The 72,089-nt window shown below is 44.2% G+C and overlaps 1 protein-coding gene across 1 annotated transcript; it reads left to right on the top strand.

The window, feature by feature from the left end:
• The first annotated feature begins 32,024 nt into the window (after window positions 1–32,024).
• LOC136161861 (histone-lysine N-methyltransferase PRDM9-like) lies at window positions 32,025–45,077 on the top strand. The gene is made up of 10 exons (XM_065926988.1): window positions 32,025–32,093; window positions 32,497–32,620; window positions 32,926–33,033; window positions 37,163–37,212; window positions 39,018–39,174; window positions 40,002–40,103; window positions 40,317–40,588; window positions 41,171–41,238; window positions 42,301–42,494; window positions 44,164–45,077. Exons 1-10 carry the CDS (start codon window positions 32,025–32,027, stop codon window positions 45,075–45,077), a joined length of 2,058 nt encoding a protein of 685 aa, XP_065783060.1.
• Window positions 45,078–72,089: the final 27,012 nt, after the last annotated feature.

The raw sequence follows: 72,089 nt of genomic DNA, 5'->3' as shown, positions 1-72,089 counted from the left end.
TCACCAGCCTCACGGACAGTCCAGGTTGAGATGAGTCTGGAACTGGGCTCTGGAAAATGGCTACTTAGGTAAGGAGAGAAAAGCATGGGAATTCACATGGCCTGGTCCAAGGTGTGAACAGAGGGTCCACATGAGGGGCAGCCTCAGAGGTGTAAGCAAGGAGCTGGGCATAGGCGGAGAGTGGAGGGCACTCATCCCCTGAGGTTTCTTTCCCTTTCCCGGCCTCGACCCCAGGTATGTGAACTGTGCCCGGGACAACGAGGAGCAGAACCTGGTGGCCTTCCAGTATCACGGGCAGATCTTCTACCGAACCTGCCGGGTGGTCAGGCCGGGCTGTGAGCTGCTGGTCTGGTACGGGGACGAGTACGGTCAGGACCTTGGCATGAAGCAGAACAGCAGGGGGAAGAGTGAGCTCGCGACCGGGAGAGGTGAGTGTCTCCCCTCTTCCAGCACCCCACCCCATCCTGGGAGCTTCCGAGGTCTGATTTCGAAGCAGAGGACAATCTAGTCCAAAGTCAGTTGAATTGTAATTAAAATGCCTCAGAATTTGATTATTTTCATATGATTGTTAAGAAAAACTATATATTAAAAATGTTCTAATTTTTAATATTTCATGCAAAAAAATGTGCAGCATCACCTTCTGCTAAAAGACTGAGAAGCAAAATCCAAGTTTTCTATCACCTACCAGCTCTCTCCCATTTACCTGTTTCTTCCTCAGTTCCTCCCATTTCTAAGCGACACATGTACAGAGATGCGCATTCAGTTACTGTTCCAGTCTGTTGTCATGTGAGTTCACGCTCTGTGCCAGACGGGGCTCCACACCCCGAAACAGACAGAACCACTGCCCTGGGGCAGCAGGGGCTTCATACCAGACAGGGGCTGGTGCTGAGGAAAACCAGCGCAGGGAACGTGCCTCGGGTCAGCGTGAGCAGAGGGTGGGGTGTGGTGCAGGACGGCGCGGCAGGGTCTCTGCAGAGATAGCACCTGCGGGGAAGGATTCCAGGCAGGGGAGCAGCCAGTGCCGCAGCCCCAGGGCCGGGAAGAGAGGCCATGCCAGGGGTCGCTGGAGGAAGCACAGAGGGAGAGGAAGGAGGCTGGACGGGACACGGAAGCCTCAGGGCCTGTGTCCACGTGCAGGCCCCAGGGGTCCTCCTGGGTGACACAGAACAACCGCGAGGCTTTCAGCTGCAAGCAGCATGTTCTCTGTGCTAAGACGATGCTTTGGTTCACTTTTGGGGAAGAGACAGCAGCGGGGAGTGTCCTCAGAGGTCAGTTCATTGCCAGACATGAGGGGAGAGTGGGCTGGCTGAAGATGCTTGGGAGTGAGGGTGTGAAGGGTTTGAGTGGACATGTATTTTTAAACAGGGTTTCCTAGTGCATGTTAAGTGGACTAAGCCTGAATGAAATACATGAGGTATGAGTACTGGTGAGGCTGGAGAGAGGATATGCCTTTATTTTATGATTTATGGGAAACTGAGAGAGGAGCAATTTGTGAACCAGTTTGGGCAGCAGGATCCAGACCTGTAGTCAGTGGGACCTGAGTCGCTCGGTCTCATCCCGTCTCAAACCCACTTCCTGCAGAGATCGGCACAAAGGCTGCTCTTTGAACAAGGAGCCACAAAGTCAGATTTAGCCACACCTGCTCTAACCACCCCCTGTGCTGCCTCCCATATGCAGAGAGCTCCAGGCCAGGCGACCCTAACTTAATAGACCCTTTCCCCTCACAGGGAGCCACTCAGGAGATTTCACCTAAGTCATCAAGTCTTATCCCTCAGTAGGGTAAATAACTGTGGCCACTGTGACATGACTTTTCAGACACTTACCCGCAGGGAAAGTCCCTGCAGATCCATCTCTATCAGGAGAGACGCTGCCTCTGATGCAGCTGGAAGGTCCCTATCTGGGTGATATGTAGAAAAGGCCCTTGACGCCCACTTCCTGGATTTCTGTAGATGTAGAGAATACGAGTGGACTGTAAAGGTACTTGATGGGAGACAGATCGTGCACTGTCAACACTTAGATGATGAGTGGGGTGGGCCTGACCATGGCAAACCAGCTACCTGACCAAAAGCTTCCTCTTTCAGCAGAACCGAAGCCCAAGATCCACCCATGTGCGTCCTGCTCTCTGGCCTTCTCCAGTCAGAAATTCCTCAGTCAACACATCCAACGCAGTCACCCCTCCCAGACCCTCCTAAGACCATCTGAAAGAGACCTCCTCCAACCAAAGGATCCCTGCCCAGGCAGTCAAAATCAGCCATATTCAGATCCACACAGCCCGAGCGACAAACCTGAGGGTCAGGAGGCCAAGGACAGGCCCCAAGCTTTGGTGAAAAGCGTAAGGCTGAAGAGGATTTCAAGGGCCTCTTCCTACTCACCCGGAGGACAAATGGGGGTTTCTGGGGTGCATGAGAGAATGAAAGACGAGCCCAGCACAAGCCAGAAGCTGAATCCAGAGGACACAGGCACATTGCTCACGGGGGCAGGGGTCTCAGGGATTATGAGGGTCACGTACGGAGAGTGTGGGCAAGGCTCCAAGGACAGGTCAAGTCTCATCAGTGATAAGTCTCTTCAGCGAAGCTTCAGTGATAAGTCAAATCTCATCTCACACAAGAGGACACATACAGGAGAGAAGCCCTATGTTTGCGGGGAGTGTGGGCGAAGCTTCTCTCAGAAGTCAGTCCTCATTACACACCAGAGGATACACACAGGGGAGAAGCCCTATGTTTGCAGGGAGTGTGGGCGAAGCTTCACCATTAAGTCAGTCCTTATCAGACACCAGAGGACGCACACAGGGGAGAAGCCCTATGTTTCCGGGGATTGTGGGCGAAGCTTCAGTCAGAAGTCCCATCTCATCACACACCAGAGGACACACAAGGGGGAGAAGCCCTATGTTTGTGGGGAGTGTGGGCGAAGCTTCAGTGATAATTCCAATCTCATCAGACACAAGAGGACACACACAGGGGAGAAGCTCTACGTTTGCAGGGAGTGTGGGCGAAGCTTCAGTCAGAAGTCCCATCTCATCTCACACCAGAGGACACACACAGGGGAGAAGCCCTATGTTTGCGGGGAGTGTGGGCGAAGCTTCAGTCAGAAGTCCCATCTCATCTCACACCAGAGGACACACACAGGGGAGCAGCCCTAAGTTTTCAGGGAGTGTGAGTGAGTCATGACAAACCCTTAAGCTATCATTCAGTTCTAAAATAGATTACTTCTCAATAATGTGTGCTGGTGGCCCTATTTGCCATATGATCAATTATAGACTTCGCAATACGATCCGTTCACTCAGACCGCAACATTAACTGATTCTTCAATCACGCCTTTTCCTTGTTACAATACTCATTCTTGTTACCACTAAGAATCTCTTCCAATTACTTACTGGCTGAGAAGGAGCAGGGATTACATCCTTCCTGCTCATTGGATGGTGGTGTGGACGGCAGGTGCAAACACGGCGGCAATAGAGGCATTTTTGAATAACACCTCAGGCGCTCAGCTGTGTCCGACTCTTTGCGGCCACATGGACTGTAGCCCACCAGGCCCTCAGTCCATGGGATTTTCCAGGCAAGAATCCTGGAGCGGGTTGCCATTTCCTTCCCCAGGGCCAAAACTCCTCAGCGAAGCCCAAAGACTGACTGGAAAGAGGAGGCAGACTGCTGGCTTGCGCTGCGTGGATGTGGGGATGCAGGGCACGGGGCGCGGATGTGAGAAAGCGGGGCCAGGGGGTGTGGATCTGTTTTGTATGACCCTGTGCTGCTGCTGTTGCTAAGTTGCTTCAGTCGTGTCCGACTCTGTGCAACCCCATAGACGGCAGCCCACCAGGCTCCTCCGTCCCTGGGATTCTTCGGGCAACACGCTGGAGTGGGTTGCCATTTCCTTCTCCCATGCATGAAAGAGAAAACTGAAAGTGGAGTCACTCCATCGTGTCTGATTATTTGTGACCCCATGGCCCACACCCTACCTGGCTCCTTCATTCATGGGATTTTCCAGGCAGGAGCACTAGAGTGGGGTCCATCCCCCTCTCCAAACCCTACGCTGACACAGGTTTTATTAAAACAGCAGCATGATTCTTACTTAACTTCAATGCATGACACTTACAGCAAGTTTTATCCTCAGCTCAGGTCAGCTGATCAGTCGTCTCCAACTTTCTGGGACCCCACGAACCCCAGCACGCCAGGCCTCCTCGTCCATCACCAATGCCCGGAGTTTACCCAGACTCATGTCCATTGAGTTGGTGATGCCATCCAACCATCTCATCCTTTGCCCTCCCCTTCTCCTCCTGCCCCCAATCCCTCCCAGCATCAGGGTCTTTACCAATGGGTCAGCCCTTCGCATCAGATGGCCAAAGTATTGGAGTTTCAGCTTCAGCATCAGTCCTTCCAATGAACATCCAGGACTGATCTTCTTTAAAGGGACTGGTTCGATCTCCTTGCAGTCCAAGGGACTCTCTAGAGTCTTCTCCAACACTACAGTTCAAAAGCATCGGTTTTTTGGTGCTCAACTTTCATTGTAGTCCAACTCTCACATCCATACATGACTACTGAGAAAACCATACCCATGACTAGATGGACGTTTTCGGCAAAGTGCTATCTCTGCTTTTTAATATGCTGTCTTTGTTGCACATAACTTTCCTTCCAAGAAGCAAGCGTCTTTTAATTGCATGGCTGCAATCACCATCTGCAGTGATTTTGGAGCCCTGCTTCCATTGTTTCCCCAACTATTTGCCATGAACTGATAGGACCAGATGCTATGATCTTAGTATCTTGAAAGTTGAGTTTTAAACCAACTTTTTCACTCTCTTCGTTCACTTTCATCAAGAGGCTCTTTAGTTCTTCTTCACTTTCTGCCGTAAGGGTGGTGTCATCGACATCTCTGAGGTTATTGATATTGGTCCCAGCAATATCAATTCCAGCTTGTGCTTCCTCCAGTCCAGCATTTCTCATGATGTGCTCTGCATACAAGTTTAATAAGCAGGCTGACAATATACAGCCTTGACATGCTCCTTTCGAATTTGGAACCAGTCTGTTGTTCTATGTCCAGTTTTAACAGTTGCTTCCTGACCTGCATACAGGTTCCTCAAGAGGCAAATCAGGTGGTCTGGCATTCCCAACTCTTTCAGAAATTTCCTCAATTTATTGTGATCCACAGTCAAAGGCTTTGGCATAGTCAATACAGCAGAAATAGATCTTCTTCTGGAACTCTCTTGCTTTTTCAATGATCCAGGGGATGTTGGAAATCTGATCTCTGGTTCTTCTGCCTTTTCTAAAACCAGCTTGAACATCTCGATGTTCACAGTTGACATATTATTGAAGCCATTATATCTACTACTGTGGGCAAGAATCCCTCAGAAGAAATGGGGTAGCCATCATAGTCAACAAGAGAGTCTGAAATGCAGTACTTGGATGCAGTCTCAAAAACGACAGAAGGATTTCTGTTCATTTCCAGGGCAAACCATTCAATATCACAGTAATTCAGGGCTATGCCCTGACCAGTACTGGTGAAGAAGCTGAAGTTGAACAGCTCCATGAAGACCTACAAGACTGGAATGCAAAAGAAAGAAGTCAAGAAACACCCGGAGTAACAGGCAAGTTGGGCCTTGGAGTACGGAATGAAGCAAGGCAAAGGCTAATAGAGTTCTGCCAAGTGAATGCACTGGTGAAAGCAAACACCCTCTTTGGGAAAAAGTGTACTTAAAACTCAACAATCAGAAAATTAAGGTCGTGGCATCTAGTCCCATCACTTCATGGCAAATAGATGGGAAAACAATGGAAACAGTGACAGAATTTATTTGGGGGGTGGGGGGCTCCGCCAGGCTTCAGCAATACATAAACTGTGAACTTCCAGATGTTCAAGCTGGTTTTAGAAAAGAAAGAGGGCCATAGATCAAATTGTCAATATCCACTGGATCATCAAAAAAGCAAGAGAGTTCCAGAAAAACATCTATTTCTCTTTTATTGACTATGCCAAAGCCTTTGACTGTGTGGATCACAATAAACTATGGAAAATTCTGAAAGAGATGGGAATACCAGACTACTTGACCTGCCTCCTGAGAAACCTGTATGCAGGTCAGGAAGCAACAGTTAGACCTGGACATAGAACAACAGATTCCAAACATGAAATGGAGTATGTCTAGGTTGTATATTATCACCCTGCTTATTTAACTTATATGCAGAGTACATCGTGAGAAACCCTGGGCTGGCGGAAACACAAGCTGGAATCGAGATTGCCAGGAGCAATAACAACAACCTCAGATATGGAGATGAAATCACCCTTATGGCAGAAAGTGAAGAAGAACTGAAGAGCCTCTTGATGAAAGTGAAAGAAGAGAGTGAAAAAGTTGGCTTAAATCTCAACACTCAGAAAACCAAGATCATAGCATCTGGTCCCATCACTTCATGGCAAATAGATGGGGAAACATTGGAAACAGCGACAGACAATTTTGAGGGGCTCCAAAATCACTGCATATGGTGACTGCAGCCATGAAATTAAAGGATGCTTACTGCTTGGAGAAAAAAAATAAACTATGACACACCTAGACAGAATATTAAAAAGCAGTGACATAACTTTGCCAACATTGGTCTGTCTAGACAACGCTATGGTTTTTCCAGAGTCATGTATGGATGTGCGAGTTGGACTATAAAGAAAGCTGAGAGCCGAAGAATGGATGCTTTTGAACTGTGGTGTTGGAGAAGACTCTTGAGAGCCCCTTGAACTGCAAGGAGATCCAACCATTCCATCCTAAAGGAGATCAGCCCTGTATGTTCATTGGAAGGACTGATGCTAAAGCTGAAATTCCAATACTTTGGCCACCTAATGCGTAGAGCTGACACTCCTATCCACAATAACTGCAATAGCCACAATATTTCTACCCATAACACCAATTCTCTCAGTGCTCGAATAGGAATCTAGGTTAATTAGACCAAGAGCCTTCAATGCCCTGTGTGCTGTGCCCTTAGTCGCTCAGTCATGTCCAAGTCTTTGCGATCCCATAGACTGTAGCCCACCAGGCTCCTCTGTCCATGGGATTCTCCAGGCAAGAATCCTGGAGTGGATTGCCATTCCCTTCCCCAGACGATCATCCGGACCCACGGATGGAACCCAGGTTTACTGCATTGCAAGCAGACTCTTTATTGTATGAACTACAGGAAAATTCCTGTACTACATGGATGTTCCTTATACTTCAAAAACCTAAGCAAGTATAATTTACTTAATTCCTGTTCATAAGGTACGCAACATTATATCTTATCAATTGAATGCAAACCAGCCACTTCAAGCTAAACCCTCTCTAGATTGATGGGCTATAACCCCATGAAATTTTAGTTATGAGCTAAATACCCTGGTCAACTAACTTCAACCTACTTCTATTGCAAAAGGAAAACAGAAAAAAAAAAAAAAAAAAAAAGCAGTATAAGTCCCAGCAAATTGAACCGGCTTCTTTGAATTTGCAATTTAACGTGAAATATTCATACAGGACTTAGTAAAAAAAAAAAAAAAAAAAAAAAAAAAGTGGATTAAATCCCTGTCTTTAGGTTTACAGTCTAAAGCTTGCTCAGCCATTCAGCCTATGTTCACTAACTGCCTATTGTTTTCAACTAACCGTTAGATATCGGCACTATATAATTGCCATTTGGTGCGTGAGCCGGGAAGGCAGTGTTGCAGTGAAAGGGAAAAAGCAGGAATGAGTTTTTCTCCTTTCTTTTCTGACAACAAAGAAGATAAAGAGAAGAGTGAGCAGGCATGGACATTCCGAATGTATCTTTTTCCTGTAACTGCTCCTCACACTGAACGTCTGTGACTAAGTTTGCTTTTCTGTCCCTAAACTCTGCAGAAGCTACACTTGTCACCTATTTTCCTTTGACTCTGCGCTAAATATATCCCCTATCTGGTGTTTACCCTCAGAACACTCTCCCCCTTGTAGTTACGTGTCAGAAAGAAAGCCACAGGTCACCGAATGCCAGACTCAGTTATTGGGTTATTGACGTCAGTCTCCTACTGTCTTTGAAACAATGCAAAAGGAAGAAATCAAGATCCTATTCCCTTTGTTCCTCATCACTGATTCCTGACTGTGAGCTCTTGCCTTCTATAAGCCCCTAGATTCCTCATGGGGGGCAGGGAACAGCTCTCGAGGCATAAGCCTACTCCTTTTCTCCTCTCTGCCATCTAAGAATAAAAGCGACCTTTCTATTTCCTCCAAACGCAGTCTCCATATTGTTTGTTCAGCGTCAGTGGGCAAAGAAGGCCAAGATTTTGGCTGGCAACAGTAGGCACAGCCCCAAGGTTGTTAATCTGTGCTGGGTTGGGCCAACCTGGAACTCGACTTAGAGATGACCTAATTTATAATGTAATTATAACAACTCATGCATTTGTAATAATTTTCATTATAGTACTCCCTATTATGATTGGAGGCTTTCATAACTGATTAGTTTCCCTAATAGCTGGAGCTAATGACATAGCTTTTCCCTGAATAAATAAGCTTCTGACTTCTCCCTCCCTCTTTCCCCTTACTGCTTGCATCACCAATAGTTGAAGCAGGCACTGGCACAGGCTGAGCTACCTACATCTTTAGCCAGACATCTAGTTCATGCTGGAGCTTAAGTAGACTTTACTATTTTTCCTCTACACCTAACTGGTGCTTCTTCTACCTTAGGTGTTATCAATTTTATTACTACAACTATTAATATAAACCCCTGCCATATCCCAATATCAAACACTGTTGTTCATGTGATTAGCCCTAATCACAGCCATATTACTATCACTAACTGTATTGGCAGCTGGTATTTTTACCATGCTATTAACAGACTGAAATCTAAATACAGCTTCCTTTGATCCTGAAGGAGGAGAGGACCCAATACTGTATCAACATTGACCTGATTTTTCCGACACTCTGAAGTATATATTTTGATTTTGCCAGGATTTAGGATGATTTCACATATTGTAACCTATTACTCAGGGGAAAAGAAACTTTCAGGTGCATGGGAATGGTCTGAGCTATAGTGTCAACTGGATTCTTAGGATTTATTTTATGAGGACACTGTATATTCACAGTAAGGATGTATGTTGACACACAAGTCTATTTCACATCAGCCACTATAATGATTTCCAGTCCATCAAGAGTAAAAATGTTCAGTTGATTAGCAATACCTCATGACAGTAACATTAAATGATCCCCAGCTATAATATGAGTACTAGGCTTTATATTTCTTTTCACAGTCAGAGGGATAACAGGAATTTTCCTGGCTAATTCATCTTCAGATATTTTCTTCATGATATATACTATGTAGTTACATAGCTGCATTATGTACGTTCAGTGCGAGATTTGCACAAAACGCAGGCGCAACCGAGTCCACGCTTTTGGGGAATACCCGAAAACTGGAACCGCACACAATGCAGGGCTCGCTCCATATAGAGCAGCCGGGAGCCTGGGCAGCGTAGATGGTGAAAGCAGCTCCCCTCCCTCCCTGCAGTGGGACGGAACTAGCGAACCTGAACAAGAGACCACCTCCGCCCGCCTGTGTCAGGGCAGAAATTAGGCACTGAAGAGACCGGCAAACAGAAGCCAAATAAACAAAGGGAACCGCTTCAGAAGGGACCGGCGCAACAGACTGAAATCCCTGTAGGTAACACCGACGACACAGGAAGGGGCCTATAGATATCGAGAAGTGTAAGCTGGAATGAGGAGCTATCTGAAACTGAACCAAACCCACACTGACCACAACAGCTCCAGAGAAATTCTTAGATATATTCTTACCTTTTTTTTTTTTTTTTTTTAATTAAAAAAGAAAAAAAATTTTTCTTTTCTTTTATATTTTATTTTATTTTATTTTAAAATACCCTATTACTCCCCCACTACTCCTTAACTTTGATTTTCATATATCTTGACGAGTTTTTTAATTAGGAAAAAAACTTTTTTTCTTGTTCTTCTCTCTTTTCTTTTTTTTTTCCCTCTTATTTTCTTTTAAAGTCCTCTATTACTCCTCTATTACTCCTTAATTATCATTTTCATTTCACTATAACCTTGTAAAAAAAAAAAGAGAGAGAGAGAAGCCCTATTTTTAAAACAAACTTCATATATATTTCTAAAATTTTTTGTTTTTGTTTTTAATTTTGTATTTTTAAGAGTCTAACCTCTACTCTAGATTTTTAATCTTTGTTTTTCAGTATGTGATATCAATTTTGGATATTTAATAATCCAATATTCAGTTCCCATTTTTATTCAGGAGTATGTTGATTATTCTCTCCCACTTTTGACTATCCATATTCTGTCTCAGAACACTTCTGTTTCCTCCTTTCCCCTTCTCTTCCTAATCCAATTCTGTGAATCTTTGTGGGTGTCTGGGCTACGGAGAACACTGTGGGATCAGACAACTGTGTAGATCTGTCTCTCTCCTCTTGAGTGCCCCTTTTCCTCCTCCTGATCATCTCTATCTTCCTCCTACCTCTCCTTTTCTTCATGTAACTCTTTGAAATTCTCTGGGTGTCCCCCATGGTGGAGAATCTTTTCTCCATTAACCTAGAAGTTTTATCTTCAGTGCTGTATAGTTGGAGAAGACTTGATACTACTGGAAGAATAAAACTGAAATCCAGAGGCAGGAGACTTAAGCCTAAAACCTGAGAATACCAGAAAACTCCCGACTACACGGAACATTAGGTAACAAGAAACCGTCCAAAAGCCTCCATACCTACACTGAAACCAACCACCACCCAAGAGCCAGTAAGTTTCAGAGCAAGACATACCACGCAAATTCTCCAGCAACGCAGGAACATAGCCCTGAGCGTCAACATACAGGCTGCCCAAAGACACACCTAGCACACAGACCCATCTCAAAACTCATTACTGGGCACTCCATTGCACTCCAGAGAGAAGAAATCCAGTTCCACGCACCAGAACACCGATGCAAGCTTCCCTAACCAGGAAACCTTGACAAGCAAATTGTCCAACCCCACCCACTGAGTGAAAGCTCCACAATAAAAAGGAACCACAGACCTCCAGAATACAGAACGCACCCTCCAGATGCAGCAATCTAAACAAGATGAAAAGGCAGAGAAATACCCAACAGGTAAAGGAGCATGAAAAATGCCCACCAAGTCAAACAAAAGAGGAAGAGATAGGAAATCTACCTGAAAAAGAATCTAGAATAATGATAATAAAAATTATCCAAAATCTTGAAAACAAAATGGAGTTATAGATGAATAGCCTGGAGACAAAGATTGAGAAGATGCAAGAAATGATTAATAAAGACTTAGAAGAAATTAAAAAGAGTCAATTAAAAATGAATAATGCAATAAATGAGATGAAAAACACTCTGGAGGAAACCAAGAGTAGAATAATTGAGACAGAAGATAGGATAAGTGAGGTAGAAGATAAAATGGTGGAAATAAATGAAGCAGAGAGGAAAAAAGAAAAAAGAATCAAAAGAAATGAAGACAACCTCAGGGACCTCTGGGACAATGTGAAACGCCACAACATTCAAATCAAAGGAGTCCCAGAAGAAGAAGACAAGAAGAAAGGCCATGAGAAAATACTCGAGGAGATAATAGCTGAAAACTTCCCTAAAATGGGGAAGGAAATAGGCACCCAAGTCCAAGAAACCCAGAGAGTCCCAAACAGGATAAACCCAAGGCAAAACACCCCAAGTCACGTATTCATCAAATTAACAAAGATCAAACACAAAGAACAAATATTAAAAGCAGTAAGGGAGAAACAACAAATAACACACAAAGGGATTCCCGTAAGGATAACAGCTGACCTATCAATAGAAACCCTCCAGGCCAGAAGGGAATGGCAGAACATACTTAAAGTAATGAAAGAGAATAGCCTACAACCCAGATTACTGTATCCAGCAAGGGTCTTATTCAGATATGAAGGAGAATTCATAAGCTTTACAGACAAGCAAAAGTTGAGAGAATTCAGCACCACCAAACCAGCTCTTCAACAAATGCTAAAGGATCTTCTCTAGACAGGAAACACAGAATGGTTGTATAAACGTGAACCCAAAACAACAAAGTAAATGGCAACAGTAACATACCAATCAATATTTACCTTAAATGTAAATGGGTTGAATGTCCCAAACAAAAAAAAAAAAAAAAAAAAAAGACTGAATGGATACAAATGCAAGACTCCTATATATGCTGTCTACAAGAGACCCACCTCAAAACAAAAGACACATACAGACTAAAAGTGAAGGGCTGGAAAAAATAGTTCACGCAAACGGAGAACAAAAGAAAGCAGGAGTCGAAATACTCATATCAGATAAAATAGACTTTCAAATCAAGGATGTGAAAAGAGACAAAGAAGGACACTACATAATGGTCAAAGGATCAATCCAAGAAGAAGATATAACAATCATAATTATATATATGCCCCCAACATAGGAGGACCACAATATGTAAGGCAAATGCTATCGAGTATGAAAGAGGAAATTAATAGCAACACGGTAATAGTGGGAGACTTTAAAACCCCACTCACCACTATGGATAGATCAACTAAACAGAAAATTAACAAGGAAACACAAACTTTAAATGACGCAATGGACCAGCTAAACCTAATTGATACCTATAGGACCTTTAACCCCAAAACAATCAACTTCACCTTTTTATCAAGTGCACACGGAACCTTCTCCAAAATAGATCACATCCTGGGCCATAAATCTACTCTTGGTAAATTCAAAAAATTTGAAATCATTCCAGTCATCTTTTCTGACCACAGTGCAGTGAAATTAGATCTCAATTACAGGGGGAAAAATGGTAAAAATTCAAACATATGGAGGCTAATAACATGCTTCTGAATAACCAGCAAATCATAGAAGAAATCAAAATATGCATAGAAATGTATGAAAATGAAAACACAACAACCCAAAACCTATGGGACACTATAAAAGCAGTGTTAAGGGGAAGGTTCATAGCATTACAGGCTTACCTCAAGAAACAAGAAAAAAGTCAAATAAATAACCTAAATCTACACCTAAAGCAACTAGAGAAGGAAGAAATGAAGAACTCCAGGGTTAGTAGGAGGAAAAAATATCTTAAAAATTAAGGCAGAAATCAATGCAAAAGAAACTAAAGAGACCATAGCAAAAATCAACAAAGCTAAAAACTGGTTTTTATTAAATAAACAAAATTGACAAGCCATTAGCAAGACTCATTAAGAAACAAATGGAGGAGAATGAAATTAACAATTAAAAATGAAAATGGAGAGATCACAACAGACAACACTGAAATCCAAAGGATCATAAGAGACTACTACTAGCAGCTCTATGCCAAGAAAATGGACAACTTGGAAGAAATGGACAAATTCTTAGAAAAGTATAACTTTCCAAAACTGAACCAGGAAGAAAGAGAAGATCTTAACAGACCCATTACAAGCAAGGAAATCAAAACTGTAATCAGAAATCTTCCAGCAAACAAAAGCTCAGGACCAGTTGGCTTCACAGCTGAATTCTACCAAAAATTTAGAGAAGAGATAACACCTATCTTACTCAAACCCTTCCACAATATTGCAGAAGAAGGTAAACTTCCAAACTCATTCTATGAGGCCACCTTCACCTTAATTCCAAAACCAGACAGAGATGCCACCAAAAAAGAAAACTACAGGCCAATATCACTGATGAACATAGCTCCAAAAATCCTTAACAAAATTCTAGCAAACAGAATCCAACAGCACCCATTTATGATTAAAACTCTCCAGAAAGCAGGAATAGAAGGAACATACCTCAACATAATAAAAGCTATATACGACAAACCCACAGCAAGCATTACCCTCAATGGTGAAAAATTGAAAGCATTTCCCCTGAAATCAGGAACACGACAATGTTGCCCACTCTCACCACTACTAGGCAACATAGTTTTGGAAGTTTTGGCCACAGCAGTCAGAGCAGAAAGAGAAGTAAAAGGAATCCAGATAGGAAAAGAAGTGAAACTCTCACTGTTTGCAGATGACATGATCCTCTACATAGAACACCCTAAAGACTCTACCAGAAAATTACTAGAGCTAATCAATGAATATAGTAAAGTTGCAGGATATAAAATTAACACAGAGAAATTTCTTGCATTCATATACACTAACAATGAGAAAACAGAAAGAGAAATTAAGGAAACAATACCACTCACCATTGCAACAAAAAGAATAAAATACTTAGGAGTATACCTACCTAAAGAAACAAAAGACCTATATACAGAAAACTATGAAACACTGATGAAAGAAATCAAAGAGGACACAAACAAATGGAGAAATATACCGCGTTCATAGATTGGAAGAATCAATATTGTCAAAATGGCTATACTACCCTAAGCAATCTACAGATTCAATGCAATCCCTATAAAGCTACCAACGGTATTTTTCACAAAACTAGAACAAATAATTTCACAATTTGTGTGGAAATACAGACAACCTCAAATAGTCAAAGTAATCTTGAGAAAGAAGAATGGAACTGGAGGAATCAACCTGCCTGACTTCAGGCTACACTACAAAGCCACGGTCATCAAGACAGTATGGTACTGGCACAAAGACAGAAATATAGATCAATGGAACAGAATAGAAAGCTCAGAGATAAAGCCACGAAACTACGGACGCCGTATCTTCGACAAAGGAGGCAAGGATATACAATGGAAATAAGACAACCTCTTTAACAAGTGGTGCTGGGTAAACTGGTCAAACACTTGTAAAAAAAATGAAACTAGCACACTTTCTAACACCATACACAAAAATAAACTCAAAATGGATTAAAGATCTACATGTAAGCCAGAAACTATAAAACTCCTAGAGGAGAACATAGGCAAAACACTCTCCGACATGAATCACAGCAGGATCCTCTATGAACCACCTCCCAGAATATTGGAAATAAAAGCACAAATAAACAAATGGGACCTAAAGAAACTTAAAAGTTTTTGCACAACAAAGGAAACTATAAGCAAGATGAAAAGGCAGCCCTCAGATTGGGAGAAAATAATAGCAAACGAAGCAACAGACAAAGGATTAATCTCAAAAGTATACAAGCAACACCTGCAGCTCAATTCCAGAAAAACAAATGACCCAAACAAAAAATGGGCCAAAGAACGAAATATACATTTCTCCAAAAAGACATACAGATGGCTAACAAACACATGAAAAGATGCTCAACATCACTCATTATCAGAGAAATGCAAATCCAAACCACAATGAGGAACCATTAAACGCCAGTCAGGATGGCTGCTATTCAAAAGTGTACAAGCAATAAACGCTGGAGAGGGTGTGGAGAAAAGGGAACCCTCTTACACTCTTGGTGGGAATGCAAACTAGTACAGCCACTATGGAAAACAGTGTGGAGATTTCTTAAAAAACTGGAAATAGAACTACCATATGACCCAGCAATCCCACTGCTGGGCATACACACCGAGGAAACCAGAACTGAAAGAGACACGCACCCCAATGTTCATCGCAGCACTGTTTATAATAGCCAGGACATGGAAGCAACCTAGATGCCCATCAGCAGATGAATGGATAAGGAAGCTGTGGTACATATACACCATGGAATATTACTCAGCCATTAAAAAGAATTCATTTGAATCAGTTCTAATGAGATGGATGAAACTGGAGCCCATTATACAGAGTGAAGTAAGCCAGAAAGATAAAGACCAATACAGTATACTAACGCATATATATCAAATTTAGAAAGATGGTAATGATAACCCTATATGCAAAACAGAAAAAGACACACGGATGTACAGAACAGACTTTTGGACTCTGTGGGAGAAGGCGAGGGTGGGATGTTTCAAGAGAACAGCATTGAAACATGTATATAATCTAGGGTGAAACAGATCACCAGCCCAGGTTAGATGCATGAGACAAGTGCTCAGGGCTCTTACACTGGGAAGACCCAGAGGGAGCGGGTAAAGAGGGAGTGGGGAGGGGGGATCGGGATGGGGAATACATGTAAATCCATGGCTGATTTATGTCAATGTATAACAAAACCCACTACAGCATTGTAAAGTAATTAGCCTCCAACTAATAAAAATAAATGAAAAAAAAAAAATCCAATACTCACATCCATACATGAGCACTGGAAAAAGAATACACTTGACTAGACAGAACTTTGTTGACAAAGTAATGTCTCTGCTTTTTAATATGCTGTCTAGATTGCTCATAACTTTTCTTCCAAGGAGCAAGTGTCTTTTCATTTCATGGCTGCAATCACCATCTACAGTCATTTTGGAGCCCAGAAAAATAAAGTCAACCTCTGTTTCCCCTGCTATTTAGCACGAAGTGATGGGACCGCATGACATGATTTTAGTTTTCTGAATGTTAAACTTTAAGACAATATTTTCACTCTCCTCTTTCCCTTTCATCAAGAGGCTCTTTACTTCTTCTTCTCATTCTACCATAAGGGTGGTGTCAGCTGCATATCTGAAGGTATTGATATTACTCCCGGCAATCTTGATTCCAGCTTGTGCTTCCTCCAGCCCAGCGTATCTCATGATGTACTCCGCATATAAGCTAAATAAGCAGGGCGATAATATACAGCCTTGACATACCCCTTTTCTATTTGGAACAAGTCTGTTGTTCTATATCCAGTTCTAACTCTTGCTTCCTGACCTGCATATAGGTTTCTCAAGAGACAGATCAGGTGGTCTGGTATTCCCATTTCTTTCAGAATTTTCCACAGTTTCTTGTGACCCACACAGTCAAAGGTTTGGCATACTCAATAAAACAGAAATAGATCTTTTTCTGGAACTCTCTTGCTTTTTTGATGATCCAGCGGATGTTGGCAATATGATCTTTGGTTCGTCTCCCTTTTCTAAATCCAGTTTCAACATCTGGAATTTCAAGGTTCACGTCTTGCTGAAGCCTGGCTTGGAGAATTTTAAGCATCACGTTACTAGCCTGTGAGATGAGTGCAATTGTGGGGTAGTTTGAGCATTCTCTGGCATTGCCTTTCTTCGGGATTGGAATGAAAACTGACCTTTCCAGGCCTGTGGCCACTGCTGAGTTTTCCAAATTTGCTGGCATATTGAGTGCTGCACTTTCACAGCATCATCTTTTGGGATTTGAAATAGCTCAACTGAAATTCCGTCACCTCAACTAGCTTTGTTCATAGTGGTGCTTCCTAAGGCCCACTTGATTTCACATTCCAGGATGTCTGGCTCTAGGTGAGTGATCACACTATCATGATCATTTGGGTCATGAAGATCTTTTTTGTACAGTTTTTCTGTGCACTCTTGTCACCTCTTCTTAATGTCTTCTGCTTCTGTTAGGTCCCTACCATTTCTGTCCTTTATTGAGCCCATCTTTGCATAAAGTGTTCCCTTGGTATCTCTGATTTTCTTGAAGAGATCTCTAGTCCTTCCCATTCTATTGCTTTCCTCCATTTCTTTGCACTGATCACTGAGGAAGGCTTTCTTATCTCTCCTTGCTCGTCTTTGGAACTCTGCATTCAAATGGGGATATCTTTCCTTTTCTCCTTTGCTTTTCACTTCCCTCTTTTCACAGCTATTTGTAAGGCCTCCTCAGACAGCCATTTTGATTTTTGTATTTCTTTTTATTTTCTGTATTTTTGGGGATGGTCTTGATTTCTGTCTCCTCTACAATGCCATGAACCTCCATTCTTAGTTCATCAGGCAGTCTGTCTATCAGATCTAGCCCCTTAATTCTATTTCTCTCTTCTACTGTATAGTCATAAGGGATTTGTTTTAGGTCATACATGAATGATCTAGTGGTTTTCCCTATTTCTTCCCTTTCACTCTGAATTTGGAAATAAGGAGTTCATGATCTGAACCATAGTTGACTCCTGGTCTTGTTTTTGCTGACTGTATAGAGCTTCTCCATCTTTGGCTGCAAGGAATATAATCAATCTGATTTCGGTGTCATCCATCTGTTGATGTCCATGTGTATAGTCTTCTCTTGTGTTGTTGGAAGAGGGTGTTTGCTATGACCAGTGCATTTTCTTGGCAGAACTCTATTAGCCTTTGTCCTGTTTCATTCTGTACTCCAAGGCCAAATTTGCCTGTTACTCCAGGTGTTTCTTGACTTTCTACTTTTATATTCCAGTCCCCTTTAATGAAAAGGACACCATTTTGTTGATTTTGAGATTGCATCCAATGACTGCATCTCAGACTCGTTTGTTGACTATGATGGCTCCTCCACTTGTTCTAAGGGATTCCTGCCCACAGTAGTAGATATAATTGCTCCTCTGTGTTCAATTCACCCATTCCAGTCCACCTTAGTTTGCTGATTCCTAGAATGTTGATGTTCACTCTTGTCATCTACTGCTTGACCACTACTAATTTGACCTGATTCATGGACTTAACATACCAGGTTACTAGGCAATATTGCTCTTTATAGCATCGAACTTTGCTTCTACCACCAGTCCCATCCACAACTGGGTGTTGTTTTTGCTTTGGCTCCATTCCTTCATTCTTTCCAGAGGTATTTCTCCACAAATCTCCAGTAATATATTGGGCACCCATCCACCTGGGGAGTCCCTCTTTCAATGTCTTAACTTTTTGCCGTTTCACACTGTTTATGGGGTTCTCAAGGCAAGAATACTGAAGTGGTTTGCACTTCCCTTCTCCAGTGGACCACATTTTAACCTAACCCTAACCCACACATCTTAGTTCACTTATTCCTCAAATGTCAGTGTTCACTCTTGCTATCTTCTACTTGACCGCTTCTAACTTACCTGGATTCATAGACCTAACATTCCACGTTCCTATGCAATATTGCTCTTTACAGCATCAGACTTTACTTATACCACCATACACACCCACAACTGTTTCCGTTTTGACTTAGCCTTTTCATTCCTTCTGGATTTATTTCTTCACTCTTCTCCAGTAGCATATTGAGCACCTACGAACCAGGGGAGTTCATCTTTCAGTGTCATATCTTTTTGTCTTTTCATACTGGACAACTGAATACTAAATGCCAGCTGACTTGCTAGGCAGTTAATATTCAGGAGGATTCAGGTTTTTGTAGCTGTTCAGTTGCTAAGTCTTGTCTGACTCTTTGTGACCCCATGGACGGCAGCATGCCAGGCCTCTCTGTCCCTGACTATGTCTGGGAGTTTGCTCAAAATCATGTCTGTTAAGTGGGTAAAGCCATCCAACCATCTCATCCTCTGCTGCCCACTTCTCCTCCTGTCCTCAATCTTTCCCAGCATCAGGGTCTTTTCCAATGAGTCAACTCTTTGCATCAGGTGGCTAAAAGATTGGAGCTACAGTCCTTCCAGTGAATATTCAGGGTTGATTTCACAAGAACTTTCTCTTCAACACATACAAATTATTAGTAAAGCTCAATTTAAAAAAAAAAAAAAACTCACACACACACAAAAAATCAGTCAAAGGTCCAAATGCATGTTTCTCTAAAGAGGTCATAGAGTCGGTGATAAAAACATATGACAAGATGCTCAGCATCACTTGTTCTTTGAGAAAGGCAAATCAAATATACCATGAGGTATCACCTCACGTTGGTCAGAATGACCACATCAAAAACCTACAACAATAAATTCTGCAGAGGGTGTGGAAAGAAAGAAACCCTCCTACACTGTTGGTAGGAATGTAAATTGGTACACTCATTAGGTAGAACATTATGGAGGTTCTTTTAAAAACTAAGCACAGAAGTACCCAGTGACCCAGAAATCCAATACCTAGAAGTAGATTCAGAATAAAAAGCAAACTTTTAAAAGACACCTGCACTCCAAAGATCATGGCAGCACTAGGTATAATAGCCAAGACAGGGAAGCAACTTAAGTGTACAAGGACAGACGAATGGATACAGAAAATGAGGCACATATACACAATGCAATATGGCTCAGACATAAAGAAGGATGAAATAATGCCATTCCCAGGTATAGGGATGGAACTAGAGGTGATCAAACTAAGGGAAATAACTGAGAAAGGGAAAATATTAGAGAGTATCACTTCAGTGGAATCTAAAAATGGATACAAATGAGCATCATTACAAAATGCAAACAGATTCACAGACTCAGAAACTTACGCTTACCAAAATGGAAAGGTGGCAGGGGGTGGGGGGAGTAATTAGCTGGTACAGATCAATATTTACATGTCAAAACTGGTGCGGTTTTTGTTGTTTAGTTGCTCAGTCATGTCTGACTCTTTACAATCCCATGTACTGTAGCCTACCAGGACAAAGGATTTCCGATGCCCATGGGATTCTCCAGGCAAGAATACTGGAGTGGTTTGCCGTTTCCTTCTTCAGGGAATCTTCCCAACCCACGAATCGAGCCCAGGTCTCCTGAAAGTCTCCTGTATTGCAGGTGGATTCTTTTACCACCGAGTGAGCAGGGAAGCCATAAAACAGGTGCTGACGGACTCTAAATAGTCACAAGGTTGACAGGGCTTTAAATGACATCTGCCCTCAAGAAATGTCCTGGGGGTACTTCATCAGAAAAGAATTCCAAACAGGGCCAAGTTGCAAGAGGCCAGTTTCAAGAGATAAATTGTACTCACAAAGTATAAAATAATAAAAGCACGTGGATAGATAGTCCACACCAATAATTACTAAATCAATGCCAATCAAAACTACACTAAGGTATCACCTCACGCTGCTCACAGTGGCCATCATCAAAATGATCTACAAAGAATAAAGATTAAATAAATAAATAAAATAAAACATCTGCAAAGAATATACGGAAAATGAAATCCTCCTACAATCTTTTTGGGAATGTAAACGGTGAAGGCACTATGGAAAACAGCATGGAGTTTCCAAGAAACACAAGACACAGAGGTATCCTATGACCCTGCACTCCCACTCACGGGCCTAGGTCCAGAGAATGTGAAGTGAAAGTCACTCTGTCGTGTTCAACACTTTGCAACACTATGGACTATACGGTCCATGGAATTCTCTAGGCCAGAACACTGGAGTGGGTAGCCTTTCCCTACTCCAGAGGATCTTCCCAACACAGGGATCAAGCCCAGCTCTCCTGTATTGCAGGAAGATTCTTTGCCAGCAGAGCCACAAAGAAAGCCGGAGAATACTGGAGTGGGTAGCCCATCCCTTCTCCAGGGGATCTTCCGGTCCCAGGAATTGACTGGGGTCTCCTGCATTGCAGGTGGGTTCTTAACCAACTGAGCTATAAAGGAAAGCACAGGTCCACAGAAAGTCACCATTCAAAATGACACGTGCACCTTGATTTTCAGGGCAGCACTCCTTCAACAGGCAAGTCCTGGAATCCAGCAAAAGGCCCAGTGGAAGAAGTGAAGACAAGGCGGAACAGCTATAACTGCAACGCCACTCAACGGTAAAACAGAGTGAAACAAGGATGCTGTCAGCAGTATGGTGTACGAAGAAATCATCACCCCAAGTGAGGAAACTCAGAGACAGAAAGACAATATCATGAGATACCACTTACAGGGGTAGCCTATAAATTCATACCAATGACCTAAAGTACAAAAAGGACTTCACACCCTGCGAAAATCAAATGATGAGTATCAAAAGAAGGAAAGAAGGGATAAAGAGTTTAGGATTTATATACACACTAAGATCTAACAAATTGATAAGCAAGTAGGACCTACTGAAAAGAACAGGGAACTCTACTACAGAGACTGTAATAATCTATATGAGGGAAAAAATGGAAAAAGAATAGATTCACTTCTATGTAAAATCAAATTAATTTCCTGTACAGCTAAAACTAATAAAACAATGGAAATCAAACTGACTCCAACAGAAAATAAAAATTAAATTACAGAAAATCCATCTAGGGGACCCCAGACAGTGGTGACCCTACAAATTAGGTCTGTGATACACTATGATGTTAATATGATACCGCCAAAGCTTTTCACCCAGCAGAACACAGAGCAGCAACCCATTCAAAGATGCCTGACCTCATGTGAATGTCCCAAGATGAAGAGAAGAGAAAGGACCACAGGTTAGTCAGGGCAAGACACTCAATTCAGATTTTGGGGATCTCCAAGGGGCAAGACACACAGAGGTGAAGAGCAGACACGGGGTCTCTGGGCACAGGATCCGGACCCGTGTGGATGGGGTGAGACCCACACAGTCCCCAAACCCTGCATCTGCGGCTGCATGACTCTTGGTTAAGACACCAGGTCCCTGATGGCTGGGCCCCAAAGGCAGAAACGACTGGGTTCCTGGAAACTTCTCTCGTCCCAGAGAAGTCCACCTCTCCTGCCCTTTGGTTCTGTCTGATACTAACTGTTTCGACAGCTGTCACGATAATGTTGAACACACTGCCTTGGTTCCAGCAGGCTCCGTTCTTTGTTTTCCCTCTGAGATGTTGAGAAAATACACCAGGCGCAGGGCTAGAACACGAGGGGCAGGTCTGCTGTCTGCTAAGCAGGGATGGCTGAAGGGAAGGCGATCACATAGCAGTCTCACCTGCTGCCCGTTGATTTTTTGCCTGATCCTTGTACCCTGGAATCAATGAGCCAGGTGAACCTGCCTCCCTACTCAAACTGAATGCGCTGAAAAACTGGAATAATTACCAAGTAGCCCACCTGAGGAGTCTCCATGAGCCTCAGGGCAGGTGAGCCTGGCTGGAGGAAAGACTATGACCCCTACTGCAGCACTGACCCCTGGGAGGGCCATGGAACCCCTCTCAGAGCAGGACACATTACCCAGAGAAGCCCACCTCAGCTCCAGACCCCAGACCTCTGAGCACTCACATTCAGACACAGGCATGGAGTTTTCCAGGACGGAGGCCAGGCCCAGTGTGCACCCAGGTCTCCACGTCCTCGTGCACACAGAACACAGTCAGCTGTCAATATTCTCATTGCAGAAAGCAAGCAGTCTTGTCTAAACCTAATCAGTGCAGACAGGATTGAAAAGTCAAAATATTCATCCTTCAGACATGTCTGTTTATGACCACATGGATTGGAACCCTCCAGTCTCCTCTGTCCATGGGATTCTGCAGGCAAGCATACTGGATTCAGTTGCCATTTTCTTCTCCAGGGGATCTTCCCGATCCAGAGAAGAACCCAGTTCTCCTGCACTGCATGCAGATTCTTTACCATCTAAGCCACCAGGGAAGCCCCTAGACAAGACAGAGAGGTCTAAATCTACCATGCAGACAGAACTTGGCCAGGTTTAAACTAGCGCAAAGTTGCTCTCCTGGAGGCACAGGTCACACACAGGCAGGGTCTCTCATCACTGGACAGGGGGCTCACTCTCAGGTGGGAACTAGGAAGTAAATTTCTTAAAGAAAAAATCATCACTGGGCCCCAAATGTCACCCACATCAGGAAACCGAAAGAATCTTTGTCATTAAACACTTGAACAGGCAAAACAAAACTGTTACCAGTATCTTTGGCCATGTGGTGGTCAGGATCCAGGGAAGATCTAGGGATTTCTTAGAGTTGAGTCCAGTGTCTTGTAAAGACAGACAGACAGTGCCCTGATTCCTTCTCCCATGCTTCCAGCAGGTGGCAGCCACACTGGAAGCCTTCTGGAAAAGAATATTCTTTATCAGAATAAAACTTGTTGAAAGGGAAAGCATACTAGCTAGCATTTGCCAACCTAAAATATTCTTAAAAGCTTGGCCCTCAGATCTTTGTAGTTCCCACTGGCTCCTTTGTGTTCAGATTGTCAGGGTAGAAACAACCCGTTGTTTCAAATTGGTTTCTTCTAATTCTGTTATTCACTATTATATGAATGAAAGGTCACACTTGAAAAAGTACATAAGAAAATTTTTGCAAAAAAAAAAAAAAAAATGGAGTCAAGGAGCCCATAAGCTATATGAACTCTGCCTTCTAACAGTTTCAATTTCAAAGACTGAGAGCAGGAGGAGAAGGGGATGACAGAGGATGAGATGGTTGGATAGCATCACCAACATAATGAACATGAGTTTGAGCAAACTCTGGTAGATGGTGAAGGACAGGGAAGCCCAGCATGCTGCAGTCTATGGGGTTGCAAAGAGTTGGACATGACTGAGCAACTGAACCACATCAAGCTTCAATTTTCTGCCTGGAGAAACCTGATAAAATAGGCACCCTGATTCTTTCACTTCTCTGTTTAAACTCTGCTAAGATGAAATTGATATTCATATAACATGTAAGAGTTTCTGAGTTTTGAGATGTCACACCAAGGCAAGAGGTGCTGGTGAGAATAGAACGCTGCTGGTGGGCAAAACGTTCTTCAAATAAAGCTCTGTTTCAACCTGGATTGAAATGCAACACTACATGGGTACATGAAGTATGAGCCAAGAGCATAAACATAGCAGGCAACAGGTAAAATCAAATTTGATATCCCATATGTGAGAGTAAAAGCTACTGGTTTTTGCAGTAGTCATGTACGGACGTGAGAGGAGGACCACAAAGAAGGCAGAGCACTGAAGAACTAATGCTTTTGAACTGTGGTGCTAGAAAGACTCTTGAGAGTCCCTGGGTCTGCGAGGAGATCAAACCAGTCAATGCTAAAGGAAATCAGTCCTGAACATTCATAGGAAGGACTGACGCTGAAACCAAAGCTCCAACCCTTTGGCCTCCTGATGCAACGAGTCGAGCCACTGGAAAAGATCCTGATGCGGGGAAAGGTTGAAGGAAATGGAGAAGGGGATGGCTGAGGAAGAGATGGTTGGATGGCATCACTGACTCAACTGTCATGAATTTGAGCAAGCTTCGGGAGTTGGTGATGGGAAGGGATTCCTGGCGTGCTGCAGTCCATGGGGTCACAAAGAGTCAGACGCAACTTAGCCACTGAACAGCAACTACAACAACATGAGAGTAAATGGTTCTTGTCAGACCTGCAGCTGGTACGCACACATTGGTTTAGAACACTCTCCAACACAGATTGCCTCTAAGGTGATTAAGTCCGTCACAAGTGCATGAACCAAAAGGTAATGCATTCATTCCGGGATGGGACAGAATGTAACTCTGAACAGTCTGTAAAATTACAGAGTCTGTAATCCACTCAAGATTTCAAATAATAAAACATTCACCTGAAATTTAAAGCCTCTTGGAAAGTTGCATCCTATCTATGAAAACATTCCATAAATTTCTTTTCATAATCATTTTTCACAGTGATAACACTTTAACTCTTCAGTTGCTGATATTATTACCAAGATGAACTTGTCCTCATGGGTGTGGGAGATGAAGTGGGTCCATTGTGAGTGCTCTCTGGTCAAATGACTCTCACAATTTCTAATTATGTTCTATATCCACAATATTTATTTTTATATCCATTGAAGTCTACTTCTCAGATCTTTATGTACAGAAAACAGTAGATACCTGGTGAGTTCAGATTATATTAAACACTCTTTCCATAACTTTTCCAATGTCAATTGAATCAGAACAAGGTGAAGCAGGGAGAAGTGTTGAAATTTTAAATGATCTCTAAGGACACTAAAAAAAAAAATATTAGACAGAAATCCTAACCATTACTGGTCTATACAAAAGAATCACAATGTGTCTTTTTCATGAAATTGCAACAATTGACTAACAAGAGTTGAAACAAGTTGGACTTATGCTTGATTTGAGTTGAAACAGTTTGGATGTGGGCAAATGAGGATATATAGGATGATACATACTTTAGGAGGTAACAAGTATGAATCCAAAAATGTATAAGGTATACTTTGCAAACAAAGATGAAACATTTAACTCGTTTTCACTATCTCACCCTTCCAGACTTTTCCATCAGCTACTGACCCCCTGTGGACTTGTTGGTTTAGTGCCCTCAGATTAAAACGAGTCACATGCATCTTGCTTAGCTGTGTTCTCTTTGTTTGAAATTGTTTATGTTTCTCTGTCATAGTATGCTCTTATAAATGCCACTATCTGTATCACTTATTTTGTCTATAAGGTGGTCTCCTTCATTGTCCATTGTGTAACCATCCTCCGTGTATACAGATATTTACATGTCTATGGATATAGATATCTGTCTCTATATGTATCTATAATAGATATTTATATCTATATATACATAGATATTTATGCCTCTTAGAACCTATGTATTTATACATCTATGTACCTAGAATGTATATTTCTTTTTTATTCCATTTATATTTATTAGTTGGAAGCTAATTACTTTATAATATTGTAGTGTTTTTTGTCATACATTGACATAAATCAGCCATGGATTTACATGTGTTCCCCATCCCGATCCCCCCTCCCACCTCTCTCTCCACCCAATTCCTCTGGGTCTTCCCAGTGCACCAGGCCCGAGCACTTGTCTCATGCATCCAGCCTGGGCTGCTGATCTCTTTCACCCTAGGTAATTTACATGTTTCGATGCTGTTCTCTCGAAACATCCCACCCTCGCCTTCTCCCACAGAGTCCAAAAGTCTGTTCTGTACATCTGTGTCTCTTTTTCTGTTTTGCATATAGGGTTGTTGTTACCATCTTTTTAAATTCCATATATATGTGTTAGTATACTGTATTGGTCTTTATCTTTCTGGCTTACTTCACTCTGTATAATGGGCTCCAGTTTCATCCATCTCATTAGAACTGATTCAAATGAATTCTTTTTAATGGCTGAGTAATATTCCATGGTGTTTATGTACCACAGCTTCCTTATCCATTCGTCTGCTGATGGGCATCTAGGTTGCTTCCATGTCCTGGCTATTATAAACAGTGCTGTGATGAACACTGGGGTGTATGTGTCTCTTTCAGATCTGGTTTCCACGGTGTATATGCCCAGAAGTGGGATTCCTGGGTCATAGGACAGTTCTAATTCCAGTTTCTTAAGAAATCTCCACACTGTTCTCCATAGCGGCTGTACTAGTTTGCATTCCCACCAACAGTGTAAGAGGGTTCCCTGTCCAAGTTGATTTTAAAAAACAGCCACTGAGGTTCCCAAATTTCATGTGCATCACCATCAACTGAAAACCAATTCAAAATTTTCTCATTAATCGGGTTTGGGTGGGGCCCATGGTTTAAAATAAAAGAATTCTTTTTTTTTTTCATTTATTTTTATTAGTTGGAGGCTATAACTTTACAATATTGTAGTGGTTTTTGTCATACATTGACATCAATCAGCCATGGATTTACATGTATTCCCCATCCTGAACGCTCCTCCCACCTCGTTCTCTACCCGATCCCTCTGGGTTTCCCAGTGCACCAGGCCCAAGCACTTGTCTGATGCATCCAACCTGGGCTGGTGATCTGTTTCACCATAGATAATATGCATGTTTCGATGTTGTTCTCTCAAAATATCCCACCCTCGCCTTCTCCCACAGACTCTAAAACTCTGTTCTGTACATCTGTGTCTCTTTTTCTGTTTTGCATAGATAGTTATGTCTATATGTACATATATATTTATATGTTTATGTATATAGATATTGATGTCTCAATGAACCTAGGGATTATATATCTATGTACCTAGAATGTATATTTCTATGCATATAAACATTTGTATATCTATGTACCTAGACATTTATCTCTCTCTCTGGACATTTACATATCTATGTACCTAGATATTTACATTTATGTACACTTATGTATATACAAATAGATGTCTTACCAGTATAACAGGGCCTGTAGAAAAGGGAACGCTCCGACAAAAAGACCTGACTCGGCAACTGAACAAAAACAAAATAGAAAATACATTCGGTTCACCTGCCACGCACAATACATGGTATATCACTTTTACTACAATATGAAATAAATGTTACTTTAAAAAAAAAAAGCTTAGGGGGACTTCCCTGCAGTCTAGTGGTTAAGATTCTGTGCTTCAAATGCAGGGGGCAAGGGTTCGACACTTGGTGGGGGAACTAAAACTCCCACATGCAACATGGCACTGCCAGTAAATTTAAAAAAATTATTACAATAAATAAACAAGAATGTCCTGAAAGAACACGCAAGCTTTTGGGTGTTTCTTCAGGTACATTCCATATTGAATTACAGTCTTGAGTGAAAACTTGGAAGGTTTTCAATTTCAAGGCAATTACAACTGGGCATGAAAAAGTCCTGACCCCTTGTGGCCACTCCCTGCAATAGCAACCTTAAAACAAGCTTATGAGAACATTTCATGCAGAGATGGGCTCAGTAAAGGACATCAATGGTATGGACCTAACAGAAGCAGAAGATATTAAGAAGGGGTGGCAAGAAAGCACAGCAGAACTGAACAAAAAAAGATCTTCATGGACCAGACAGTCATGATGAAGTGATCACTCATCGAGAGCCAGACATCCTGGAATGTGAAGTCAAGGGGGCCTTAGGAGACATCACTACAAATAAAGCTAGCAGAGGTCATGGAATTCCAGTTGAGCTATTTCAGATCCTAAAAGATGATGCTGTGAAAGTGCTGCACTCAATCTGTCAGCAAATTTAGAATACTCAGCAGTGGTCACAGGACAGGAAAAGGTCAGCTTTCATTCCAATCCCAAAGAAAGGCAATGCCAAAGAATGCTCAAACTACTGCACAATTGCACTCATCTCATACACTAGCAAAATAGTGCTCAAAATTCTCCAAGCCAGGCTTGACCAATACATGAACTGTGAACTTACAGATCTACAAGCTGGTTTTAGAAAAGGCAGAGAAACCAGAGATCAAATTGCCACCATCCACTGGATCATCGAAAAAGCAAGAGAGTTCCAGAAAAAAAAAAATCTATTTCTGCTTTATAGGCTATGCCAAAGCCTTTGACTGTGTGGGTCACAATAAACTGTGGAAAATTCACAAAAGATGGGAATACCAGACCACCTGACCTGCCTCTTGAGAAATCTGTATGCAGGTCAAAAAGCAACAGTCAGAACCAGACATGGAACAACAGACTGGTTCCAAATCGGGAGAGGAGCATATCAAGGCTATATATTGTCACCCTGCTTATTTAACTTCTATGCAGAGTACATCATGAGAAATACCACGCTGGATGAAGCACAAGCTAGATTCAAAATTGCCGGGAGAAATATCAGCAAAGCAGATGGCACAACCGTTATGGCAGAAAGTGAAGAAGAACGAAAGAGTCTCCTGATGAAAGCGAAAGAGGAGAATGAAAATGTTGCCTTAAAGCTCAATATTCAGAAAACTAAGATCATGGCATCGGATCAGATCACTTCATGGCAAATAGATGGGGAAACAGTGGCTGACTTTATTTCAGGGGGCTCCAAAATCACTGCAGATGGTGACTGCAGCCATGAAATTAAAAGACACTCACTCCTTGGAAGAAAAGTTATTACCAACCTAGACAGTATATTAAAAAGCAGAGCTGTTACGTTGCTAACAAAGGTCAGTCGAGTCAAGGCTATGGTTTTTTCAGTGGTCATGTATGGATGGGAGTTTGGGACTATAAAGAAAACTGAGTGCTGAAGGGTGGATGCTTTTGAATTGTGGTGTTGGAGAAGGGTCGAGAATTCCTTGGACAGCAAGGGGATCCAACCAGTCCATTCGAAACGAGATCAGACCTGAATGATCATTGGAAAGACTGATGTTGAAGCTGAAACTCCAATGCTTTGGCCACCTGATGTGAAGAGCTGATTCATTTCAAAGGACCCTGATGCTGAGAAAGATTGAGGGCAGGAGGAGAAGGGGATGACAGAGGATGAGATGGTTGGATCGCATCACCGACTCAATGGACACGAGTTTGGGTAAACTCCAGGAGTTACTGATAGACAGGGAGGCCTGGTGTGCTACAGTCCATGGGGCTGCAAAGAGTCAGACACGACTGAGTGACTGAATTGAACTGATAAGGGGAAAGAATATGAAGAAGAATAGATATCTATATCTATATCAAGAATAGATAGCTATATGTATACCAGACCAGCTTGAATGTAAGAGATGCTGATGGTGACTGGTTCTGACTCTCAAGACTTCAATCAAATGAAGCTTGGAGTCTCCCACAGCCCAAGATCATTAATAAACATGTCTGTCAAGTTAAAGTGTTAGTCACTCACTCATGTCTGCCTCTCTGCAACCCCATGGACCACCAGGGTCTTCTGTCCATGGGAATCTCCAGGCAAGAATACTGGAGTGGACTGCCCCGCCCTCCTCTTGGGATCATCCTCATTTAGGGGTTGAACCCGGGTCTTCTGCTATGCAGAGATTGTTTACCATCTGAGTCACCTCAGAAGCTGCAACATGCCTGTACTCATAGATTAAAGCTTACCAAACTTTGTGGTTTACAGAAACACTGCTCTGGAAAGTTCCATGTTGTTCTCCATAGTTCTGCAAGTAATACACTTTTCCTTCCCTTGAGCTTTGGCTGGGTTGTACCTTCTGGCTCTACACCCACCAAGAGGGAAACTCGCTTTTCTGGTAACATTTCTCCATCCAGACTCCCAACCACCACTTGATGCTAATTCTACAATCAGTCGCTTTGCTTCCAATACATGGAAATCACATTATTTTTATGAGAGCAAAGCTACCTAAGGGCCAGAACCAGTGTCCCTATTTTATCTTGTGAAGCCAGTAGGTGTCAGGCAAACTCAGCTCTATGGACCCACAGTCCTCCAGATCGATGCCTCGGCTTACAGAAAACACTTGCAAGGCTTTGAGGTTTTACTTATACCTCATTTCTGAAGGCTTTTCATACCCACATTAAATAAACAGATGGCTCATCAGTGCCACTTCTGCTTTCAGGTTAAAAATCCTCCAAGTTTTTCTAACATCCTTATTCCAAGCGTTGTGCTTAAATCTTTGACCATACGGTGTTTATCTTGTGTCTCATCAGAATGTAGTTAATTACACCGTTTCCCTTGATTAATGCAGTACGCACCCCATAAGAGCTCTCGCCAAAACTGGATTTGATAAGACAGGGCACAGTGGGCCTAGGATAAACTCCGGGAGCGCGGTTACAGTCTGGTGGAGCCGATATACCAGTTGAGGGCACTGGAAAGAAACATTCAGCCTGAGGACAGCCCGCCCACCTGAGGATCCAGGCCTCAGAGGCCATGCCTGAAAACAAAGAGACCAGCCAAGCTGCGCCTGCGCACTGGAGGCTTGGCAGACACGCCCACAGAGCAGCCAATCCCCGAGCGGTGGGGCGGGGCCTCCATCGCGCTCCGCACCCTCCGGGCGCCTATTGGCCAGACTGCCTCAGTCACAACGCCGATTGGTCGCTTGTGCCTGACAGGGTACAAGCAGGCTGCTGGCCCTTCACTTCACCTCAGCGCCTAAGGACTGGACTTCGCTGAACCTCTAGCGCTCCTGGGGACAGGGTGGGCAGTGCGGCAGAACAGCGGGGAGGCTGAAGGGAATGCGTCCTGCGCAGCCATCATAAACCCTTAGCTTGATGGCTTCAAATTCCAGGGTGGGAGGCCCGAAATCCTGTCAGCTTTGAGTAACCTGAGTCCTAAACTGAAGGGGGCTTGCGTCTCGTCAGCTTCAGGGATTACAAGTCCCTTCACCCACAGAAACCCCAAATCCCCTAGTGCTGCGACCCTCAAATACCTAGATTAACCCCAGATCCCCTCAGCCTGAGGCACCCTAAAATTACCACCCGCAGAGAGACCAAATTTCCTAAACCTCGGAGACCCTGAATACCTCCGCCTGGGAGCTCTTAAACCTCTTCCTCCTCAAGACCCTAACTGTACTGCCTATTGGAGCCCTAAAATCCCTTAGTAAGAAACCCCCGATTTCCTCAGCCTCACAGACCCCAAGTTTTCTCACCGTGCGCATTCTACATCAGCCAAAAGATCCCCAGTCCCCTCTGACTGAGGACCCCAGCTACTTCAGCCCGTGGGACCCAGATCTCCTCAAGCCGAGCGACTTCTCCCTTAGACGTAGAACCTACGTTATGCCCAGATTTTTCTGAGTCCCCAGGAGGAGATCCTCAAAACCCTTCTTGGAGAAACATTCCCTCTGCTGCACTGGAACAGAGCCCTGATTTCAGCCTGACCCCAGTACAGCAGTTAGGGGTTTCCGGGTCTCCTCGAGAATCCCTCCGTCACCCACAGTCACATCCCTCCCACTGCCTTCCCTTAGAGGGGCTGAATTGTAGGGAACCAAAGAAACCAAATCTAGTTCATATTAGGCTGATCTGTCATACCTAGTCAGGATCCGTCCATCCCACGAATACCCTCACCCTGACTTTCCCCTCGCCTTCCTGCCCTGGACACTCCACCCAAGGCAGGCAGCTCAGGCTCTGGACAGTGGTCTGGGCTATCTCAGCACCTTCTTCTTCCACAGGCACCTTGGTCTTGAGCACTCCAATGGCCATGAGGCCGAACAGGTCTCCAGAGGAGAGCACTGAGGGAGATGCCGGGAGAACAGAGCGGAAGCCCACGGTGAGAGGTGGAGGCGGCAAAGCTGGGCTCAAAGCCAGCTCTATAGGAAAGACATGGCGTTGGTCCCTGAAGCACCACAGACTGCTTGCCTTGGCAGCTGAGTGAACGTCCCTGTGACTGTACACAGGATGGGAATACCTGGTCCTGTCTGAGATGGTGGGGTGGAGTGGGACAAAACAGGACACTAGCTTCTCAACTGCTCTGTGTCCAGGGAGAGCTAGGAAAATGCTCAGTTTGTTCAGTTAAGGAGGACACAGTCGGGAAGGAAAGTCTTCACCCCTCTCTCACACAGACCATCCAGGAGCTTCAGGCTACTCCCTGCACAAAAGGTGGAAGAGAAGTCTCAGCTCTAAGGTCTGACTTAGATTAGTAAATCACTGATGAAATCTATTATTTTCCTTAGGCCAAAGATGCTTTCAAAGACATCTCCGTATACTTCTCCAAGGAAGAATGGGAAGAGATGGGAGAATGGGAAAAAATCCGGTATAGGAATGTGAAAAGAAACTACGAAGCGCTGATTGCTATAGGTAACAGGAAGTGCTGGGCGCCTGTGAGCCTGGGAAACATGAAACAGGTCTTCACCCTCAGTGTTCACTTGGCCCGCTCTTAGGTGGCTTCACCTGCGCACAGCTCCCTTTTGTGTGGAGACTAACCTGGAGGAAATGTTTACAGTTCTGTACCAGAGGGAGGGTGACCTGCAGTGCAGAGCTCACCTCTTGCCTTGTTCTAGATTCTCCCAGCACATCCCACAGATTCCCTGACTCTGTGACACTTTCCATTGCTTCTATGCTTTGTTTCCCCTTCTTAGAACAAATGTTTTGCTTCTTTCCAGGTTTCAGAGCCACTCGACCAGATTTCATGCATCCCCGCAGGCAGGCCATCAAGCCCCAGGGAGATGACACTGAGGATTCTGATGAAGAATGGACACCAAGGCAGCAAGGTGAGAGGCCAGGAGGGTGTGGACGTGTCTTCCTGAAACCAGTCTGGGCTTAGGTCTCAACTACATCTCAGCCATTAGCAAGGAAAACATAATTTTCAGCATTCCCAAGTGGCTGTGGCTGAATATTGACATTAGCCTGAATGAAGATGAATGTATAGGCTTTCTAGTGTAATTCTCAAAAGTTTTATGGTTAATATTTATCATTATTTTTAAAAAGAATTATTTTTGCTAAACATTCTTAGTGAAAGGCAGTTAAAGATCCTTTAGAAATAAATTCACCAAACAGATTGGTTATTGGTTATTGGATTAAATCTCTTCAAAGAGGAAATGATTAACATATTATTTCAAGATACATTATGTATATATGTATATAAAATAAAACTCATGATCATCTTACCCTAAGGTTAAACTAATTCTTTATTTTGATTCTGGGAAAGGGTTTGAGAGAACTATTTATTCTCCATGATCTTTCCCACATTTCACTGACCAGAGATGGCATCAGGTAAATAAAATGAAGTACACTTATTATAAAATAGAGGTAAGCAGCTCACTTCCTCTTCTGCTGCTCAGTTTAGAAGAGTTAATCTGCCTAGACTGCAGAAAACAATTTAGATAGTTCTATGATTCTCCATCTATGGATTTCTGTTCTCCCAGATTTTAAAAAAATTACTTATTTAGTTTTGGCTGCACTGGGTCTTTGTTTCTGTGGACAGGCTTTCTCTGGCTGCGGTGACTGTCTTCTCGTTGCAGAGCACGTGTAGGCTCTGTAGTTTCTGACACACAGGCTCAGCTGCCCCGCAGAAAGTGGCATCTCCCTGGACCAGCCATCGAACCTGTGTCCTCTGCATTGGCAGGCAGATTCTCATCCACTGTGCACCAGGGACGTCCCTCTGTTCCCTGAGGTTATTAAAACTAGGGAAAGGGACATGAAAACCAAACATTTGGTTGTCTGCAAAGGTTTTGACATAAGGAGAGATTCTTAGGGAATACGTACGCCTCGGTTCACCATATGCCTGCTCGTCTTTATTTACCTTTTTAACAGTTTCTGAGTGTATGACACACCGCTGCTAACTATGTACACGTTAGTGTTAGTGGCCGCAGTGCTAATCGCTCAGTCATGGCTGACTCTGTGTCCCCATAGATTGGAGTCCACCAGGCTCCTCTGTCCATGGGATTCTCTAGGCAAGAATATTGGGGTGGGTTGCCATGTCCTGATCCAGGTGATCTTCCCAACGCAGGGATTGAGCCTGCATCTGTTGCATCTCCTGCATTGCAGGTGGACTTTTTACCCCTGAGCCACCGGGATTATATATACACATTGCTGTACAACAAATCTGTAGAAGTGTTACATCTTGTGTGACTGAAGCCCTAATCCACCGAGGAACAATTCTCCAATCCTTCCTCCTCATAGCCCTTGGCAACCACGATTATATTTTCTGTTTCCATGGATTTAATTTAGATACCTCAGAGAAGTGGAATCAGGCCATATTTGTCTTTTTTGATTGGTTCATTTCACTTAGTATAATATCATCAAGGCCCATCCATGATGTAGCATATGACAGAAATCTTTTTTAAGGCTTCAAAACATTCCGTTGTGTGCATGTGGATATAAGAGCTATAACATATATCTTATATATAATCTTTATCTTTTATCCACCAATGAACATATAGATTGCTCACACATCTTGCCCATTGGGAATAATGCGGCAATGACTATACATGTGCCCACTATTTACTCATTATCTTGCTTTCAATTTTTTACGGAAACCCACTCTTGAGTTGGATTGCTAGATCATACAGCACTTCTAATTTTCTGTGGAAACTCCATAGTCTTTTCTAGAAAGCTTGCAACATTTTATATTGCCAACAATAGTGTATAAGGGTGCCAATTTCTCCATATCCTTTCCAAACTTGTTATTGTCTTCTTATACATATTGCCCATCACAGAAGGTTTCAATTTGTATTTCCGTACCGATTAGTAATATTGAGAATCTTTCCATATATTTGTTGGCCATTGTGTTTTTTCTCTGGAGAATTGTCTATTCAATTCCTTCTCTCACTGTTAGTCAGCGCAGACTGCCATAACAAAACAGACTGCATTCCTTAAACCACAGAAATTTGTTTTCTTACAATGCTGGAACATGGAAATTTGATATCAAGGTGCCATCATGGTCAATCAGGTTTTCTTCCTGGCTTATAGGTAGCCTTCAAACTGGTGTATGTTTAATAACCCCTTATCAGATGCAGATTTTACAAATATTTTCTACCATCATGTCGGTGGCCTTTTCAACTCTGTTCAGTGTCCTTTGCTGCACAGAGGTTTTAAGATTAATCTCATTTGTCTATTTTTACTTTGCTACTAATACTTGTGAACTTGGCACCATATCTAAGAAATCATTGCTGATTCAATGTCCTGAAGCTTCACCCTTGTTTTCTTCTAAGAGTCTTATCAAGTCTTGCATAAATGTCTTTAATCCATTCTGAGTTGATTTTTCTTCAAGATGTAAGATGTTCATTATTTTGAATATGGTTATTTTGTTTCCCCAGCACCATTCATTACAGGGATTAAGCTTTCCCCATTATCTTGACACGCAAGATGAAGATCATTAGACCATGTATCCAAGAGTTGATTTCTGGCTATCTATTCTGTTCCATTGATTGACATATCTGTCTTTATGCCAGCCAGCTTCCTCAGTGGCTCAGCAGGTGAAGAATCTGCCTTCAGTGCAGGAGACACAGGAGATGTGGGTTCAATCCATGGGTTAAGAAGATCCCCTGGAGAAGGAAATGGCAACCCTGTCCAGTATTCTTGCCTGAGAAATCCCCTGGACAGAGGAGCCTGGAGGGCTACAGTCCAAAAGGTCACAGAAAGTCAAGAAGACTGAGCAGCTAAGCACACATGTTTTGCCAAATCCACACTCTTTTGTCTCCTGTACCTTTGTAGTATGTTCTGAAATCAGAGGCCTCCAGCTTTGCTGTTCTTTCTAAGATTGCTTTGCCAGTTTGGGGTGCTCTGAGATTCCGTGTTAACTGTTGGATGGATTTTCTATAGCTGAAAAAACTTCCATTGGGATTTTAATAGAAATTGCGTTGAATCTTTAAATTGCTTTGGGTAGTATGAACAGCTTAATAATATTAAGACTCTAAATCCATAAACATGAGACACCTATCGATTATTTATGTCAGATTCCTTTCAGCAATATTTTGTAGTTTTCAACATATAAGTCTTTCATCTCCTTAAGTTTATTCCTAATTGCTTCATTCTTCTCAATGCTATTATAAATAAGATTTTTTGTCCAGTGGCTAGGACTCCACACTCCCAATGCAGAGAACTTGCGTTCAGTCCCTAGTCAGGGAACTAGATCCCACCTGCCGCAACAAAAGTCCTGGAAAAAACAAAGAAATAAAAATAAATATATATTTTTTTTAATTTAGCTCTTGAATATAGCTTTAAAAAAATAAAAAATAAATAGTATTGTTTTCTTATTTTCCTTTGTGGAATGGTCATTCTTCATGCATGGAAAGATATTTGAGTGTTGATTTTGTACCGTGCAACTTTCTGTGCAGGTTTTTTGTGTATGTGGATTTAAAGATTTTTCTGCACATAAAACCATGCCCCTGTGAGCAGACATAATTTTACTTCTTTCTTTCCAAATGGAAGCCTTTTGTTTCCATTTCTAACCTACAGCACTGGCTAGGAGTTCTAATATTATGGTGAACAGAAATTTGATAACGGGCATCCTTGGCTTTTCTTCTTGATCTTTATCACTGATGACTATGATGTTAGAGGTAGACGTTCAATATATGACCTTTATTATATTGCAGTCACTTCCTCCTATTCCTACATTGTTGAGAACTTTTGTCATGAGAGACTATTAAATTTATTAGATATTTTATGAAAAGCAGATGAGGCACGGATGAAGTTTCATATATTTTTTTAATTTTAAGAAAACTATGTAATACTCCCAGTGGAACCATGGGAGTTGATGATACAGAAATCATTTTCCATTCCTCCTTTGGTAATCATTGTCTTTGTCACTCTCTGGCTTAGAATTATGTGTCCTTAATTAGAATACCCAGAGTTTGGAAACATTTACCAACCAAAACACTGATTCTCATTGTTTTTTAGGTAAACCTTCTTCGATGCCCTTCAGAGTGGAGCACAGTAAACACCAGAAAGTGAGTATTTCCCAAATCCTGTTGCCAAAATAACCTCCTCATGGATCGAGTCACAGGTGAGAATAGCAGAAAACACAGAGATCCTGGAGACCGCTGCCTTCCTGTCCTGAATCTTTAGCACAATGTCTGATATCATCACCATCTATGCAGTTAGTAAGAACAACAACAGTAGTAGGTTGTTCTGTTGTTACATTATTTTCATAATATATTAGACTTCAAGTATTTTATGTGAATAAACTTGCTTAAACCTTAAATCAATCCTACAGTACCTATAAGTAGGTATAGAGCTATCACCATTATAGATACCAAAAAAAAAAAAAAAAAGGTAAGAAACATTTCATTATAGACCTGAGACCACAGTATCACTGGAAGTGCATTCTAAACCAATGCACGTTCTCTAAACACCTTACAAACTGATTAAAACTTAAATAGTTCTATGAAGATTATTCATACATCTTTATATCATTCATCTGAGAGATGTTTTCAACCTCAGTTTTTTGTGCTTTGCTAGGGAGGGATATGCTAAGACATCTGACTAAGGGAAGCTTAAGGACATGCTGGGCAGTTTGTAGAGTGGACAGTCCAAGATGAAGAAGCTTAAAGATATGCTGGGCAGTTTGTAGAGTGGACAGTCCAAGATGAAGAAGAAGACAGGATCCCTACCTCAGAGCCTCCCACTCTAATATGAGGAAGCAACTTGCAACCCTGATAAGCCTCAGGTTTATGACTGAAAAGCAACAAATAAGAAAATAACAGAAGGACTTCACATAGATTACCTGCATTTGAGTAGAAACTCATCATCTGGGTATCATTTCAAATGCTCATTCTTGTAGGAGGGAGTAACAACTCCTTCCACTGAGCTCTAATTAGCAACTCTCCTGTTTGTAATCATTTGTTTAGCCTGCCCCTGTGTTGTGAGGTTTGAGTTTCTAGCCCACACCCATTAGTTCTCAGAAGTCCAGGCCCACCTCAAAGCCCCTAAGTGCCCCCTGAATGGTTCGTGAGTGAGTGACTCCACATTTAAGCATTCATCTAGGAGTAGAAAGGTCAAAGGATGCTGAAGATAGTATCTGTGAGCTGCACTTGAAATATAGTGGCAGTTTAGGGAATAAATTGATACGTAAGGGATGTACGTTCACGTTCTTACTGTATTAAATACTTCACACAACAATTTGTTGAAGGTTATTAAATTTCATGTCCACTATAATATTAAGAATTAGCCTGTATACCAATTCATGGATCAGGAAACTGAGTAGAACCAGCTAGTCATACAGCCTTGTTCGAGGAGAATTGACGAGACCGGCTACTTTAATTCCAAACATTGTCGCTAGGACATGGCAACCTGTAGCTTTCATCTCATTTTCTTTCTTGTCTAAATATGTGTCTGCCGATCGTCTTTTCTCTTCTTAATCTCACTGCTTTGTCACCTTGTTTTCCACATGTGTTTTGTCCCCTCTGTAATTTTCCATTCGTCCTCGTCCATCAAAGGGCCACTATTAAGAGAAACCCTCAGGATCTCTCTACCAGCCCTTACCCTCTTCTTTCCCTGGCCTCCAGCTTTTCTCCCTGCCTTGCTCTCACTTTTATGCAGAAAGTTGAAGGGGAAGAACCTTAAGATATGAATTCTAGTTTTGATTCACTATCCACCTAGTTCCTTATTTTACACTCCAGTGTTCAGACCCCCTCCCCCATATCAGGTATTTCCAAGAATTGTCAAAGTATTAACTAAAGTCATGCATGTGAAAACACTTCATAAAGTCCTAAAGAACTAAAGAAATGCATGTTGTCTTTTACTCACATTGAAGAGAATGTCCAGGGCACCATTAAGTAATGAATCTAGTTTGAAGGAATTGCCGGGAGCAGCAGAATCGCTGAAGACAAGTGGCTCCAAGCAGGCTCAGAATCCAGTGCCCCATCACAGAAAAGCAAGGACCCCTGGACGGCACCCCAGACAAAAAGTCGGTAAGAGAAATTTGGGGAGTTCCTCTAATTAGTTCCTCTAATTCCTGTAGAAAAACTAATAAGCATGGCCTAGGTGTGTGGCAGGGACTTTGGGTAGGCGGGGTTTAAGCTGGACTGATCTGAGACATGAAGTTAGCACTGGGGCCTTGGGAAAATCTTATACAATTTCTGAGATCCTGAATGCTATCTGTAAAGTGAGGATAAGGATACATGACTCATACAGTGCCTGAAAACCTTACATTAAATGCAAAAGTCTGACACCTACAAGTAGTTCAATAAATGCAACTGTGATAAGAGGAACCATGCTTTGTTAGTGTTCATGCCCAGAACTCTGCTCAGTGCCTTACTTGTCATGTGCGCTTAACACATATTTTCTGAGTAGATGTTTCAATGAACTATTACCTAAGTAGGAAGGTTGGGAAGTTAAACCTACTAATGGGAAGTGCAGGAAGCTATCACTGAACTGGGCATCTGTGGTCAGTGGCGCCTCAGTCTCTTGAAACTGTATTTAAAGGGAGAAGAAAGAAAACATAGAGAAGGGACTCCCTGGTGGTTAAGAGGTTAAGACTCCACGCTTCCACTGCAGGAGGTGTGAGTTCCATTCCTGGTCAGGGAACTAAGATCCCACAAGCCATGCAGTGTGGCCGAGAAATAAATACTGGAACATGAAAACATAAAATTACGAAAGTAAAAGTTTGAAAAATACATATAAGAAAATTTTAACAAAGTGTAGAGATGGACAGGTAGGAGATCTCACACTTTCTGATAAAATGGGACTAACTCCACAGACCCCACCAGCCTTGCTTAGCTTCTGTTCTCCATCTTAGAACTCAGAAGAAAGGAGACTGGAGTGAAGAGGTACAGTCTACGGGAAAGAAAGGGCCACGTGTACCAAGAGGTCAGCGAGCCCCAGGATGACGACTACCTCTGTGAGTGACCCCGCTGGCCCACTCACGGAGAAGGGGCAATGAGGCCTTGGTCCACTAACCTCACCTCACCATTTGGTCCCCTGGCCATCCCCTTCCTCTATGACTTGGGGTGCAGGATCGAGGCCAAATGCCATGAATGCCCTAGTTCTTTATGAAGGTCTTTACGACCAGAAACATCACTGTACCTCCTCTCATCCCTGTTCTCACCTCCAGATTGTGAGGAGTGTCAGAACTTCTTCATCGACAGCTGTGCTGCCCATGGGCCCCCAACATTTGTAAAGGACTGTGCAGTGGAAAAGGGGCTTGCCAACCGCTCAGTCCTCACGCTGCCCCCTGGGTTAAGCATCAGACTGTCGGGCATCCCTGACGCTGGGCTTGGAGTGTGGAACGAGGCGTCCGATCTGCCGCTGGGCCTGCACTTTGGCCCCTATGAGGGCCAGATCACAGACGATGAAGAGGCCGCCAACAGTGGATACGCCTGGCTGGTGAGAAGCACCCGTTTCCCTGTCCTCTGGCCTCTAATCACTTGTACGTGGTGGTGGGTTTTTCATGTCTACATATGAGGATGCAGATGGTGATAACATGGTCGGCAATGACACAGTCAGCCCTGTGTACTGTGTGCCGTGGGCGTGAACACAGGACTTCCATCTAAATGTCAGAGGAGAGGTGGGAACACAGTGTACAGACACTCTGGACCTCTATCTAAATGTCAGAGGAGAGGTGGGAACACAGTGTACAGACACTCAGGTCCTCTATCTAAAGGTCAGAGGAGACGTGGGAACACAGTCTACAGACACTTAGACCTCTCTCTAAGGTCAGAGGAGAGGTGGGAGCACAGTGTACAGACACACAGAAGTGACTCCTCCCTTGTGGAGCCCTTGCCTTCAATGAACCAAGAGACTCAGACATGGAATAATGAGTAAGGAGCTTACCGTGTGGTCCGACAGGCAGTTGAATCCATGCAGGCTGAAAAGCACCAATGACTACACAGGGAAATAGCTCTTCTATTGCTCCCTACACACACACAAAAAAAGAGGAAAGCTTGTAACTCTTTCTCTGACACCCAGATCACCAAAGGGAGGAACTGCTATGAGTATGTGGATGGAAAGGACACGTCTTGGGCCAACTGGATGAGGTGAGTGCAGTGAGTCTGCAGTGTGTAGACACTGAGACTCCCTCCATCCCACGCCCCTGTCCTTCTCAACCCGGCTCCCTCAAAAGCTTTCTCATCTTCCTTCCTCTTTTCCCTCAATACCATACTCTTTCATTTCAAAACACACTGGAAAGAAGGAAATAATAATTTGGCATGTGCCGTCAAGATACAAGTCTATATGCTGAACAAAACTGGTCGACTTGAAAACAACTTGAAGAGTTTAGATTCACCAGGGACACTTTAACTCACTTAATGGACACTTATCATGCCCTTTATGTTTCAGTTTAGACAGTGAACTTCGGTACTGAAGCAGTCACACAACCCATGTCCTTTTGGAGAACATACTGCAAACAGACATTGCCCAATTGATTTTAGGAGCAGTAACCTTACTTTTTCTATCTTTGAGTAACTGCACACGCCAGGATGACCTAACACAGAAGACCTTGACTCTCTGCGGGCAACAACCTCCTCAGGCTTGGTTCCAGTGAGAAGTGGGACCTGAGGCCTGGGAAGGAATGGGGGGCAGCTTGGCCCTGAGCAGCCTCTGAGGGCCTCTCCTTTCATCAGGGCAGGCAGACAGTGAACACACTATTACTGTTCCGTGTCTAAAGCTATATCAGAGCTCTCTCCAAGTTTCCGTGGGAGGGGGTGGGCAAGCAAATAGGACACTGGATACACGTGGGGAGATGGGAGAAAGCCTCGGGAGAGAAGGCAGGCTGGTGTGAGTGCTGAGGGCTGCGTGTTAGCCAAGAAGCACCAAGCCCTGTGGATGAAAGAGAACTTAATTCAGAGTTTAGAGGAGCTGGAGGTCACCAGCCTCACGGACAGTCCAGGTGGAGATGAGTCTGGAACTGGGCTCCGGAAAATGGCTACTTAGGTAAGGAGAAAAAAGCATGGGAATTCACATGGCCTGGTCGAAGGAGTGAACAGAAGGTCCACATGAGGGGCGGCCTCAGAGGCGGAAGGCAAGGAGCTGGGCATGGGCGGACAGTGGAGGGCACTCATCACCTGAGGTTTCCTTCCCTTTCCCGGCCTCGACCCCAGGTATGTGAACTGTGCCCGGGACGACGAGGAGCAGAACCTGGTGGCTGTCCAGTATCATGGGCAGATCTTCTACCGAACCTGCCGGGTGGTCAGGCCGGGCTGTGAGCTGCTGGTCTGGTACGGGGACGAGTATGGTCAGGACCTTGGCATCAAGCGGAACAGCAGGGGGAAGAGTGAGCTCGCGACCGGGAGAGGTGAGTGTCTCCCCTCTTCCAGCACCCCACCCCATCCTGGGAGCCTCCGTGGTCCGATTTCGAAGCAGAGGACAGTCCAGTCCAAAGTCAGTTGACTTGCAATTAAAATGCCTCAGAATTTCATTCTTTTTATATGACTATTAGGAGAAATTTTATATTGAAAATGTTAGTTCTAATTTTAAATATTTCATGCAAAAAAATGTGCAACATCACCTTCTGCTAAAAGGCTGAGAAGCAAAAAGCAACATTTCTAGCACCTACCAGCTCTCTGCCCTTTATTTGTTTCTGCTTCATTTCCTCCCATTTCTAAGCGACACGTGTACAGAGATGCGGATTCAGTTACTGTTCCAGTCTGTTGTCATGTGAGTTCACGCTCTGTGCCAGACGGGGCTCCACGCACCGAAATAAACAGAACCACTGCCCTGGGGCAGCAGGGGCTTCATACCAGACAGGGGCTGGTGCTGAGGAAAACCAGCGCAGGGAACGTGCCTGGTCAGCGTGAGCAGAGGGTGGGGTGCGGTGCAGGACGGTGCGGCAGGGTCTCTGCAGAGATAAGACCTGCCGGGAAGGATTCCAGGCAGGGGAGCAGCCCGTGCCGCAGCCCCAGGACCGGGAAGCGAGGCCATGCCAGGGGTCGCGGGAGGAAGCACAGAGGGAGAGGAAGGAGGCTGGACGGGACACGGAAGCCTCAGGGCCTGTGTCCACGTGCAGGCCCCAGGGGTCCTCCTGGGTGACACAGAACAACCGCCAGGCTATCAGCTGCAAGCAGCATGTTCTCTGTGCTAAGACGATGCTTTGGTTCACTTTTGGGAAGAGACAGCAGCGGGGTGTCCCCTCAGAGATCAGTTCATTGCCAGACATGAGGGGAGAGTGGGCTGGCTGAGATGCTTGGGAGTGAGGGTGTGAAGGGTCTGACTGGACATGTATTTTTAAACAGGGATTCCTAGTGCATGTTAAGTGGATTAAGCCTGAATGAAATAAAAAAGGTATGAGTACTGGTGAGACTATAGAAAGGATATGCCTTTATTTTATGATTTATGGGAAACTGAGAGAGGAGCAATTTGTGAACCAGTTTGGGCAGCAGGAGCCAGACCTGTAGTCAGTGGGACCTGGGCCGCTCGGTCTCATCCAGTCTCAAACCCACTTCCTCCAGAGATCGACACAAAGGCTGTTCTTTGAACAAGGAGCCACAAAGTCAGATTTAGCCACACCTGCTCTAACCACCCCCTGTGCTGCCTCCCATATGCAGAGAGCTCCAGGCCAGGCACCCCTAACTTAATAGACCCTTTCCCCTCACAGTAAGACTCTCAGGAGATTCCACCTAAGTCATCAACTCTTATCCCTCAGTAGGGTAAATACCTGGGGCCACTGTGATGTGACATTTCAGACACTTACACGCAGGGAAAGTCCCTGCAGATCCATCTCTTTCACTAGAGACGCTGCCTCTGATGCAGCTGGAAGGTCCCTATCTGGGTGATATGTAGAAAAGGCCCTTGACACCCGCTTCCTGGGTTTCTGTAGATGTAGAGAATAACAGTGGAATGGAAGAGTGGACTGTAAAGGCACTTGATGGGAGACAGATTGTGCACTGTCAACACTTAGATGATGAGTGGGGAGGGCCTGACCACAGCAAACCAGCTACCTGACCAAAAGCTTCCTCTTTCAGCAGAACCGATGTCCAAGATCCACCCATGTGCTTCCTGCTCTCTGGCCTTCTCCAGCCAGAAATTCCTCAGCCAACACATCCAACGTAGTCACTCCTCTCAGACCCTCCTGAGACTATCTGAAAGAGACCGCCTCCAACCAGAGGATCCCTGCCCAGGTAGTCAAAATCAGAGATATTCCAATCCACACAGCCCGAGCGACAAATCTGAGGGTCAGGAGGCCAAGGACAGGCCCCAACAATTGCTGAAAAGCGTAAGGCTGAAGAGGATTTCAAGGGCCTCTTCCTACTCACCCGGAGGACAAATGGGGGGTTCTGGGGTGCATGAGAGAATGACAGACGAGCCCAGCACAAGCCAGAAACTGAATCCAGAGGACACAGGCACATTGCTCACGGGGGCAGGGGTCTCAGGGATTATGAGGGTCACATGCGGAGAGTGTTGGCAAGGCTCCAAGGACAGGTCAAGTCTCATCACACACGAGAGGACACACACAGTGGAGAAGCCCTATGTTTGTGGGGAGTGTGGGAGAGGCTTCCATCGGAAGTCCCATCTCATCACACACCAGAGGACACACACAGGGGAGAAGCCCTATGTTTGCGGGGAGTGTGGGCGAAGCTTCAGTCAGAAGTCAGTCCTCATCACACACCAGAGGATACACACAGGGGAGAAGCCCTATGTTTGCAGGGACTGTGGGCGAAGCTTCAGTGATAAGTCAAATCTCATCTCACACAAGAGGACACACACAGGGGAGAAGCCGTTTGTTTGCAGGGAGTGTGGGCGAAGCTTCAGTCATAAGTCAGCCCTCATCAGACACCAGAGGATACACACAGGGGAGAAGCCCTATGTTTGCAGGGAGTGTGGGCGAAGCTTCTGTCAGAAATCAACCCTCATCAGACACCAGAGGACACACACAGGGTAGAAGCCCTATGTTTGCAGGGAGTGTGGGCGAAGCTTCAGTCGGAAGTTCCTCCTCATCACCCACCAGAGGACACACACAGGGGAGAAGCCCTATGTTTGCAGGGAGTGTGGGCGATGCTTCAGTCATAAGTCAGTCCTCATCACACACAAGAGGATACACACAGGGGAGAAGCCCTATGTTTGCAGGGAGTGTGGGCGATGCTTCAGTCATAAGTCAGTCCTCATCACACACAAGAGGATACACACAGGGGAGAAGCCCTATGTTTGTGGGGAGTGTGGGCGAAGCTTCAGTCATAAGGCCAATCTCATCTCACACAAGAGGATACACACAGGGGAGAAGCCCTATGATTGCGGGGAGTGTGGGCGAAGCTTCTGTCAGAAATCAACCCTCATCAGACACCAGAGGACACACACAAGGTAGAAGCCCTATGTTTGCAGGGAGCGTGGGCAAAGCTTCAGTCAGAAGACCCATCTCATCTCACACAAGAGAACACACACAGGGGAGAAGCCCTATGTTTGCGGTGAGTGTGGGCAAAGCTTCATTCAGAAGTCAGATTTCATCAGACAGCAGAGGACACACACAGGGGAGAAGCCCTATGTTTGCAGGGAGTGTGGGCAAAGCTTCAGTCACAAGTCCGTCCTCATCAGACACCAGAGGACACACACGGGGGAGAAGCCCTGTTTGCAGGAAGTGTGAGTGAGTCATGAGCAACAAACCACACCTTAGCCACAGGAGGATTTCTGCAGCCACCCCATGCCTCAACTTTAAGGGCGCCTCAGAGGAGGCCTGTGACCCGTTACTGTCCCCACGTGTATGAGGAGAGAATTCCCAGGTGGTCCAGGGATCAAAACTCCAATGCAGAGACCCACGTTCAATACCTGGTTGGGGAACTAGCTCCCACATGCTGCAACTAAGACACAGCACAGCCGTATAAATAAATATATAATAAATATTTTAAAGAAAGAGTGTGATAAGCACAGAATTATTTCTTAAATAGACCTTCCACTTTCATGACAGGAGAGGAGGGATATAAACCGCAGAGGGTTCCTTAGGTGTTCTGGAGATGTTCCTGCCAATTGCCTTCGTGGTTTTTTAGGTCTCCTCTTCTAATAAATTTTGTCTCCAAACAAATCTGGATCCCAGACTATGTACTCATTCCCCCCTTAACACTGACAGCAGTGGGGTCCAGTTAGTTGAACCCCTGGGAAGGCATAATTCTGGAGCCAACTAAGTTAGGTCACTGGACAGTCAATCCTGGGTCCAGGGAGAGGAATGCAGAGTGGAATCAGAATCACCAGGGAAGGGAATTCCCAGCCTCCTGGGAAGTGTGGCCTCTCCTCCTTATAGACCCCGGCTCTCCTTTGGCCTCTCCTGGTGACCCTCTGCTTCCCTCTGACTTTTGTAGCCGCAAAGGTGAAGGCCACATGCGTGTGTGTGTGTGCTCGCGAGCCTGACTCAGCATGGGCCGACTGGTCTCTGCCGCTCCCTCGGGGTCATCACAGCATCTGGACTCCAGATGCGACCACAGGGGTCCAGGTCTCAGCCCTGCCCCCAGCAGCTGCTAAGCTGGGGCAAGATGCTCAACCTCTCTGTGTCTCTATTCTCATCTGTGATACGGCGTGGGAGCACCAGCATTTTGGCCTGATGCGTCAGCACAGGCACAATCTGGCAGAGGCTGGCTGAGAACGCAAGCCCCGCCTTTGCTGTCCTTTGTGTTTTTGTCCTTAATATTTTTTATTTTTTAATAGAAGGATAATTGCTTTACAGAATTTGTTTCTTGCATGTCCTCCAGCCCCCACACCGTCCAGGTCTTCAGAGCTAGACGAAGAAGGGGCTGTTTAGGCACTAGGATGCCCTGATGAGGGGGTGTGAGGTCAGGGGTGCTAAGGGAAGGTGACCTCCCTTCCCACCCCTGCCGTTCCTGCTGAGCTGGGCAGCCCCAGGGCCCCTCCACAGACAGGCAGGGCCCACAGTCGTCCCCCTGCCGAGCACAGAGCCTGGAGCCGCGTTTGCAGGAAATCCCCGTCCGGCCCCCATCCCACTCCCACACGGAGGGTCCTTGAAGCCCACACCGCGGCTTCTCTATGCATGGGCCTCGTACATGTGCCTGAGCGCTCTGGTCAACGCTGTCGCGACCTTGAAACTCTTAACCATGGAATAGTTCATCCTTACACTTCCCTTTCATGAGTGAAGTCTGATGGGCCCTGGGGTGCGCTGTGAGCAGAGCAGATGCTCACACAGCACGGGTCCCGGGGTGACCAGGCTGCACGAGGGGACAAGGTGGACACAAAGCCCCCCACCCTGGGTGAGTGAGGGTGGGGACTGCACCAGGAAGCCACGCTTGCTCAGACCCGGAACCTAGCTCCAACACAGAGTGGGTGCAATGGCGTTCTTAAGGTCGACCACACCCTCCCCTCTGTGAATGACCTCTGCCCTGGCCTGATCCTTCCAGAAGGGGTTCAGGTGGCTGAAGTCCGCCCAGCCACCAGAAGACACCAAGGGGAGAGTGGGCCACGGGGCGGGGGGCGGAGGGTGCGAGCCCCAGGACTCGGGGCAACGGCCCTCAGTTCCCTCCGTGTCCCAGGCTTGTGAAGCGACTCTACATGAACCATGTCAGTGATAACCACCCACTATTATTTTCCGGTTTCTATGCTTTCTTAAAGGAACGTGTTTGTCTGTGGCTTGGTTTCCCTACAGGAAGGGAAGCCACGTAAACTCCCCATCTTCTGTGGCTTCAGGCCGGGGCCACGGGAGGGAGAGTTAGGGGTGGTGTAGGCAGAGGGGCTTCAACTGAAAGTGGTGGGGACCCAGAAACCTGCAGGGGCTTCTCACCTGCACCTCCCACCAGAGCTGGGCCTGGAATCCCCGGGAAGGCTGAGCAGGTCAGAGCTTCTACCTCCACTCTCATCTGTTCCCCTCCCCTCAAGAAGCTGACTCCTGGGGCCATCCCATAACACGCCCAATCCCCCCATCACCCACAGCGCCACACAGGCCCTCCCTCACAGACGTGGGATGACCTGGATGGTGGCAGGGATGCTGTGTGACCCCAGAGCTGGGGGTCTCAGCTGACCTTGAGCAAGTTGGTTGGTGCATTACACAGCCTCCCAGCCCAGGGAGCTGCCAGCAGCCACAAGCCGTGATCTGAAGAGGAGCTGGGAGATGGGGAGTGGGGATGCGAGCTCTTGGAGGTCCCGTCCTGTCCCCAGGACAGCGGCCAGGCCACACCTGACACCGTGACTGCCCTGCCCGGGCACACAGGGCGCCAGCAGTCATGGTGCGGACAGCCAGCTGCCTCCGCAGCACGCTCCACCCTGACCACAGCGGCCCCGTGGCTGTACCAGCCCCGCCTGCGCGCGGCTCTGCTTGGCTGTCAGGGCTCGGGGACCCTGGGTGAGTCGGTGAGGGCAGAGCTCCAGAGGCCAAGCCTGTCTTCAGCCACCAGCCCTGCCCTGTTTACGGGACTCATGAGCCCAGCCAGTATCTGAAGCCAAGATGCCTTTGGGAGAATGACACCACAGACGCTGACCTCAGAGCTCAGACTCCTGAAAACTTACTAAACAGGTTATTTTTAGTCTTTTTGTAACAGGGGGATGTTGGCAGGAACCGTGGAGGGAAATGACTCCCTTGGTGGTGTTGTGGTTTAGAATCCACTTGCCAATGCAGGAGACACGGGTTCAATCCCTGATCTGGGAAGACCCCACCTGCCGTGGAGCAAAAAGTCCTTTCACAACTACTGCAGCCCAAGAGCCTCGAGTCTCTGCTTCCCAACCAGAACAGCCAACACAGGGAGAAGTTCAGCACAGAAACGAGAGAGCAGCCCCCATGCCCTACAACAAGAGAAAAGCCCGCACAGCAGCGAACACCCAGCACAGCCAAATATAAATAACTAATCTTTTTTTAAGTAGGAGATCGCAGCATTCTCTGCTGATCCAGAGGCTAGGACTCTGAGCTCCCAGCACAGGAGGCCACGTTCAATCCCTGGTCAGGGCACTAGATCCCATATGCTGCAACTGAAGGCCCTGCATGCCACAGCTCAGACCCAGCGCAGCCAATCAAATGAATACTTAAAAGTAGGAGGCTCTTCATCTGTCACCATAGAAAACTGCAACATTTTAGGAAAAGAAAAAAAAAAAAGATTTTATTTTGCAAGTGCTCATGGTTCATTGCAAAAATTTGCTCATAATATGCAGCTGTTTGAAAAAAAGAAATTTAGAAAATACAAAAACTAAAACTCACCCATAAATGTGTGGGGAACATCAATTACTGCAGTATCCGGCCACCACACACGGGAACATACGTCCGTGTTTTTCTTCTGCAAAGAAGCTTTCAGCCTCAACCCTCCTTCGCACCAGCATTTGCTCTGCTCACCGAGAAGACTGCTCTTTGGCCTCGTGACCGGGGGGCTTTCTGTTGAACTCAGGGAGGTGGTGGAGTAGGGCTGTGCGGTTGGGGGCACCGTCTGGCCTGCAGTGAGGAGAGAAGCAACAGTGCTCCCCCTCTGGGTCCAGCAACTCTAGGAGCCTCGGGGAGCCGCCCGGGAAGAAACCTCTCAAACACCTTCCTTGCAGTCTCCAGAGTTACGCACATCCCACGTCTCGGGGTTCAGTTGGGGGTTAACAAGTCCTCGCTTGTTGGACAGAAAAGTGTTTCCACAGAGAATCTGCCCAGATCTTGGCCTAGTTTGGTTCTCTCATTGGACATGGAAAGTGTTTCCACAGAGAATCTGCCTGGATCTCGGCCTCGGTTGGTAGAGATGTAACAGGCAGTACGTTCAGGGCTCAGGGAAGCTAGTTCTGAAGCTCTCTGGGTTTAGGGCTACAGCGCCTCCTCACCTCCACCCCTTCCACGGTCATGGAGCCTTCTGTTCCAGAGGAAGGAGTTTGGCAACATCAGTCACAAAGAGACATACTGAAGAGGAGAAAGGCCACGGCATGCGGGGCTGGGTGTTCCTGGGGGAGCAGAGGGGCCTTGGACACTCCATGCTGGACCCCTCTCCCACCGGCTTCTCCTTCTTCTCGCCGGGCATGCAGCTTTCACCTCCGGGGTGCCCGCCAGTGAGGGGCTCCCAGGACACCAAGCTGGGGTTGGCGATGGGGGAGCTGGATGCCAGGGAACCCGAGACCCCGCAGCAGGTCAGGACACTGTGGACGAGGGCCGGCCTCACTGACCGGTTAGGCCCTGTGCATTCGGGACACCCTCTCTGGAACCTAGGTGGAGGTGCTGCTGCCCCCACTGCCCACCTGCGTCTCAGGAGGTGGAAGAGACTAGGTTGTCCTTCCCACCTCCTGCCCAGAGAATGACACAGGCCAGTTCCCAAAAGTGGGAGCAGGGTGGGCAGAGTGAGTCTTGGGTCTCACAGGGTCCATGTGAAGAGGTGTTTACTGCTCCCTTGATCCCTCTTGGTTGGTTCCCCTTCTGTGTTGCCTTCACACCAGATCTCGCAAGGACGAGGCAGTCCAGGTGCCCACAGCATCACTCGCCCAGGTGCTGACAACCCTCCTTATTTATTATGGGAAGGGAGACAGGGTAGCTGGTGTGACGCTCCCCTGGACCAGAGAAAACACCTCCTCGGCTGTGTCTCTTCTACCCCTGAGACCCAGGTGGGCATTGGGGGCAGAGCACCTCCAGCTGGGGTCTGGAGAGGCTGTCCTGAATGGACAGGGCTAACTGTCCATTGTGGCTTCATGGGGTATGGGCAAGAGGGGCTCGAACTCCTTTCTAAATATTTCAGACAACCACTGAGTTCCTTTTGGTTTTTGGTTTCAGATCTTTTTGTATGGTCCATATTCAGAGTCTTTATTGAATCTCTTACAATATTGCTTCCGTTTTATGTTTTGATTTTTTGACTGCAAGGCATGTGGGATTGTTACCAAGTCCAAGCTCGCTCTGCATGCCTCACAACAGGCCGATAAACCAGAGGCAAGGTGCTGAGGCAAGGAATATAACTTTACTTGGAAAGCCAGAAGACTGAGAAGATAGCAGGCTAATATCTCGACGAAACCATCATGTCAGGATCTGGATGCCAGTGTCTTTTATAGAACACAGAGCTGGGAGGTGAGGAAATACAGTAAAAAGGCCATTAATCTGGCAAATATCTGGAATGGCCAGCCTCGGGAGGAGATGTGTTACATTCTCCCTGCTGTAGCCATCCACAGGTGGACAGGTCCTGGACAGAGGCAGAGGGGCGGGGCTTCCTGAGGCAGGCCATTACATATGGACAGCACCTCTGTAGCAAACAGACCAACAGGAAGTAAAGGTTGAAGTAAAACATTCTACATGGAGTCAGATTTTGTTCTTCCCCGTAACAATTCCCCAGTGTCAGCGTCCATTCCACAATCTTATGGCAAAAGGGTGATGAGTGTTCTAATTGCTCCACTAGCTGCATCTTTTGGGGAGTGCCCACCACTGCTGCCAGTGTGCTGAATGTTCAGATTGCTCTTCGGTTGTTCTTTGGAAAGTTTCTACTTCATATGTATAGACATAATACTATAATACAGGTGTTGAGAGTTGTTTTATTCAGTACAAATCTTTTAGGATTCCAAAACCAGGGGGCAGCATCTAAAGTTAAGAAATTTAGCACTTTTCTGTGTGTGGGAAGATGCACCAGCCATCTCACTGAAATCAACCCCTTTGATACACACCTCACCATCTGGGGCCAGCATCCTGTCTTCTCCTTCCTGAGTTTCCTCAAGGCTCATAGTGGGGAGTGGCTGCAGTCTGATGGCTGCTGGAAAGCAGGTATTCTTTACTTTCCTGAGTTTCCTCGGGGCTCACAGTGGGGAGTGGTTGCAGTCTGATGGCTGCTGGAAAGCAGGTATTCTTTTCTTTCCTGAATTTCCCCAGGGCTCACAGTGGGGAGTGGCTGCAACCTGATGGCTGCTGGAAAGCAGGTATTCTTTTCTTTCCTGAGTTTCCCCAGGGATCACAGTGGGGAGTGGCTTTAGTTTGATTGCTTCTAGACAGTAGGGGGGGGGGGGAACCTGGGTCCCCATTGAGATGATCTCAGAAGAGAGAGCAAGCAGGTCCTGTGACTCCAGACAACCTTCCAATGTTCAGGGCTCAGCGTTCAGCCTGCAGGATCCATAGCCGTCAGCTCAGCCACCATGCTCTGCATTTAGTTGCTATCTAGCCCTGAAACCTGCACTGCAGGAGGCCCTCTAAATGTGCCAGCCTGTCCAGCAAACTCTCGGTCACACCCTCCAAGCCTGACCCAGGCCCAGCTCTGCTGACAGGGTCTCACTGGGGACCCAGCTTCCCCCTCCTGCTCTCCCACATTCCGTACCTGAGTGGGGAGAAGGCAGGGGCTGGGGGCACAGTGCCTCCAATCATGTAGGGCAGACGTTCTCCCATCACCCCTTGTGGTCCATCCCTGGGAACACAGTCTACTGTCACTTTTAGCAGCAGAGGACATGTGTCCCCAGATCCGGCCCACTCTCTAGGGGTTGTGAGCTGTGAGCACTAACACAGGAAACCCCGTGTGACCTGCTAAGGCTGGAAGACTAGTTCCTCGGATGTGAGCTGAAGTCTGAATGTAGCTTCTCATTGGGATTAGCCTTCTCCAGACATAGCTTCGGGGCAGCAAGAGTGCAATAAGTGGCACCCAGCTGGGGCAGCCACATGGTGCCTCTCGAAAGGCCTGTGGAAATTGTGCACCAGAGTGACCAGGAGCCCACATTCACCCAGCATATGGCTTCTTAGAGGTCAGTGACAGACTCTAGCAACCATGAGCCTGTACACCCAGCAGACAGTCTCTGAGAGCTCTGTGACAGGCCAGAGTGACCAGAAGCATTCATTCACCCAGCAGATGGCCTCTGAGAGGTCTGTGACAGACCAGAGTGACCACGAGCCTGCACTCACCCAGTGGACAGCCTTTGAGAGGTCTGTGACAGACCAGAGTGACCACGAGCCTGCACTAACTCAGTGGATGGCCTCTGAGAGGTCTGTGACAGGTCAGAGTGACCACGAACCTGCATTCACCCAGCAGATGATTTTTAAGAGGTCTGTGACAGAGCACAGTGACCACAAGTGTGTTTTCACCCAGCAGACAGTCTCTCAGAGGTCTGTGACAGCTCAGAGTGACCACAAGCATGCACTCACCCAGCGGATGGCATCTGAGAGGTCCGTGATGGGTCATGATGATTACGAGCCTGCATTCACCCAGCGGTGAATTCTTGCCTGGAGAATCCCATGGACAGAAGAGCCTGGTGGGCTACTGTCCATGGGTCACAAAGCGTCAGACAGAACTGAGCGCTTGAACACACACACATGAAACAGAAATGGACTCAGGGACAGAGGGGACAGACTGGCGCTCTCCGAGGAGGAGGGGGAGGTGGAGGGATGGAATGGGAGGCTGGGGTCAGCAGATGTAGCTTTTATAGGACCTTACATTATTCTAATGCTGAGCCCAATGAGTATCCAACTCTTGATCCAATGGTTTCATACGGTTGGTATGCATAGTTGTCTTTATAGTAAAAATACGATTTTATGGCCTCCACCTGTGACTACCTAAAGCACATGAAGAGGCCCCTATTGTAGGCTTCAGAGTTCTGGCTATGCTGCCAGCACTACTAAACTATGGATGCTATGGTATACTACGAATTACAAACTACAATAATTTGAAACCCACCAACAGACTTCATAGGGTATCCACTCATTCTATTGTCCTTAGGAGGCATAATTATAGACAGCTCCATTTGCTTATGCCAGACAGACCTAAAATCACTCACTGCATACTCTTCTGTCAGCCACATAGCACTTTGCTATCCTTACCTGAACACCTTGAAGTTTTATAGGAGCCACAGCCCTAATAGTTGCCCATGGTCTTACATCCTCTGCATTGTTCTCCCTGGCAAATTCTAATTACCAGGTCCATCGCAAAACGATAATCTTAGCCTAAAGCCTACAAATGTTCCTCCTGCTAAAGGCAACCTGATGATTATCAGCAAGTTAAACAAACCTAGCTCTACCTCCAACTATTAACTTGATTGGAGAGCTATCTGTTGCAATATCCTTCTCGTGATCAAACATTGCAATTATTTTAATAGGAGTTAATATAGTAATCACTGCCCTACACGCTTTATATATACTCATTACAACACAGTGAGACAAATACACACACCAAATAAACAGTGTCTCTCCATCTTTTACATGAGAAATTGCTCTCATATCATTACCCACCCTACCTCTTCTACTCTTATTCTTAAACCAAAAAATCATTCTAGGCACCCTATACTGTGTATATAGTTTAGAGAAAAACACTTGATTGGGAATCTAGGAAGTGAAGACAATACCTTGTCATTTACCACAGAAGTACATAAGAATTGCTGTTTCTATACTCCCATGACTAACAGCACGGCTTTTTCAGACTTTTATCCATTGGAGTTAGGAACCAAATAATTGGTGCAACTCCAAATAAAAGTAATAAATTAAATTTCCTCTTTCACTCTAGCCTCACTATTTATATCATCGATCATAATAACAAGCAGTAACATTTATAAAACCACCACATACCCTCTATATGTAAGATTATCTCATATGCCTTCACCATTAGCTTAGTTCCAACAATAATATTCATGTATACAGGCCAAGAGATAATTATCTCAACCTGGCACTGAATCACACTACAAACCCTTAAGCTATCATTCAGTTCTAAAATAGATTACTTCTCAATAATGTGTGCTGGTGGCCCCATTTGTCATATGACCAATTATAGACTTCTCAATATGGCCCATTCACTCAGACCGCAACATTAACTGATTCTTCAAACACTCCTTTTCCTTGTTACAACACTAATTCTTGTTACCACTAATAACCTCTTCCAATTACTTACTGGCTGAGAAGGAGCAGGGATTACATCCTTCCTGCTCATTGGATGATGGTGTGGACGGCAGATGCAAACACGGCAGCACTACAGGCATTTTTGAATAACACCTCAGTCGCTCAGCTGTGTCCGACTCTTTGCGACCCCATGGCGTGTAGCCCACCAGGCCCCTCAGTCCATGGGATGTTCCAGACAAGATTCCTGGAGCGGGTTGCCATTTCCTTCTCCAATGCATGAAAGTGAAAAGTGAAAGTGAAGTCAATCCGTCATGTCTGATTATTTGCGACCCCATTAGCCACAGCCTACCAGTCTCCTCCGTTCATGGGATGTTCCAGGCAAGAGTCCTAGAGTGGAGTGCCATTCCCTTCTGCAAACCGTATGCTGATACAGGTTTTATTAAAACAACAGCATGATTCTTACTCAACTTCAATGCATGACACAACAAATTTTTATCCTCACTTGAATTCAGTTACTCATCGTCCCCAGCTTTTTGCAACTCCAGGAACCTCAGCACGCCAGACTTCCTTGTCCATCACCAACTCCCGGAGTTCACCCAAACTGATGTCCACTGACTCGGTGATGCCATCCAACCATCTCATCCTTTGCTGTCCCCTTCTCCTCCTGCCCTCAATCCCTCAGCATCAGGGTTTTTACTAATGAATCAGCTCTTCACATCAGGGGTCCAAAGTGTTGGAGTTTCAGCTTCAACATCAGTCCTTCCAATGAACATACAGGACTGATATCTTTTAAGATGGACTGGTTGGATTTCCTTGCAGTCCAAGGGACTCTTCAAGAGTCTTCTCCAACACAACAGTTCAAAAGCATCAATTCTTTGGCGCTAAGCTTTCTTTATAGTCCAACTCTCACATCCATACATGACTACTGAGAAAACCATAGCCTTGACTAGACGGACCTTTGTTGGCAAAGTGATGTCTCTGCTTTATAATATGCTGTCTTGGTTGCGCATAAGGTTGCGATCCTTGGTTTCCTTCCAAGGAGCAAGCGTCTTTTAATTTCATGGCTGCAATCACCATCTGCAGTGATTTTGGAGCCCTGTTTCCACTTTTTCCCCAACTATTTGCCATGAAGTGATAGGACCAGATGCCATGCTCTTAGTCTCCTGAATGTTGAGTTTTAAGCCAACTTTTTCACTCTCATCTTTCACTTTCGTCAAGAGGCTCTTTAGTTCTACTTCACTTTCTGCCATAAGGCTGGTGTCATCTGCATATATCAGGTTATTGATCTTTCTCCCGGTAATCTTGATTCCAGTTTGTACTTCCTCCAGCCAACCATTTCTCATGATGTACTCTGCATATAAGTTAAATAAGCAGTGTGACATTATACAGCCTTGACATACTTCTTTTCCTTTTTGGAACCAGTCTGTTATTCCAAGTCTACTTCTAACAGTTGCATCCTGACCTGTATACAGGTTTCTCAAGAGGCAGGTCAGGTGGTCTGGTATTCCCATCTCTTTCAGAATTTTTCACAGTTTATTGTGATCCACACAGTCAAAGGCTTTGCTATAGTCAATAAAGCAGGAATAGATATTTTTCTGGAACTCTCTTGCTCAACTTAATTCAAATTTACCTATATTAGGTTTAGTATTAGCTGCAATGGGAAAATTTGCCAATTTGGGTTACACCCATAATTACCCACAGCAATAGAGGGCCCACATGAGTCTCAGCCCTACTCCACTCAAGCACAATAGTAGTAGCAGATATGTTCCTACTCATCCACTTCTAGCCTCTGACAGAAAGCTATAAATGTACCTCATCAGTTACATTATGCCTAGGGGCTATCACAACATTTATAGCAATATGTGCCATAACCCAGAATGATATAAAAAAAAAAAAAATCATTGCTTTCTCCACCTCCAGTCAATTAGGCCTCATGATAGTAACAATTGGCATCAAACAACTCTACCCAGCATTCCTCTTTCTCCAAGAAAACGCTCCTGCCTTTTTCAAAGCCATTCTATATATGTAATGCAGATTATTCACAAAGTAAATGATGAACAAGATATTCAAAAAATAGGAGGTCTGATTAAAGCTATGCCTTTTACTACAACCACCCTTATCATTGGCAGCTTAGCATTGACAGGAATGCCTTTCCTCACTGGATTCTACTCTAAAGACCTAAATATTGAAACTGTGAATATGCCTTATACCAATGCCTGACCCCCTCCACAAACTGCCAGCTCACTCACGGCCGTCTCCAGCATCCTCACTGTCTTCTTCATGCTACTAGGATGGCCTCGATTGTCTACTCTGATTATCATTAACAAGAAAAACACCCTCCTAATAAGTTCTAATAAGTGCCTACTAGTTGGAAGGATTTTTACTGGCTTTATTATCTCCAACAATATTCCCCCAACAGCAGTTCCACAAACAACCATACCTTACTACCTCAGAATAACTGCCCTGGCCCTGAATATTCTAGGCTTCATCTTGGCACTCTAAGCTAGCAGTAACACAAAACCTGAAGTACAACTATTCAAATGTATCAAGGATACTTTTCCACTATCATACACCGCCTGACCCCCTATTTAAACTTAACCAGCCAAAAGTTAACATCCCCCTTCTAGACTGAATCTGAGGAGAGGATATTTTGCCAAAAACCACCTCCCTTATTCAAATAAAACTCTCTATATTAGTATAAAATCAAAAGGGGCTAATCACACTGTATTTCCTCTTTCCTTATCACCTTACTCACCAGCATAATTTTATTTTCCACAAGTAATTTCCATAATAACAATTAATTATGACCAACTAGTAACATGGTTGGTTCCCCTTCTCTACAAGCTCATTTATTGCAGCACTTACTATAGTCCACTTACTATCTCTCCATGAAACAGGATCAAATAACTCAGTAGGAATTTCATCTGATATAGACAAGATCCCATTTCATCTATGTTATACATTTAAAGACATCTTGGGTGCCATGTTACTAGTTCTGGGGTTAAAAATGCTAGTCCTATTTTCACCTGACCTACTAGGAGACCCAGATAGCTACACCCCGGCAAACATCTCAACACACCTTCACCCATCAAGCCAGAATGATACTTCTTATTCACATATGCAGTCCTACAATCAAGCCCTGACAAACTAGGCAAAATTTAGCCTGAATCTTTTTTATCCTAATCTTAGTATTAATGCCATTATTTCATACATGCAAACAGCAAAGCATTACATTCTCCGTTCAGCCAGTGCCTGTTCTGAATTCTAGTAGCGAACATCTTAACACTCGCATGAATTGGAGGACAACCAGTAGAACATCCCTTTATCATCACTGGACAACTAGCATCTATTATATGCTTTTCCCTATCCTACTATCAATGCCAGTAACTAGCATTACCTAAAATAATCTAAAATGAAGAGAAGTCTTCATAGTATATCCATGCTTCTGGTCTTATAAACCTGAAAAGGAAAACAATAAAACTCCCTAAGACTCCTTGCACAAGTTTGTGTCAGCAAATAGTATTACTCCTTGATGGTGAACAGTACATAAAAATAATCTAATATTAGATTATTAATTGCACTGTTAACCCAACAGAGGCATTCACTCAAGCAAAGATGAAAAGAGGAAAAAGAACTCGGCAAACATAAACCCTGCCTGTTTACCAAAAACATCATCTTTACCATCACTAGTATTAGAAGCACTGTGTGCCCAGTGACAATCATTAAACAGCTGTGGTATCCTGACTCAAATGTAGCCTAATCATTGGTTCTCTAAATAAGGACTTGTATAAATGGCCACACAAGGGTTTTACTCTTACTTCTCATCAATGAAACTGACCTTCCCATGAAGTCAGGGAACAAAACCAATGAGACGAGAAGACCCTATACCCTAACTTAATTTAATTAGCTCCCCCCCCCAAATTAAACCATTAAAGGAGAACAGAACTTTTAATGAGCTAATAATGGTTTTGATTGGGGGGACCTTGGAGAACAAAAGATCCTCCAAGTGACTTTTAAAGCCAAGACCTCCCAGTCAAATCAAATTATCACTTATTGATCCAAGAAATTGATCAACAGAACAAGTAACACTAGGGATAATAGCACAGTCCCATTTTAGAGTTCATATTAACAACAGTGTTTACAACCTTGATGTTGGATTAGGAAACCTGAATGGTGTGACCAGGATTAGAAGTTTGTTTTGTTCAACAATTAAAGTTCTACATGATCTGAGTTCAGATCAGAGTCATTCAGGTCGGTTTCTGACTATTATACAATTTTCCCAGAAGGAAAGGACAAGAGAAATAAGGCCAACTTTAAATAAGTGCCTTAAAATAATGAATAATTTTATCTTAATGGACAAGGAAAAATTTCCACCCCAAAACAGGTCTTATTTAAGGTGGCAGAACCTGATAATTGCATAAAACTTGAACCTGTATGATCAGAGATTTAAGTCCTATCCTTAACAAACTGTTCATAATATTCTAATAGTTATTATGCCCATCCTCCTAGCTGTAGCATTCTTAACACTAGTAGAATGAAAAGTTCTAGGCTATACACAATTCTGAGAAGACCCAAATGTTGTAGGGCCATACAGCCTACTCCAAACTATTGGCGATGCAGTCAAACTATTTATTAAAGAAGCCCTATGACCAGCCACATCCTCAGGTTCTGCACTTATCCTTGAACCTATCTTTGCCTTGAGCCTAGCTTTAACCATATGAATTCCTCTACCCAAATCATCAGTTGAGTCGTTCAGTCATGTATGACTCTTTGTGACCCCATGGACTGCAGCAAACCAGGCCTCCCTGTCCACTACCAACTCTTGAAGTTTGCTCAAACTCATGCCCATGGAGTCAGTGATGTCATCTAACACTCTCATCCTCTGTCGCCCCTTCTCCTCCCACCTTCAATCATTCCCTGCATCAGGGTCTTTTCCAATGAGTCAGTTCCTCACATCAGGTGGCCAAATTATTGGAGGTTAAGCTTTAGCATCAGTCCTTCCAATGGACATTCAGGACTGATTTCCTTTAGGATGGACAGGCTGGATCTCTCTACTGTCCGAGGGACCCTCAAGAGTCTTCTCCAACACTACAGTTCAAAAGCATCAATTCTTCAGCTCTCAGCTTTCTTTATAGTCCAATTCTTACATCCATACATGACTACTCTATAGTCCAACTCGCACACCCATACATACATGATAAACCATAGTTTTGACTATACGGACCTTTGTAAGCAAAGTAATGTCTCTGCTTTTTAATATGCTGTCTAGGTATTCTTCTCTTCTTTTCTTTTCTTTCTTTTCTTCCAAGGAGCAAGCGTCTTTGAATTTCACGGATACACTCACCATCTGCAGGGATTTTGGAGCCCAAAAATACAAAGTCAGCCACTGTTTCCCCATCTACTTGCCATGAAGTGATGGGACCAGATACCATGACCTTAATTTTCTGAATGTTGTCTTTTAAGCCAACTTTTTCACTCTCCTCTTTCATTTTCATCAAGAGGTTCTTTAGTTCTTCTTCACTTTCTGCCATAAGGGTGGTGTCATCTGCATATTTGAGGTTATTGATATTTCTCCCAGCAATCTCAAGTCCAGCTTGTGCTTCATCCAGTCCAGCATTTCTCATGATGTACTCTGCATATAAGTTAAATAACCACTGTGACACTATACAGCCTTGACGTACTGCTTTTTCTATTTGGAACCAGTCTGTTTTTCCATGTCCAGTTATAACTATTGCTTCCTAACCTGCATACATATTTCTCAGGAGGCAGGTCAGGTGGTCTGGTATTCCCATCTCTTGAACAATTTTCCACACTTTCTTGTAATCCACATAGTCAAAATTTTGGCATAGTCAATAAAGCAGAAGTAAATGCTTTTCTGAAATTATCTTGCTTTTTTGATGATCCAATGGTTGTTGGCAATTTCATCTCTGGTTCCTCTGCCTTTTCTAAATCCAGCTTGAACATCTGGAAGTTCATGGTTCATGCTCTCTTGAAGCCGGGCTTGGAGAATTTTGAGCATTACTTTGCCAGCATGTGGATGAGTGCAGTTGTACTGTAGTTTGAGCATTCTTTGGCATTGTCTTTCTTTGAGATTAGAATGAAAACTGAACTTTTCCAGTCTGTTGGCCACTCATAAGTTTTATAAATTGGCTGTTACATTGAGTGCAGCACTTTCACAGCATCATCTTTTAAGATTTGAAATAGCTCAACTGGAATGTCATCACCTTCACTAGCTTTATTCATAGTGATGCTTCCTATGGCCCACTTGATTTCACATTCCAGGATGTCTGGCTCTAGGTGAGTGATCACACCATCGTGATTATCTCGGTCACAAAGACCTTTTTTGTACAGTTCTTCTGTGTATTCTTGCCATCTGTTCTTAATATTTTCTGCTTCAGTTAGGTACCTACAATTCCTGTCCTTTATTGTGCCCATCTTGCATGAAACGTTCCCTTGGTATCTCTAATTTTCTTGAAGAGATCTCTAATCTTTCCCATACTATTGTTTTCCTCTATTTCTTTGCACTGATCACTGAGAAAGGCTTTCTTACCTCTCCTGGCTCTTCTTTGGAACTCTGCATTCAAATGGGTATATCTTTCTTTTTCTCTTTGCCTTTCACTTCTCTTCTTTTCAGAGCTATTTGTAAGGCCTCCTCAGACATCCATTTTGCCTTTTGGCATTTCTTTTTCTTGGGGATGGTCTTGATCACTGCCTCCTGTACAATGCCACAAAGCCACATCCATAGTTATTCAGGCACTCTGTCTAGCAGATATAGCCCTTTGAATCTATTTTTCACTTCCACTATATAGTCATAACGGTTTTGATTTGGGTCACACATGAATGGTCTAGTGGTTTTTCCTATTTTCTTCTATTTAAGTCTGAATTTGGAAATAAGGAGTTCACGATCTGAGCCACAGTCAGCTCCCAGTCTTCTTTTTGCTGACTATATAGAGCTTCTCCATCTTTGGCTGCAAAGAATATAATCAACCTGATTTAGGTATTGACCATCTGGTGACGTCCATGTGTAGAGTCTTCTCTTGTGTTGTTGGAAGAGGGTGTTTGCTATGATGAATGCATTGTTTTGGCAAAACTCTATTAGGATTTGCCCTGCTTCATTCTGAACTCCAAGGCCAAACTTGCCCGTTACTCCAGGTATTTCTTGATTTCCTACGTTTGCATTCCACGCCCCTTTAATGAAAACGACAACTTGTTTGGGTGTTAGTTCTAGAAGGTCTTGTAGGTCTTCATAGAACCATTCAATTTCAGCTTCTTCAGCCTTATTGGCCGGGGTATAGACTTGGATACTGTGAATATTGAATGGTTCGCCTTGGAAATGAACAGAGATCATTCTGTCGTTTTTGAGATTGCATCCAGGTACTGCATCGGACTCTTTTGTTGACTATCACGGATACTCCTTTTCTTCTAAGGAATTCTTGGCCAAAAGATATAATGGTCATCTGAATTATATTCACCCATTCTCGTCCATTTTATTTCGCTGATTCCTGAAATATCATTGTTCACTCTTGCCATCTCCTGTTTGACCACTTCTAATTTGCTTGATTCATGGACCTAACATTCCAGGTTCCTATGCTATATTGCTCTTTACAGCATCAGACTTTACTTCCATCACCAGTCACATCCACAACCGGGTGTTTCTTTTGCTTTGGCTCTGTCTCTTCATTCGCTCTGAAGTTAGTTCTCCACTGATCTCCAGGAGCATATTGGGTACCTACTGACCTGGGGAGATTATCTTTCATTGTCATATCTTTTTGCCTTTTCATACTGTTCATGGAGTTCTCAAGTGAGACTACTGAAGTGGTTTGCGATTCCGCCTCAAGTGGCCCATGTTTGGTCAGAAATCTCCACCTTGACCCGTTCGTCTTGGCTGGCTCTACACAGCACGGTTCATAGTTTCATTGAGTTAGGCAAGGCTGTGGTCCATGTGATCAGATTGGTTAGTATTCTGTGATTGTGGTGTTCAGTCTGTCTGCCCTCTGGTGGAAATCCAATCTTCTGTTGAAGGGCGAGGTTGTGTTCCCTCTCTGTTTCTTGACCTGAGGCCAAACTATGGTGGAGGTGATGAAGAGAATGGCGACCTCCTTCTAAAGATGCCATGCAGGCCCTGCTACAGTCAGCGCCCCAACCTGCAGCAGGCCGCCACCACCCCACGCCTCCAGCAGAGACCCCTGGACACTCACGGCACGTCCTGGTCAGTCTCCTGTGGGTCACCGCTCCTTTCTCCTGGGTCCTGGTGTGCACTAGGTTCTGCTGTGCCCTCCAGGAGTCTGTTTCCCCAGTCCTGTGGACGTTCTGGTGGCTCTGTGGTGGGTTAACGGTGAACTTCTCCAAGAGGGCTTATGCCATACCCAGGTCTGCTGCACCCAGAGCCCCTGTTCCTGCGGCAGTCCACTGCTGACCCGTGTCCCTCAGGACACACCCAGACACAGTTCTGTCTCAGTCTCCGTGTGGGTGTAGGTCCTGGTGTGCACAGGGTGCGTTTGAGCCCCCTGAGTGTCTCTGGCAGGTGTGGGGTTTGATTCTGAATGTGACTGCACCCCTCGTACCATCTTTCTGGGGCTTCTCCTTTGCCCCTGGACGTGGGGTATCTCCTCAGAGTCACTCGAGTGTGACGCAATTGCTGCTCCAGCATATGAGAGAAACATCAGTCAGTCAGTTCAGTCGCTCAGTCGTGTCCGACTCTTTGCAACTCCATGGACTCCAGCACACCAGGTCTCCCTGTCCATCACCAACTCCTGGGGTTTACTCAAATTCATGTCCACTGAGTCAGTGATGCCATCCAACAATCTCATCCTCTCATTCCCTTCTGCTCCTGCCTTCAATCTTTCACAGCATCAGGGTCTTTTTCAGTGAGTCAGATTTTCACATCAGGTGGCCAATGTATCAGAGTTTCAGCTTCAACATCAGACCATCCAATGAATATTCAGGACTGATTATGTTTAGGATGGACTGGTTGCATCTCCTTGCAGTCCAAGGGACTCTCAAGAGTCTTCTCCAACACCACAGGTCTAAAGCATCAATTCTTCGGTACTCAGCTTTCTTTATAGTCCAACTCTCACATCCATGCAGGATTACTGGAAAAACAATACCCTTGACTAGACAGATCTTTGTTGGCAAAGTAATGTCTCTGCTTTTTAACATGCTGTCTTGGTTGGTCATAACTTTTCTTAAAAGCAGTAAGCGTCATTTTATTTCATGGCTGCAATCACCATCTGCAGTGATTTTGGAGCACAAGAAAACAAAGTCAGCCACTGTTTCAATGTTTCTCCATCTATTTGCCATTAAGTGATGGGACCAGATGCCATGATCTTAGTTTTCTGAATGCTGCTGCTGCTGCTAAGTTGCTTCAGTCGTGTCCGACTCTGTGCAACCCTGTAGACAGAAGCCCACCAGGCTCCCCCATCCCTGGGATTCTACCGGCAAGAACACTGGAGTGGGTTGCCATTTCCTTCTCCAATGAATGAAAGTGAAAACTGAAAGTGAAGTCGCTCAGTCGTGTCCGACTTTTCGCGACCCCATGGACTGCAGCCTACCAGGCTCCTCCGACCATGGGATTGTCCAGGTAAGAGCAGTGCAGTGGGGTGCCATTACCTTCTCCTCTAAATATTGAGCTTTAAGCAAACTTTTTCACTCTCCTCTTTCAGTTTCATCAACAGGCTCTTTAGTTGTTCTTCACTTTCTGCCATAAGTGTGGTGTCATCCGCATCTCTGAGGTCACTGCTAATGCTCCCAGCAATCTCGATTCCAGCTTGTGCTTCCTCCAGCCCAGCATTTCCCATGGTGTACTCTGCATATGAGTTAAATAAGCAGGTTGACAATATACAGCCTTGACATGCTCCTTTCATATTTGGAACCAGTCTGTTGTTCCATGTCCAGTTCTAACAGTTGCTTCCTGACCTGCAGACAGGTTTCTCAAGAGGCAGGTTAGGTGGTCTGGCATTCCCATCTCTTTCAGAAATTTCCACATTTTATTGTGATCCACAGTCAAAGGCTTTGGCATAGCCAATAAAGCAGAAATAGATATTTTCCTTGAACTCTCTTGCTTTTTCAATGATCCAGTGGATGTTGGAAATCTGATCTCTGGTTTCTCTGCCTTTTCTAAAACCAGCTTGACCATCTCGATGGTTTACAATTCAAGTATTATTGAAACCATTATATCTACTACTGTGGGCAAGAATCCCTCAGAAGAAATGGAGAAGCCATCATAGTCAACAAGAGAGTCTGAAATGCAGTACTTGGATGCAGTCTCAAAAACGACAGAAGGATTTCTGTTCATTTCCAAGGCAAACCATTCAATATCACAGTAATCCAAGGCTATGCCCTGACCAGTATTGCTGAAGAGGCTGAAGTTGAACAGGTCTATGAAGATCTGCAAGACTGGAATGCAAAAGAAGGAAGTCAAGAAACACCTGGAGTAACAGGCAAATTTGGCATTGGAGTACAGAATGAAGCAAGGCAAAGGCTAATAGAGTTCTGCCAAGCGAATGCACTGGTGAAAGCAAACACCCTCTTTGGGAAAAAGTGTACTTAAAACTCAACAATCAGAAAACTAAGGTCATGGCATGTAGTCCCATCATTTCATTGCAAATACAATGGAAACAGGGACAGAATTTTTTTTTGGAGGGGAGGGGGTCCACCAGCTTCAGCAATACATAAACTGTGAACTTCCAGATGTTCAAGCTGGTTTTAGAAAAGACAGAGGAACCAGAGATCAAATTGCCAACATCTGCTAGATCATCAAAAAAGGAAGAGAGTTCCAGAAAAACATCTATTTCTGTTTTATTGGCTATGCCAAAGCCTTTGATTGTGTGGATCACAATAAACTAGGGAAAATTCTGAAAGAGATGGGAATACCAGGCCACCTGAGCTGCCTCCTGAGAATCCTGTATGCAGGTCAGGAAGCAACAGTTAGACCTGGACATAGAACAACAGACTGGTTCCAAACACGAAATGCAGTACATCAAGGCTGTATATTATCACCCTACTTATTTAACTTATATGCAGAGTACCTCATGAGAAACCCTGGGCTGGAGGAAGCACAAGCTGGAATCAAGATTCCCAGGAGCAATAACAATAACTTCAGATACGCAGATGACACCACCCACATGGCAGAAAGTGAGGTAGAACTAAAGATCCTCTTGATGAAAGTGAAAGAGGAGAGTGAAAAAGTTGGCTTAAAACTCAACATTGAGAATACTAAGATCATGGCATCTGGTCCCATCACTTCATGGCAAATAGATGGGGAAACAATGGAAACAGTGACAGACTATTTTGGGGGGCTCCAAAATCACTACTAGATGGTGACTTCAGCCATGAAATTAAAAGATGCTTACTATTTGGGAAAAAAACTATGACACACCTAGACAGCATATTAAAAAGCAGTGTCATTACTTTGCCAACAAAGGTCCATCTAGTTAAAGCTATGGTTTTTCTGGCAGTCATGTATGGATGTGATAGTTGGACTATAAAGAATGCTGAGCACCGAAGAATGGATGCTTTTGAAGTGTGGTGTTGGAGAAGACTCTTGAGAGTCCCTTGGACTGCAAGGAGATCCAACCAGTCCATCCTAAAGGAGATCAGCCCTGAATGTTCCTTGGAAGGACTGATGCTGAAGCTGAAACTCCAATCCTTTGGCCACCTGATCTGAAAAGCTGACTCATTTGAGAAGACCCTGATGCTGGGAAAGACTGAGGGCAGGAGGAAAATGGGATAACAGATTATGAGATGGTTGGATGGCATCACCGCCTCGATGGACATGGGTTTGGGTAAACTCCGGGAGTTGGTGATAGATAGGAGGCCTGGTGTGCTGTGCATCATGGGGTCGCAAGGAGTCAGACAGGACTGAACAACTGAACTGAACTGAACTGAAAATCACTGCAGATGGGGACTGCAGTCATGAAATTAAAATAGGCTTGCTCCTTGGAAGAAAAGTTATGACTAACCTAGACAGCATATTAAAAAGCACAGACATTATTTGTCGACAAAGATCTGTCTAGTTAAAGCTATGATTTTTCCAGTAGTCATGTGTAGATGTGAAAGTTGGACTATAAAGAAAGCTGAGTGCTGAAGAACAGATGCTTTTGAACTGTGGTTTTGGAGAAGTCTTGAGAATCCCTTGGACTCCAAGGAGATCCAACCAGTCCATGCTAAAGGAAATCAGTCCTGAATATTCACTGGAAGGACTGATGCTAAAGCTTAAACCCTAATACTTTGGCCACCAGATGAGAAGAGCTGACTTATTTGAAAAGACCCTGAAGCTGGGACAGAGTGAAGGTGGGAGGAGAAGGGGATGACAAAGGATGAGATGGTGAAATGGCATCATCAACTCAATGGACATGGGTTTGTGTGGATTCCAGGAGTTGGTGACGGATAGGGAGGCCTGGAATGCTGCAGTCCACGGGGTCACAAAGAGTCGGACAGGACTGAGCAACTGAACTGAACCAAATCACTGTCAACTTGAGCATTAGACACCTGATTCCAATATGACCAGTGAATATATTTACTCTCAAATATTTTCTATCCCTAACACTAAGCCCTATGCATATGACACATATCCTTATCATCCTATTATCAAGTACTCTTCCACAAGCATAAGAAATGTGTCTGACTAGAGTTACTTTGAGAGAGTAAATAATAGAGATTTAAACTCTCTTATATCTAGAATAATAGAAACTGAAAATACCCCTAAGAATCCAAAGTTCTTTGTGCTACCAAATTACACCACATTCTATAAGTAAGGTCAGCTAATTAAACTATTGGGCCTGTACCCCAAAAATGTTCATGTATACCCTTTCTATACTAACAAGTCCCATCATCTTTATCATTATCCTATCAACTATTTTCTCAGGATTTATTGTCATTATAATTATCTCCATTGATTACTTATCTATTTGACTTTGAAAGAAATATATTAGGCATGATCCCCAACATAATAAATGAATTCAACCCAGGAGTAACATAAGCATCAACTAAATACTTGACACAATCCACCACATCAATATTACTCATGATAACTGTCATTGTTTATTTTTCTCAGGCCAATGGACTGTCACAAAACTATTTAATCCAACAGCATCCATATTAATAACAATAGCCTTATGAATAAAACTGGGAATATCTGCATTTCACACTGGAGTACCAGAATGTATACAATACATTTTACTAACATCTGGCTTCATCCTATGACCATGACAAAAACTTGCACCCATGTCTGTGCTATACCAAATTTCACCATCAATTAACTTAATAGTGTATTGTGTGCTGGGCTTAGTCGCTCAGCTGTGTCCGACTCTTTGCAACCCCAGGGACTGCAGCCTCCAGGACAAAGGATGCCCATGGGATTCTCCAGGCAAGAATACTGGAGTGGGTTGTCATTTCCTTCTCCAATGCATGAAAGTGAAAAGTGAAAGTGAAGTTGCTCAGTCGTATCCGACTCTTAGCATCTCCATGGACTGTAGCCTACCAGGCTCCTCCATGCATGGGATATTCCAGGCAAGAGTACTGGAGTGGGTTGCCATTGCCTTCTCCACTAAACCTGGTTATATTACCTTAACTTCCACCATATTCAGAATGTTCATAACCAACTCCAGCACCACCACATTATCACTATCACATACATGCAACAAAATACCAATCATAACAACCCTTATCCTAATCATTCTATTATCAATAGGAGGCCTCCCACCACTATTAGGATTCAGACCCAAGTGAATAATTATTGAAAAATAACAACAACCAAAAAAAGCATCATTTTACCAACAGTTATGGCAATCAAAGCACTACCGTACTTCAACATATGACTCACACCCTCTACGGCACTAATCTTATTCTTCTCCACAAATAACAGAGAAAGCATGATGATTCTACACTATGAAACAAATAACACTCCTATCCACAATAACTGTAATAGCCACAATATTTCTACCCATAACACCAATTCTCTCAGTGCTGGAATAGGAATCTAGGTTAACTAGACCAAGAGCTTCAATGCCCTGTGTGCTGTGTGCTTAGTCGCTCAGTCATGTCCGACTCTTTGCGATCCCATAGACTGTAGCCCACCAGGCTCCTCTGTTCATGAGATTCTCCAGGCAAGAATCCTGGAGTGGATTGCCATTGCCTTCTCCACAGGATCTTCCCGATCCATGGATGGAAACCAGGTCTCCTGCATTGCAAGCAGATTCTTTATTGTATGAACTACAGGAAAACTCCTGTACTACAGGGATTTTCCTTATACTTCAAAGCCCTAAGCAAGTATAATTTACTTAATTCCTGTTCATAAGGTTTGCAAGATTATATCTTACATCAATTGAATGCACACCAGCCACTTCAAGCTAAACCCTCTCCAGATTGGTGGGATATAACCCCATGAACTTTAAGTTAACAGCTAAATACCCTGGTCAACTGACTTCAACATACTTCTATTGCAAAGGAAAAAAAAAAAAAAAAAGCAGTATAAGTCCCAGCAAATTGAACCGGTTTCTTTGAATTTGCAAGTGAACGTGAAATATTCATACAGGACTTAGTAAAAAGAAAAAGTGGATTAAACCCCTGTCTTTAGGTTTACAGTCTAAAGCCTCCTCAGCCATTCTGCCTATGTTCACTAACTGCCTATTATTTTCAACTAACCGTAAAGATATTGGTACTATATAATTACTATTTGGTGCGTGAGCCGGGAAGGCAGTGTTGCAGTGAAAGGGGAAAGGAGGAATGAGTTTGTCTCCTTTCTCTTCTGACAACAAAGAAGATAAAGAGAAGAGTGAGCAGGCCTGAACATTCCTAACTTTTCTTTTCCCTGTAACTGCTCCTCACGCTGAACGTCTGTGACTAAGTTTGCTTTTCTGTCCCTAAACTCTGCAGAAGCTACACTTGTCACCTATTTTCCTTTGACTCTGCGCTAAATATATCCCCTATCTGCTGTTTACCCTCAGAACACTCTCCCCCTTGTAGTTACGTGTCAGAAAGAAGGCCACAGGGTCACCGAATGCCAGACTCAATTACGGGGTTATCGACGTCAGTCTCCTACTGTCTTTGAAACAATGCAAAAGGAAGAAATCAAGATCCTATTCCCTTTGCTCCTCATCACTGATTCCTGACTGTGAGCTCTTGCCTTCTGTAAGCCCCTAGATTCCTCATGGGGGGCAGGGCACAGCTCTCGAGGCATAAGCCTACTGCGTTTCTCCTCTCTGCCAGCTAAGAATAAAAGCCAGAATTCTCTTTCCTCCAAACCCGGTCTCCATATTTTTCCTTCAGCGTCAGTGGGAAAAGAAGGCCAAGATTTTGGCTGGCAACAGTAGGCACAGCCCCAAGGTTGTTAATCTGTGCTGGGTTGGGCCAAACTGGAACTCGACTTGGAGATGACCAAATGTATAATGTAATTGTAACAGCTCATGCGTTTGTAATAATTTTCATTATAACACTACCTATTATGATTGGAGGCTTTGGTAACTGATTAGTTTCCCTGATAGCTGGAGCTAAAGACATAGTTTTCCCTGAATAAATAAGCTTCTGACTTCTCCCTCCCTCTTTCCTCTTACTGCTTGCATCACCAAGAGTTGAAGCAGGCACTGGCACAGGCTGAGCTGTCTACACCTTTAGCCAGAAATCTAGCTCATGCTGGAGCTTAAGTAGACTTTACTATTTCTTCTCTACATCTAACAGGTGCTTCTTCTATCTTAGGTGTTATCAATTTTATTACTACAGCTATTAATATAAACCCTTGCCATATCCCAATATCAAACACTGTTATTCATGTGATTAGTCCTAATCACAGCCATATTACTATCACTACCTGTACTAGCAGCTGGTATTTTTACCATGCTATTAACAGACTGAAATCTAAATACAGCTTTCTTTGATCCTGAAGGAAGAGAGGACCCAATATTCTATCAACATTGATCTGATTTTTCTGACACTCTGAAGTATATCTTTTGATTTTGCCAGGATTTAGGATGATTTCACATATTGTAACCTATTACTTAGGGGAAAAGAAACTTTCAGGTGCATGGGAATGGTCTGAGCTATAGTGTCAACTGGATTCTTAGAATTTATTGTATAAGAACATTGTATATTCACAGTAAGGATGTATGTTGACACACAAGCCTATTTCACATCAGCCACTAAAATTATTACCAGGCCAACAAGACTACAAATGTTCAGTTGATTAGCAATGCCTCATGACAGCAACATGAAATGATCCCCAGCTCTAATGTGAGTCCTAGGTTTTGTATTTTTTTCACAGTCAGAGGGTTAACAGGAATTTTCCTGGCTAATTCATCTTCAGATATTTTCTTCATGATATACACTATGTAGTTACATAGTTGCATTATGTACTTTCAGTGGGATATTTGCTATTATAGGGGGCTTTCTGCACTGAATCTCATTACTCTCAGGCTATACTCAACTTGACATGAGCAAAAATTCACTTGAGAAATGTATTTGTAGATGTTAACATAACCTTTTCCAAGAACACTTTCTAGGCCTGTTTGGAATACCACAACAATATTCTGACTACCCAGATGCATACACAGTATGAAATACTATTTCATCTATAGGTCCATTCATTTCTTTAACCACAGTAATACCAATAATGCTTATTACCCGAGAAGCATTTGCATCAGGACGAGGTCTTAACAGTAGACCAACCATATCACACACCCAGAGAAACTATGCACATCATTTTAAAATGAATAAGGAAGGAATCGAACCCCCAACTACTGATTTCAAGCCAAAATCATAACCATGATTTCTTTCTCTATTAACAAGATATTAGTAAAATATTATATCACTTTGTTAAAGTTAAGATATAGGTGAAAAATCTGTATATATCAATGACATATCCTCTACAACTAGACTTTCATGATGCAACACCAGCCGTCACAGATTTCTTACACTTCATGATAACACATTAGTAACTGTTTTCTTAATCAGCTCACTAGTAGTTTATATTATCTCACTTATTCTGACAACAAACCTCACACACACTAGCACTATAGACACACAAGAAGTAGACTATCCGAACAATCTTACCAGCTGTTATTTTCGTCTTAATTGCCTTTTATACATAATAGATAAAATTAACACTCCATGCCTTATGGTATAAACTATCAGTCACCCAAGATATTGAAGCCATGAATATAAGGATTATGAAGACTTGAATTTTGACTCCTATATAATTCCAAAATCAGACTTAAAGCCAGGGTATTTGGAAGTAGATGATTG

The sequence above is a fragment of the Muntiacus reevesi genome, chromosome 2 (assembly GCF_963930625.1).
Source record: "Muntiacus reevesi chromosome 2, mMunRee1.1, whole genome shotgun sequence".
Taxonomy (NCBI): Eukaryota; Metazoa; Chordata; class Mammalia; order Artiodactyla; family Cervidae; genus Muntiacus; species Muntiacus reevesi.
The sequence above is the reverse complement of the archived record's forward strand: the minus strand, read 5'-3'. Positions and strand labels throughout refer to the sequence as shown.

What these genes read in the sequence shown, in the direction of transcription:
- LOC136161861 (XM_065926988.1), top strand. Translation starts at nt 32,025, where the DNA reads ATGAGGCCGAACAGGTCTCCAGAGGAGAGCACTGAGGGAGATGCCGGG. An exon ending in ATGGACACCAAGGCAGCAAG is followed by an intron (nt 33,034 to 37,162) that starts GTGAGAGGCCAG and finishes ATTGTTTTTTAG; the next exon opens with GTAAACCTTCTTCGATGCCC. An exon ending in CCAGGATGACGACTACCTCT is followed by an intron (nt 40,104 to 40,316) that starts GTGAGTGACCCC and finishes TCTCACCTCCAG; the next exon opens with ATTGTGAGGAGTGTCAGAAC.